This window comes from Gouania willdenowi, chromosome 20 (genome assembly GCF_900634775.1).
Source record: "Gouania willdenowi chromosome 20, fGouWil2.1, whole genome shotgun sequence".
Lineage (NCBI taxonomy): Eukaryota > Metazoa > Chordata > Actinopteri > Blenniiformes > Gobiesocidae > Gouania > Gouania willdenowi.
The window spans coordinates 5,582,118-5,654,206 of NC_041063.1; the positions used below are offsets into that span (position 1 = coordinate 5,582,118).

General features: G+C 38.5%; 3 protein-coding genes, 1 long non-coding RNA gene and 1 pseudogene across 5 annotated transcripts in view; 3 read left to right on the forward strand and 2 right to left on the reverse strand.

Moving 5' to 3' along the window:
• Positions 1 to 942: 942 nt before the first annotated feature.
• Positions 943 to 2,887, forward strand: LOC114454321 (heparan sulfate glucosamine 3-O-sulfotransferase 1-like). Its single transcript, XM_028434688.1, has 2 exons — positions 943 to 1,240; positions 2,150 to 2,887. Exons 1-2 carry the CDS (start codon positions 977 to 979, stop codon positions 2,813 to 2,815), a joined length of 930 nt encoding a protein of 309 aa, XP_028290489.1. The 5' UTR covers positions 943 to 976; the 3' UTR covers positions 2,816 to 2,887.
• A 13,733-nt stretch (positions 2,888 to 16,620) lies between these two features.
• LOC114482157 (heparan sulfate glucosamine 3-O-sulfotransferase 1-like) lies at positions 16,621 to 18,565 on the forward strand. 2 transcript variants are annotated; one of them, XM_028477271.1, is made up of 2 exons: positions 16,621 to 16,918; positions 17,828 to 18,565. In XM_028477271.1, exons 1-2 carry the CDS (start codon positions 16,655 to 16,657, stop codon positions 18,491 to 18,493), a joined length of 930 nt encoding a protein of 309 aa, XP_028333072.1. In that variant the 5' UTR covers positions 16,621 to 16,654; the 3' UTR covers positions 18,494 to 18,565. The 2 variants fall into 2 exon arrangements, 1 of the variants encoding a protein (XP_028333072.1); XR_003676312.1 differs by having other exon boundaries at positions 16,776 to 16,990; positions 17,828 to 17,862.
• A 14,509-nt stretch (positions 18,566 to 33,074) lies between these two features.
• On the reverse strand, positions 33,075 to 42,092 carry LOC114454476 (uncharacterized). Its single transcript, XR_003672545.1, has 4 exons — positions 41,926 to 42,092; positions 41,460 to 41,552; positions 33,810 to 33,980; positions 33,075 to 33,418 (listed from the first exon to the last, which is right to left on the reverse strand). It is a non-coding gene; the product is annotated as an uncharacterized LOC114454476 (long non-coding RNA).
• Positions 42,093 to 62,720: 20,628 nt separating this feature from the next.
• LOC114454533 (hydroxycarboxylic acid receptor 2-like) lies at positions 62,721 to 69,689 on the reverse strand (annotated as a pseudogene).
• LOC114454534 (centrosome and spindle pole associated protein 1-like) overlaps positions 66,878 to 72,089 on the forward strand; it is an 8,138-nt gene continuing 2,926 nt past the window's right edge. Inside the window, exons 1-7 of the mRNA XM_028435081.1 lie at positions 66,878 to 67,955; positions 68,056 to 68,117; positions 68,193 to 68,316; positions 68,519 to 68,652; positions 68,726 to 68,754; positions 68,864 to 68,927; positions 69,979 to 70,072. The gene's annotated coding sequence lies outside the window, so the exon portion shown is untranslated. The remainder of the gene's footprint in view (positions 67,956 to 68,055; positions 68,118 to 68,192; positions 68,317 to 68,518; positions 68,653 to 68,725; positions 68,755 to 68,863; positions 68,928 to 69,978; positions 70,073 to 72,089) is intronic.

Sequence of the window (72,089 nt, forward strand, 5' to 3'; positions counted from 1 at the left end):
TCCTTTGTTGTGCCTTGTGCACAAAAAGTTTGGGAACCACTGCACTAGACTAACTCTTAATTTGAACCAGCACATTGTTACAATAATTACTTATTACTTTGTTCTTATTACTAAAAATTATGATTCTTTCCAAATGAGGGTGAATTTAAATGGTGCAAAGGGTGGAGATTGGCATAATTCCACCAGGCAGGGTTGGGGTCAATTACAATTGTAAGTGCGTAATTGGTAATTAATCACAATTATGACATTTTTTTTGTAATAGTAGCTGAAAAATCTGTTGATGTTGTTGTAATTGTAATTGAATTGTATGTGAGTTCATTTATAAATGTAATTGGCATTCATTTTATAAAAACTATCATTTACAATGTAATTCAACTTAAAACTGGAGAACCGTGTTATAGTTATATTGCTTACACATAGGCATATGTAGTTAACAAATTAAAATATGTTTCAAATCAAGTTCAACTGACTCATTTTACTCAGACGCACACACCAAAAATATCAGTACCAATATTTTCATTGATTAGGGTGCCTAACAAGGTAACCAGGAGATTCAATACAAAATTATGTTTATTAGTGTATTTTACAGCTAATTAAAGACATATGTCAAACTGAACCGTTAGCATTAGAGATGCTAACAGAATGCTAACGCAAGAGGAAGGTTATGATTCATGGGATTATTTATTAAAGGCTCAATAAAGGTGTTTAGTTGTAATTGAACTTCAATAATTGAGAACGTAATTGAAATTTTAGCTGTAAATAGAAAAAACGCTGCTCAACATAATTAATTCAGCATAGATAATTGAAGAGGTAATTGTAATTTAAAAGTGTAATTGACCCCAACCCTGCCACAATCAGAATATTGTTGTGGTTTTAAAACAACTGTTTACATTTAGAAATGGAAAATCTAAAAATCTGAACGTTTTTTCCTTCTTGTCTCACAGGTTTTTAAAATCAAAGGCCTGTGTGTGTCACCATGCTGTGGACGGTGCTGTTTGCCCTGCTGTTGATCCTGGTTCTTCAGACCCAGATGTTTGTGTGCTTGAAGGAATTACGCACCAGACATTCCACCTTGTCCTTTTCCTCTTCCTCCTCACGCTCTTCCTCTTCATCCTCCTCTTATAATAAAACTCAGCAGCGACTGCCAGGAGCCATCATCATAGGAGTGAGGAAAGGTGGAACCAGAGCTTTGCTGGAGATGCTCAACCTACATCCAGATGTGGAAGTGGCCAAAGCTGAGGTCAACCTAGTGAAAATGTACTCATCAGGCCTGGTCCAGTTATAGTCCAGCCCAGTTAGTCCAAAAGCTGAGGTAAACCTATCAATGGCATAAAATACTGGTAACAACCAGTGTTAATTTAGACAGAGCATTTTTATTTTGTTTTTGTCAAAGTCTTTTGGCTTAAATGCAACTTAGTTTAGTTCAAATATCCACGTACTCTTGGTTCTTTGGTTATTCCGTTTAGTTAAAACCAAAACTGAAGTACAGAAAAATAAAAAAACGGACAAGCAGTGTTTTTCTGTGTTAAAATGAAATCTCTTTGGGTTTTTTTTGGATATTTATGGGAAACTATAGACGAGTAGCACAATCAAAAAAACAAGCAGTGTGCTGGATCAAAAAAGGTCCAAAGTAGCTATGAAGAAATGAAGGTCCGCACCACTGCGTAGTTTGCTCCCAAATTCAGTTTTTAATAAAACACCAAAAGACGTGACGTTTCGGGCTGATCGCCCTTCATCAGACATGGACGAGAGCTTCATGTTTTAAGCTCACCAAACAGAGGGGACACACAGGGGGGCGGACTTTTACTCCTGGACAAAAAAAGGAGCAAAAACAAAGTCACATTACTGATGAACTGGTGAACTGAAATGTTATTAATACATGAATGAATCCTAACCAAACAATGGGTGTTAAAAAAAAAATCACACAAATGATATGTGACTAAAGGAACCAGAGGTGGTGTAATTAATCTACTGGTGCTCCTTGTTTCTTGTGATCAACTTCTCTGTGTTGATGGCTGCTGTCAATGGCTAGTGGTATTATAACGTGTAAAATAAATATTTTTAATAACCTCAAGAAAGCTGTAATTGTTTTTGTAACGTCATAATATAAGGGATGTAATAAAACGCTTTTCTGTACCTTGTGTATCAGGTTCACTACTTCAACGTGGAGGAACACTACCGCCGTGGTCTGGACTGGTACCGATCCCAGATGCCTTTGACTTCCTCTGGTCAGCTGACCCTTGAGAAGACCCCAGGATACTTTGCATCACCTCCGGTTCCTGAACGTGTGTGGAACATGAATCCAGCTGTGCGTTTGTTACTCATAGTCCGGGACCCCGCCGTGAGGCTCATATCCGACTACACCCAGGTTCTCCACAATCGTCTGACCCGACACAAGCCCTACCAGCCCCTAGAGGAGCTCCTTCTCCACAACGGCCAGATCGACCCAGGCTACAAAGCCCTGCAGAGAAGCCTGTACTACCACCATCTTACTCAGTGGCTCGACGTCTTCCCTAAGAAGCAGATCCACGTCGTAGATGGTGATGCCCTCATTCGGGACCCGTTTCCTGAGCTGAGAAAGGCCGAGAGGTTTTTGAAGCTCTCGCCTAGAATCAACCCTGACAACTTTTACCTCAACACCACCAAAGGCTTCTACTGCCTGCTGTCTGACGGACATGACAAGTGTTTAGATGAGTCTAAAGGAAGGCCACATGCACCACTCAGTGCACAAGTGCTCAGGAAACTTTGTCGGTACTTTGAGCAGCCGAACAAGATGTTCTTTGAAATGATCGGGCGGTCCTTCTCCTGGTGCTGATCCAAAGCAATAGAAGAAGAAACACGGAATAATGACTTGTTTGGTTCGAGGCTGGATCTTTTGGAGTTTAGAAACGTATTTAAATCTGTATCAACTCACAGAAAGACAACCATTCACACGCTGATAATTGAATATACGAGTAGTGCAAGATGACTGCGTGATTCTTTACAATATAAACTCCGGTCTCATAAAAAGACAATCACTGTTTATTTTGTAACAATTTTGTACAGAAAACAATTCAACTCTTAAATTTTGTGTTATTTGTAAACTGAGTTTAAAATCCGTTATCGAGAAAGTTTTTTTTGTAATTGTGTTGTTTTTCTATTTCACGCTATTGTTTTTCCAAGTTATTTGTAATTTTAAAAAATGTGCCTAATAAAAGGACATGTTTTTTTGTATAGACCCTTTGATTGTTTGTAAACATTGTGACATATTTTGTTGGGCGGGGCTTAGCCTGGAGGCAAAACCAGAATTGTTTTAGTTTTTCTGAGCTCCAGTGTCCGCTAGAATCCTATAAAACTTTCATTTATGTCCACTAACGTTATCTCTCATATTCTGGCGCCCAAACACACAATAAGATGACATTCTATAGCTGTAACATTAGCTTCCACAGTCTTTAGCCAGCAGCGTTTCCTGTTTTTGCCTCCAGCCACGTCAATCGTGACAAGACCATTAAGGGGTCTATAGTTGGACTTGTTTAAACCTGGGATTAGTCAGAGATACAGAGTAGGACAAAAAATTTTTTATGAATTAATAAAATATTTGATAACAGACTACCAAACACCAGATGTCATTTTGACGTTCAATTTTGGGCTAAATCTGGTCTTAGCCTCGATTTAGCACAAAAATTGTCATTGAAATTGGGTTTTTTTGGACTGTCAGGATTGGTCCAAATTTAGTACCAATGTAGTCATTGAACTGAGGTTTTTATTGGACCGTCCAACATAGTCTAATTTTAGCCCTTCTTTAGTCGTTGAAATTGGGGATTTTTTGACCATCAAAATTGGTCCAAATTTAGCCCTAATATACAGTAGTTGTTGAAATTTAGTTGTCATTTAATCGTCCAACTTGGTCCAGATTTAGCACATTTGGTCCAAGTGTAGCGCAAAAATAGTCTTTGGATAGGACTACTCATTAGTGTTAAGTAGCTCAACAGTTTTAACTCTTTTATTTGGGTTAATTTAAACCAAATTAGCTAAAAAAAAAAAATAAGAAAATGTAATGTAACAACCTCAAACATAACAGCCCACAAATATGTACCAAAAATACAAATATGATCCTGGTCCAAGTGGACTACAACGGTTCCCAGAATTAGGTATTACATTTTGAGAAGGTAAGATTTTTTAATTAATTAATCAATAAAATTAATCTTGAGTGCACAGTACTACGATCAGAAAACGGCGGCTTTTCACAATTCTCTTTTCGACCAAATGTTGACGTTGTTTATATGCAAAGACGTCTTTTCAATGGTTTTTCAACCATATGTTACTGGATGGGATAGACATTTAACAAATTAAATCAACAGGAAACTCTTCTAGCACAGCTGTGGGCTACAGAACCAATTTAAATTTTTAATTGTTAGTGTTTTTTAATCCAGTTTTTTTAAATTGTGTTTTTGTGTCCTTCGCATGTCGTTAAAGTCATTTAATTATTAGTTCTCTATAATCATTTTTTTTTTTTTTTTTTTTTTTTTTTTTTTTTGTACTTACCTTGTCTGCACATGCTGTCGAAGGTTAACACTACAAGAAGTGCAATCTTTTAACAGCAATGCATATTTTATTATTGCAATTAAATAAATTTATTTATTTCATTGCATAATTGTGACCATCACCAGCCCTCCCTAGGGAAGGGTAAGAAATACTTTATTAAAGGGAGGATGTAAAAAAAGAGAGGGCAGTGTTTACACCAAGGTGAGGGGTTGGAGGGGGGTGGGGAAGTTAACAGGGAAGAGGGATACAAGATAGGATATGGAATGAGTGGGGAATAGTTGTTAGGTTCCAAGTGATGCGATGTGAAATTGTGGTTGTGTATATTGTGCAGTTTGGTGACCAGTGTGCGGTTTAGGAATAATAGTGGTGGCTGTGAACAGAGGAAGAGGTGAGTGGAAATTCCATAAAACAGGTATTTGGGAACAAGGTGTCTAAGGTTGAGCCCAGTATGAGTGTTATCCCACAGCCCAAGGCCAGTGCATACATGACAAATGTATTTCCAAGAACCGCCACTGCAAAACCCACGAGCCGCCCCCGGGCCCGAAGAAGCAGTCAGGCCAGCAGCGAGAGCGGGCAGCCTAAGGGCCCCCGGCGACCACCCCACGGCCAAGCAGCCCCCCGCACGCCCCCAAGGTCCCAAGCCGAGAGGCAGCCATCGCCCCCCCCATACACACCCGAGAAAGCCCCAAGGAGCCAAGGACCCAGCGCACCACGCCACCGATCCCACCCCCAACCCCCAGACCCCCCCCCCCCCCCCCCCCCCCCCCCCCCACACACACCCCCGCGCCCAACCCCCCGAGGGGAGGGCCCAGAGAACTCCCTGCCCGAGGCCCCAGCGGAGGAACCGAAGCCCACGCCCAGCAGACGACCAGAGCCGCGCCGAACGGGCAGCCGGCGGGCACCCGCCGGCGAGCCCAGAGCCAGCAGGGGCCCGACCCCAGGCCAGAAGGACCCAGAATGGATGCAGCACCAGGAGCAGCCCGCCCAGGGAGGACGACCACACCCCAAGCCGCATAAGGCACCAGGGGGCCGCTGGGAGTCCCCCCGCCGGCCCCCAGGCACCCCAACCTAGCCCCCCACGGCGCCCCAGATCACCCCCCGCTGATGCCGCCCGCGCCACGAGCTTCAGTTTTTTTTAAAGCCAGGGCCCCCCCCAAGGGCCAAGCCAGACCGCCCCGCCGGGATGTGGCCCCCTGTTCGGGCCCCGACACCCTGCCTCACGGGGCACTGCCCAAGCAGGGGCCGTACCAGTAGGTACGCAAGGGCGCGGCACGCGCCACCCGCCCCGAAAGACCCCCGCCACGACCGGCCCGGCCAGCAGGCCAAGCACCCCGGGCCCCAGGAGCACCCCCCGGGACCAGGACCCCCCAAGGGCAAGCCCCCGGGCCAAGCCCCCCGGGACGCGCCCCCCACCCCGGCCCAGGACCCGGCCACAGCCCAGCAGAACCGCACAGCCCCAGACGGCACAAGGCCAGCAGCCCAGGGCCCGCCGCCCCCCGGACGGCGCAAGCCACGGGGCAGCGCCCCCCGCCGGCCCGCGAGCAACCGGCGACCCCCACCGCGGGGACGGAGGCACCCCAACGGCACACATCAAGTAAGGGACAGCAGCCCCCAGCCAAAGATGCCCCGGACCCACCCACCAGTCCGCAGATGGCAGGACGTACCCACCAGGCGGCCGAAAGCAACCTCAACCACCGGAACAGCTAGCGCCGCCCCCCAGTAAACAGCATCATCCCGAGGCGTCAAACAACCCCGCCCCAACCCCGGTGAGGACACCAGCACCCCCCCAGCACACCCACCCCCCAAACCGGCGAGGCAGGCCGCCCCGGGCCCGCACACCGCGGGGCCCGCCCCCAAGGCCACCAGGAGACGAAACAAGCACCAAGCCACACCCAAGGGGGAGAGGCACCCCCGCGCCCCACCAGGCCGACACCGCCCGGAAAGACCCCGCAAGGAGAGACCCCGGCAAAGCCCCTCCGAGACCCACCGCCACGCCCGACCGCACCATCGTGATGTATTTTTACTCTATGCAGTGGCCCAGCCACCAACAGAGGGGCCAGGCCCCCACCGGAGAGGCCCAAATGTGTGTACCAACCCACCACCCTGTTATGGTGCCTCTCCATTCCCCAATGGAGAGGCACTTCCCGACCCCCTGTGTGAATGTGTGTGTTTGGTGAATGTATGGGGTGTGATTAAAAGAAGGGGGATGGAGGGGAGCGGTGCTCCCCATCCAGCCTCTGTGGATTTATGTGTATGTGGTGTAATAGGCCGGAGGGTGTAAGTGATAATACACCCTCCGGGGGGTGGCATGTTGAGATGTGATTAAAATTGGAGGGATTAGTAGGGCAACTAGGGTGGGAGTGCCGCCCCCACGCCACTACATAGTAACACAGGTGGCGGCCCCCTCCACCCCCAGCCCCACCATCCAGCCCCCCAAGGGTTGGGTATTGGTGTGTGGTGCATTTTGTGAGTGAGCCAGACCAGCTGGGAGTGTGGTGAAGTGAACATGTAGGAGGCCTGTCCGGTGTGAGCCGGGCCCGTCCGCATGGCGGGCCACGCGAGAGGGTAGATGGCGCAGACGGGCAAGTGGCACTGTGGGCCCCGGAGCAGCACAGCCAGAGACCCCCCCCCACGGCACCCCCCAGACCGCGCCGGCCCCGCGGAGCACGGCGACAACCCCCACCCCCGGGCACAGCCAGGCACCAACCCCATCCCCCGGCGCCCCAGGGGGCGACCCCCGCCGCACGCCGGCCCGGAGCAACGCCACCCCGCCGCCAAGGGGAGCGGCCGAGCAGGGGGGAGGCCCGCGCCCGCACCAGGGCCAGCACAGGCCCACCCGGCGCCACGATACAACACTCTCCACCGGGAGGCGGCCCCGGCCCCCCCGACTAGAGAGGACGCCATCCACCGCCAAGCAGGGCCATCCCGCCAGCCACGGACCGGCAAGCCGGAGTACCGAAGCACCCCCAGCCCGGAACCGCCCCCCCACACCAACGGCGCCAATGGAGCCCCCCCCCCCCCACGGAGGCGATCCCCGACGACCCACGCACCGGCACGAGACACCCCCCCGACGCCAGCCCACCCCGGACGACAGCGGGCTCGAGGCCACCAGCCCCGCCCCGCCCAAGGCTGCGCAGCGCCGCCACGAGCCGCGGCCGGTCCCCGGGCAGATGGCAGTTCTCTATAATCAGTCAGTCACACCCCCCTTCATACTACCTTATTTTATCTATGGCTTTTTACACTTGCTTTTATTTTTCAGGCTTTTCTCTATTAAATTGTGTGAATGTGAGTTTTCTCCACAGCTTTTTGTTTTGCTTTTTTTTTATTTAGATTTTCAAGACAGTTTGTTTGTCTTCTGTTTCCTGTCTTTTACTCTGTCATTTTTTCCCCCTAGATTACGTTTTATAATTTACTTTAGATTTTCTCTATTTCTTTTTCATTTTCTTTGTGTCAGGTTGTCTTTCTTTCTTTTTTTATGTATTTTTTGGGACACATGAAGGAGTTGAGATCAATGCAGGGACACCTCAAAGTGAAGATTATTTTGTAAATCAAACGAGTAATAGGAGGAAAAGGTATTTATACCCCTTTGATGAAAGAAACACTGCAAATAATGTTCCACTTCTTTGTCACTTGTCTTCTCAAATTCACCTTAAGCAGTAAAGATGTTCACTGTGGATGGAATCTGACACGCTTACGTTTAACAACAGAACAAAATGTAGTTATATAAATGTTTTATTTATTTATTTAAATTATAATCATTATATTTTAATCTATTTTATATTTTGTAAATATAAGCTAAAGATTGTTCATTGCACTTTGTATTTGAAATAAGAAATATGAAAAATCATAAATTTTTTTTTTGTTGTGGTTAATTTAATTCCTATTAAAACACTTAGAAGAATGACTGCAGTTTATTAATTGCACTTCGTATTTGAAAGTACGTTGGTTCTAAAAAGGTAGAAAACACTGATCTATACCAAATAAAACCAGCAGAGGGCAGCATTGTCATCTTGTTAAGGCGTAACGAGGAACAGGGTGTGGAAGCACCCTTTGTGGGGAAGCCAGGAAAGGGATGCAAATGGTTTAGTGGTAGAAGAATTTTTAGATAGAAGCAATTTTGTAATCTTGAATGATGGAAGAGCTACTCGAATTGATATTAATACAAACAAGACTTCTTGCCTTGATCTCAGTTTTACGTGCCCTTCATTGGCAATGATAGCAAAGTGGGAAGTTTGGGATGATGATACACTCGGAAGCCATCATTATCCTGTTATGGCTACTTTCGGCAGAGCAATTATGGTAGAATCTTCAGACAGATGTCACAGATTGGATTTTTCCAGGGTGGATTGGGACAAGTTCAGGGAAGGTACTAATAAGGGGTTGGATGAGGTAGATAGTAACGGGTCTATAGATAACATGTGTAAATCTTTGACAGATATGATTATGAGAGTAGCTGCAGAGACTATTCCGAGTAGAAGGTTGCCCCGTGATCGAATAATTGTTCCATGGTGGAACAAGGAATGTGCTGAAGCAGTAAGCAATAGAAGGAAGGCTTTTAAAAAGGTAAGGATACGTCCTACTCAGGAAAATGTTATTGATTATAAGAGGTGGAGGGCTTTGGCTCGGAAAACAATTAAGGGGGCAAAAAATAAATGTTGGAGGGAGTTCTGTAGTACGATAGGACCAAGAACCCAAGTTAAAGAAATCTGGGCTCGGATTCCTAGAATGGTGGGGAAAAGGAGTAATACTGCTCTACCAGTGTTAAAGAATAGCAGCGCAGAAGCTGTCTGTAGCAAAGAAAAAGCTGATATGTGTGTAGAAGTATTTCAAGAAGTGCATAACTCGACAGTTTTGGGGGATGAAAGTCTTAGAATGAGAAATGAAGTTCTGCGAGATAATAATTGGAAATTAACATGCAGTGAAGACACGAACAGCTCGTTTAATCTGTATTTTTCTTTTAAGGAGCTTAAAGATGCAGTAGAGGCTGGGGCCAATACTTCACCAGGACAAGATGAGATGCAGCCACCGGCCTGTGCAACAAATAAATAATAATGGTTAACACTTTACTTGAAGTTTTAAACATAACGCTGACATTTTATGCTGTAATTATTATAACATGAGACCTGTCATTATGAATGAGGTGTTATGAAGGCTGTCATTAAGTTTTGTTTGTTACCCATAACTCTACCAAACCCCATTAGATCCTCCAAAAAATGCCAACATAGCTCCAAAGATGTCATCATTTAGCAAATTGTCATAATTTAGCAAACATACTTAATAACAGCCTTCATGACACTTTATTTATGTTAATGACAGATAATGACAGCGTAAAAAGATTTGTATTTTATTTCCGTGGTTGGTTTTGAAAAATTCCTACTTACGCTTTAACGCTTATCACTCTGATGTAGCATGCCTCAATAGCCTTAATGCACTTAGCCACACACACACACACACACACACACACACACACACACACACACACACACACACACACACACACACACACACACACACACACACACACACACACACACACACACACACACACACACACACACACACACACACACTTTAAACTAACAAACTTTATACACTGTTCTAAAACTCTGACCACACACTACAAGCATACTTTACAGTACACATTAATAATGTACACAAAGTAAAAATGAGCTGCAGAAAGACATTTATTCATCCAGACATTGAACTCATCTTACATTAACTTCCTATAAATCACCTGCTTCAATTTCTCCACACTTGTCACCAGACTGGCTTAACTGATTACGCAACATAAGCACAATATGCACAACTATAACATCACATTTCACTCTCACCTTAAAACAATCGACTCTTCACCACCCCTTCCATGTTCCTACCCTGACTCCCTCTTCCCTGTTCCCTTCCCCCTCAGATAGGTGTAACACTGCCCTCTCTTTTTATATTCTCCCTTTAATAAAGTGTTTCTTACCCTTCCATAGGGAGGGCTGGTGATGGTCACAATTATGCAATAAAATAATATCATTTATTTAATTGCAATAACAAAACATGCATTGTTGTCAATAAGAGATTGCACTACATGGCTCCTTTATTCTCAAATCCCTCAGTAAACAATGAACATCAATGGAGAATTTATTGTACAACAGGGTCTTTTTGCTGACATTATTTAATTAAAATCAGGAGTTATTTGGTGCTTTTCATCCTACTTGCTCTCTCTCTATCTGCCCCTCTGATCATTGGCCTCTTTAATAGACTTCGTCACACGTGTCATTAAAAATCAGGTGTCAAGTCATGACACATTGGCTGTAAAGATCAATTTATTAGCTTTCAGACACTGTTAGAATTAATTCAATAGATCAATTATTGGCGGAGTTATGAAAGTTTAAAGCAGCCTAATGTGATTTCGGTGCTACATTCAGGGTCCGTGGGACACCAGTAATTTCCATGAATATTACGCAACGGACAGGACTTTATAAGTGGTAATGAGCTGGTAAAACAAACGTATAGTCACCTCATTTAAATATTTTATTTTTATAGGTCATAAAATGTTTAAATATCCCACAATAATGCTCACAAATAAAAAATAAAAAATGGGCCGTGTAACTTGTTCAGTTTTGTACGCGTGTCCGTGAACTGACGTCAGAGCCATGGCAACGAGGAGGATGCGACTTTTAAAGTCACCTGTTAACGTCCAACGTTCACTGTGAGCAGCGAGACGAGAGAGGAGAGCTGTGAACAACTTTGAGCTGAGAAACATTTACAAAACACACAGAAAGTCTTTACGAGACTTGTACCAGACCAGAGGAAGACTTTATACCAGGACCAGAAGAAGACTTTAGACCAGGACCAGAAGAAGACTTTAGACCAGGACCAGAAGAAGACTTTAGACCAGGACCAGAAGAAGACTTTAGACCAGGACCAGAAGAAGACTTTAGACCAGGACCAGAGGAAGACTTTAGACCAGGAGGAGAAGAAGACGTTAGACCAGTAGGTGACCATGGCCCCGCGCATGGCCCAAGGTAAGACATGTTTTTATTATTATCTGATATTCATACTTTAATCATTTTAGCATCAAACGTGTTATGATTTAAAATAGTCATTATTCTAGGTCTGAATCAGGTTTAAGGCGTTTATATTTATATTAAAGACCTACAGAAAATGGTTGATAGTTTTCATTTTTCATGTGTTTAACGTTTGTTTTTGTGATAATTTGACTCTGATGTGATACTTGTAGTGAGCGTTTGAGCTGCTGAGACTGTTTTACAGAGTTTTATTTACTATTTACTTAAGTCCTGTTCTGAGGTAGCTTTGATGGAAATGTGTATTTTATTTCCTACATTATTTTCAGTCCATTTGTCACATTTTATAGAAAAAATGGATACTTTGACTTCACTACACTTCCCATGAGCACCTGAATTAGCTGTTATGATTTTGTTTTGGTTTGTTTTTTAGACTTAAAGAATGTTGCTGACTGGGTAAAATGTATTTACCATGGATGCTGTTTGCATTGTTTGTAATTTAATATTTCTTGGTTTATTCTACTCATGTCAGTGATGTTTAATCTGTTACTACATACTTTATTTCCTACATTGATTATTTTCTTGATGTAGAAATATTTCTCCTTATTTAAGTTTAAAAGGCTTATTTTTTTTTTTCCTCTTATTTAATTATATTTTTTTATTCACAGTTTAGGCATGTACAATCCAAAGTTTAAAAAAGCATTGCAACAATTAATAAAACGTAGCATGTTTTAGATCACACATTACTGCAATACCCCTCTGTTTGGTTGTTGTTCCATATATACATTACTGTGTGTAGGTCTGAGAAAATACAATACATCTAATAATTATATTTCTTACTATTGTGAACCATAGTAAATTGAATTGAAATATCACTCTTTATTAACCATGTTTTTCTTTTTTCTTTTTTTCAGATTTAGTCCATGAGTGGGCCTCACCTGAGGGTTTGGTTCCACCCTGGGTCGAGGCTCCGGCTTTGGCCCTGGACTTGTACGACACCCTGGGTTCGGACCCAGAGGTGGTCGACCCAGACTGGGTCGACCACCTGGGTTTAGACCCAGTGTTGGTCGACCACCTGGGTTTAGACCCAGAGTGGGCCGACCCCCTGGGTTCGGACCCAGAGTTGGTCGACCCAGACTGTGTCGAACCCCTGGGTTCGGACCCAGAGTGGGCCGACCCTCTGGGTTCTGAACCAGTGTGGGTCGACCTCCTGGGTTTAGACCCAGAGTGGGCCCAACTTCCTGTCCTAATAGAGGCAGCTGAGTTTGACATGTTTGCTTGTAATATTTCTGAGTTCTTTGTTTACAGTGACCCTGACAGTGAAGGTGTGGATCTGCACTTGGACGTGGAACGCTGAGGAGTCTCCAGCTCTATCCATAGTTGTATTTGCACCAAGGTTTGTGTATATCATCAACTTTCTGTGTTTTTGACCTCTGTAGTGTCTTGACCGTTATGTAAATAGTTGTTGTAGGTGGTAAGTCATAGCTGGCCTTTGCGTCTTGCGGGACAGTTCATGTCCCAGGCAGCGTCTGGCACCAGGACCTTTTTAGATAGTAAGCATTTTATTTTTAGTTTCTTTATGATGGGCCACAGTCGGCGTGGTTCTCCTGTCACTTTAATAAAACATGCATGTATATTATGTTAAGTTAGGCTGTTAAGAGTTAAAGATAAACTTTTTATTCCCAGCATGTGGGATGAACGAGGGAAGAAAAGATGGAGGACAGGAGGAGACATCAACAGAGGACGGAGATGAAGAAAGACTTCTATCAATGTAAGCAAAGCCTCCCATTTACACAGAAAGACACTGAACACATGTTTATTGTAAAAATGGACGTTACTTTAAAATAATGCCTGTAAAGTGTCAGACAGGAGTGCCAGCATCTACTGATGGAGGTGTAGAAGAAGAACGATGGAGGATGGGAGCACCAGCATCCACAACAGCCCACTGAAGTGTCCCACACTCAGCCTCAGGAGGAGACATCAGAGGACAGAAAGACTTCTATTCACTAAAACAATGTAAGCAAAACCTCCCATTTACACAGAAAGACAATAAACACATGGATTTTTTTTAATATATATATATATATATATATATATATTCATTTTTTTTCCTGCAGTCTGTGCCTTCTCCTCACCCTCCACTCTCTTTTCTGTTTCAGGTGTCTTGATGCTGGAGATGGTGGTTCCTGATCGATGGCTCACGGCTCAACTAGTCTAGGACACATGGATGGACTATTCTTCTATCCTATTCTGTTTGTCCCTCTGTTCACTAACCCCAACCAGTTGAAGCGGATGGCTGCCACCTCTGAACCTGGTTCCGCTGGAGATTTCTTCCTATAAAAAAGAGGGAGTTTTTTCTTCCCACTGTCGCTAAATGCTTGTTCATGTGGATCTTGTTGGGTTCTTTCTTCTTTTTTACTATCGCTTTTATATTTTGTTCAGCGTTTTGAGATGACTTTGTTGTATTTTGCTCTATATAAATAAAGTTGAATTGAATTGAAGTTGAATGTTTAATATCAAAATGCCAAATATAAAAAAAGAGGTTATTTTGTACACGTGTAAAATGTCTTGTGTGATTGCAGAGATCAGATGGTCCCAGATGTTTGTCACCACAGCAGAGAATGAGACAGCAGTAGTCTAGTCTACATGGACTGCTTTGATTTAAACTATATTAAATAAAATCATAAAAACTTGAACTTGGTGAAATGCTTTGTGTGCTTAATAAACTAACTTTCCATTAGAACCTGAGCTCATCTTCATCACAGGATGTTTCTTCATCAGTTCTTCTTACAGACTGAGTTAGCTCACACATAGACATTATTTATGTAATATGACATTTAGAATCATTTTTATGACACAGAAAGATTAACTTAATCTAAGGTTTTAATAATGAAAACAGAGTGATCTAACATTATTATGCATACATTCCAAATCTGTTTTTTTGGAGAGTGTTGATGTCTGAATGCAGATTAAAAAAAAAAAAATAAAAATATTAATTCATTTATGTTTTGCTTAAATTGAGCCAATTATTATTATTTTTTTTTACACCAAGTGGTTTAATAGGAACAAATTATCACTGAATTTAAGTAGGTCTTACTAAAAACTAAATTAATGTTGTTTGGTATTTGCAAAAACAATGCTCCTGCACAGTTATTGATAGATGGTGTAAATATTGACATAGATCATGAAAATAAGTTTCTGGGCACAATATTTGATGAAATGGAAAAGGACAATGTGACTAAACCAGGTTCCATCATCTTAGGGAACTGACGGATCATGTCCAAACACATAAAAACACGCTATAGGAACAAAGGCAGAGCAGCAATGTGCTTTTGAGAAGGGGGCGTGGCCTTCTCCTGCCTTACAGCGGAGTGAGACTGTGCAGCATCTCTGCCGTACCAGGAAATAGCGATGTTTTTTCATTTGGGTTATGAAAAGCACAAAATGCTGACACTTTCAAACTTATAGGTACTGTAGGCTATTTGAATTGGAAAAACACATAATTTATAATTATATTAAAATCAAAACAAATAATCAAAATATTAATTCACCCTTGGGTAGGCACTGCCTACCTTGCCTACCCTGACTGCACGTCACTGCTTAAAACCTTGCTTATGTATTTATGGGCTAAAATAAGTTAGTATTTAAAATACAGTAAATTTCTTTTTAATACAATTCAAAGTGAAAATATTTAATTTATGTATGAAAATAGTATAATATAAAAGTATTTCTGTTGAGAAATTGTTAAATTGAAATTGTAATATCTATATTTGATATAAACATAAAGAAAAAGGTTTCAGGTTATAAAGTAGACTTATATTTTAATTTACTACTTTGTATAGACTCATTTCATAATACAGAGGAAAACTCTATACCCAAAAACAATTCTTTAAATAAACAGTAAAAAACATAAATAAATAAATAATGCAATCAATATTTTGCTGTTCCCGCGGTTGCGCAGGCGGTAATTATAAGACTGTGACAAAGGCTGTGGGACAACATTAAAACAGAAAAACAGCGAGAGAGAAAATGGAGCACTTTCTTGTATGGTCGCCTGTGATATCGTACATGATATGAGTGACAACAAGTGTTATAAAGGCTCTTTTGCACAATAATAGGTGTGCCTTCAGATTTTTACTTGTCCTTTGTTGTGCCTTGTGCACAAAAAGTTTGGGAACCACTGCACTAGACTAACTCTTAATTTGAACCAGCACATTGTTACAATAATTACTTATTACTTTGTTCTTATTACTAAAAATTATGATTCTTTCCAAATGAGGGTGAATTTAAATGGTGCAAAGGGTGGAGATTGGCATAATTCCACCAGGCAGGGTTGGGGTCAATTACAATTGTAAGTGCGTAATTGGTAATTAATCACAATTATGACATTTTTTTTGTAATAGTAGCTGAAAAATCTGTTGATGTTGTTGTAATTGTAATTGAATTGTATGTGAGTTCATTTATAAATGTAATTGGCATTCATTTTATAAAAACTATCATTTACAATGTAATTCAACTTAAAACTGGAGAACCGTGTTATAGTTATATTGCTTACACATAGGCATATGTAGTTAACAAATTAAAATATGTTTCAAATCAAGTTCAACTGACTCATTTTACTCAGACGCACACACCAAAAATATCAGTACCAATATTTTCATTGATTAGGGTGCCTAACAAGGTAACCAGGAGATTCAATACAAAATTATGTTTATTAGTGTATTTTACAGCTAATTAAAGACATATGTCAAACTGAACCGTTAGCATTAGAGATGCTAACAGAATGCTAACGCAAGAGGAAGGTTATGATTCATGGGATTATTTATTAAAGGCTCAATAAAGGTGTTTAGTTGTAATTGAACTTCAATAATTGAGAACGTAATTGAAATTTTAGCTGTAAATAGAAAAAACGCTGCTCAACATAATTAATTCAGCATAGATAATTGAAGAGGTAATTGTAATTTAAAAGTGTAATTGACCCCAACCCTGCCACAATCAGAATATTGTTGTGGTTTTAAAACAACTGTTTACATTTAGAAATGGAAAATCTAAAAATCTGAACGTTTTTTCCTTCTTGTCTCACAGGTTTTTAAAATCAAAGGCCTGTGTGTGTCACCATGCTGTGGACGGTGCTGTTTGCCCTGCTGTTGATCCTGGTTCTTCAGACCCAGATGTTTGTGTGCTTGAAGGAATTACGCACCAGACATTCCACCTTGTCCTTTTCCTCTTCCTCCTCACGCTCTTCCTCTTCATCCTCCTCTTATAATAAAACTCAGCAGCGACTGCCAGGAGCCATCATCATAGGAGTGAGGAAAGGTGGAACCAGAGCTTTGCTGGAGATGCTCAACCTACATCCAGATGTGGAAGTGGCCAAAGCTGAGGTCAACCTAGTGAAAATGTACTCATCAGGCCTGGTCCAGTTATAGTCCAGCCCAGTTAGTCCAAAAGCTGAGGTAAACCTATCAATGGCATAAAATACTGGTAACAACCAGTGTTAATTTAGACAGAGCATTTTTATTTTGTTTTTGTCAAAGTCTTTTGGCTTAAATGCAACTTAGTTTAGTTCAAATATCCACGTACTCTTGGTTCTTTGGTTATTCCGTTTAGTTAAAACCAAAACTGAAGTACAGAAAAATAAAAAAACGGACAAGCAGTGTTTTTCTGTGTTAAAATGAAATCTCTTTGTGTTTTTTTTGGATATTTATGGGAAACTATAGACGAGTAGCACAATCAAAAAAACAAGCAGTGTGCTGGATCAAAAAAGGTCCAAAGTAGCTATGAAGAAATGAAGGTCCGCACCACTGCGTAGTTTGCTCCCAAATTCAGTTTTTAATAAAACACCAAAAGACGTGACGTTTCGGGCTGATCGCCCTTCATCAGACATGGACGAGAGCTTCATGTTTTAAGCTCACCAAACAGAGGGGACACACAGGGGGGCGGACTTTTACTCCTGGACTAAAAAAGGAGCAAAAACAAAGTCACATTACTGATGAACTGGTGAACTGAAATGTTATTAATACATGAATGAATCCTAACCAAACAATGGGTGTTAAAAAAAAAATCACACAAATGATATGTGACTAAAGGAACCAGAGGTGGTGTAATTAATCTACTGGTGCTCCTTGTTTCTTGTGATCAACTTCTCTGTGTTGATGGCTGCTGTCAATGGCTAGTGGTATTATAACGTGTAAAATAAATATTTTTAATAACCTCAAGAAAGCTGTAATTGTTTTTGTAACGTCATAATATAAGGGATGTAATAAAACGCTTTTCTGTACCTTGTGTATCAGGTTCACTACTTCAACGTGGAGGAACACTACCGCCGTCGTCTGGACTGGTACCGATCCCAGATGCCTTTGACTTCCTCTGGTCAGCTGACCCTTGAGAAGACCCCAGGATACTTTGCATCACCTCCGGTTCCTGAACGTGTGTGGAACATGAATCCAGCTGTGCGTTTGTTACTCATAGTCCGGGACCCCGCCGTGAGGCTCATATCCGACTACACCCAGGTTCTCCACAATCGTCTGACCCGACACAAGCCCTACCAGCCCCTAGAGGAGCTCCTTCTCCACAACGGCCAGATCGACCCAGGCTACAAAGCCCTGCAGAGAAGCCTGTACTACCACCATCTTACTCAGTGGCTCGACGTCTTCCCTAAGAAGCAGATCCACGTCGTAGATGGTGATGCCCTCATTCGGGACCCGTTTCCTGAGCTGAGAAAGGCCGAGAGGTTTTTGAAGCTCTCGCCTAGAATCAACCCTGACAACTTTTACCTCAACACCACCAAAGGCTTCTACTGCCTGCTGTCTGACGGACATGACAAGTGTTTAGATGAGTCTAAAGGAAGGCCACATGCACCACTCAGTGCACAAGTGCTCAGGAAACTTTGTCGGTACTTTGAGCAGCCGAACAAGATGTTCTTTGAAATGATCGGGCGGTCCTTCTCCTGGTGCTGATCCAAAGCAATAGAAGAAGAAACACGGAATAATGACTTGTTTGGTTCGAGGCTGGATCTTTTGGAGTTTAGAAACGTATTTAAATCTGTATCAACTCACAGAAAGACAACCATTCACACGCTGATAATTGAATATACGAGTAGTGCAAGATGACTGCGTGATTCTTTACAATATAAACTCCGGTCTCATAAAAAGACAATCACTGTTTATTTTGTAACAATTTTGTACAGAAAACAATTCAACTCTTAAATTTTGTGTTATTTGTAAACTGAGTTTAAAATCCGTTATCGAGAAAGTTTTTTTTGTAATTGTGTTGTTTTTCTATTTCACGCTATTGTTTTTCCAAGTTATTTGTAATTTTAAAAAATGTGCCTAATAAAAGGACATGTTTTTTTGTATAGACCCTTTGATTGTTTGTAAACATTGTGACATATTTTGTTGGGCGGGGCTTAGCCTGGAGGCAAAACCAGAATTGTTTTAGTTTTTCTGAGCTCCAGTGTCCGCTAGAATCCTATAAAACTTTCATTTATGTCCACTAACGTTATCTCTCATATTCTGGCGCCCAAACACACAATAAGATGACATTCTATAGCTGTAACATTAGCTTCCACAGTCTTTAGCCAGCAGCGTTTCCTGTTTTTGCCTCCAGCCACGTCAATCGTGACAAGACCATTAAGGGGTCTATAGTTGGACTTGTTTAAACCTGGGATTAGTCAGAGATACAGAGTAGGACAAAAAATTTTTTATGAATTAATAAAATATTTGATAACAGACTACCAAACACCAGATGTCATTTTGACGTTCAATTTTGGGCTAAATCTGGTCTTAGCCTCGATTTAGCACAAAAATTGTCATTGAAATTGGGTTTTTTTGGACTGTCAGGATTGGTCCAAATTTAGTACCAATGTAGTCATTGAACTGAGGTTTTTATTGGACCGTCCAACATAGTCTAATTTTAGCCCTTCTTTAGTCGTTGAAATTGGGGATTTTTTGACCATCAAAATTGGTCCAAATTTAGCCCTAATATACAGTAGTTGTTGAAATTTAGTTGTCATTTAATCGTCCAACTTGGTCCAGATTTAGCACATTTGGTCCAAGTGTAGCGCAAAAATAGTCTTTGGATAGGACTACTCATTAGTGTTAAGTAGCTCAACAGTTTTAACTCTTTTATTTGGGTTAATTTAAACCAAATTAGCTAAAAAAAAAAAATAAGAAAATGTAATGTAACAACCTCAAACATAACAGCCCACAAATATGTACCAAAAATACAAATATGATCCTGGTCCAAGTGGACTACAACGGTTCCCAGAATTAGGTATTACATTTTGAGAAGGTAAGATTTTTTAATTAATTAATCAATAAAATTAATCTTGAGTGCACAGTACTACGATCAGAAAACGGCGGCTTTTCACAATTCTCTTTTCGACCAAATGTTGACGTTGTTTATATGCAAAGACGTCTTTTCAATGGTTTTTCAACCATATGTTACTGGATGGGATAGACATTTAACAAATTAAATCAACAGGAAACTCTTCTAGCACAGCTGTGGGCTACAGAACCAATTCCAATTTTTAATTGTTAGTGTTTTTTAATCCAGTTTTTTTAAATTGTGTTTTTGTGTCCTTCGCATGTCGTTAAAGTCATTTAATTATTAGTTCTCTATAATCAGTCAGTCACACCCCCCTTCATACTACCTTATTTTATCTATGGCTTTTTACACTTGCTTTTATTTTTCAGGCTTTTCTCTATTAAATTGTGTGAATGTGAGTTTTCTCCACAGCTTTTTGTTTTGCTTTTTTTTTATTTAGATTTTCAAGACAGTTTGTTTGTCTTCTGTTTCCTGTCTTTTACTCTGTCATTTTTTCCCCCTAGATTACGTTTTATAATTTACTTTAGATTTTCTCTATTTCTTTTTCATTTTCTTTGTGTCAGGTTGTCTTTCTTTCTTTTTTTATGTATTTTTTGGGACACATGAAGGAGTTGAGATCAATGCAGGGACACCTCAAAGTGAAGATTATTTTGTAAATCAAACGAGTAATAGGAGGAAAAGGTATTTATACCCCTTTGATGAAAGAAACACTGCAAATAATGTTCCACTTCTTTGTCACTTGTCTTCTCAAATTCACCTTAAGCAGTAAAGATGTTCACTGTGGATGGAATCTGACACGCTTACGTTTAACAACAGAACAAAATGTAGTTATATAAATGTTTTATTTATTTATTTAAATTATAATCATTATATTTTAATCTATTTTATATTTTGTAAATATAAGCTAAAGATTGTTCATTGCACTTTGTATTTGAAATAAGAAATATGAAAAATCATAAATTTTTTTTTTGTTGTGGTTAATTTAATTCCTATTAAAACACTTAGAAGAATGACTGCAGTTTATTAATTGCACTTCGTATTTGAAAGTACGTTGGTTCTAAAAAGGTAGAAAACACTGATCTATACCAAATAAAACCAGCAGAGGGCAGCATTGTCATCTTGTTAAGGCGTAACGAGGAACAGGGTGTGGAAGCACCCTTTGTGGGGAAGCCAGGAAAGGGATGCAAATGGTTTAGTGGTAGAAGAATTTTTAGATAGAAGCAATTTTGTAATCTTGAATGATGGAAGAGCTACTCGAATTGATATTAATACAAACAAGACTTCTTGCCTTGATCTCAGTTTTACGTGCCCTTCATTGGCAATGATAGCAAAGTGGGAAGTTTGGGATGATGATACACTCGGAAGCCATCATTATCCTGTTATGGCTACTTTCGGCAGAGCAATTATGGTAGAATCTTCAGACAGATGTCACAGATTGGATTTTTCCAGGGTGGATTGGGACAAGTTCAGGGAAGGTACTAATAAGGGGTTGGATGGGGTAGATAGTAACGGGTCTATAGATAACATGTGTAAATCTTTGACAGATATGATTATGAGAGTAGCTGCAGAGACTATTCCGAGTAGAAGGTTGCCCCGTGATCGAATAATTGTTCCATGGTGGAACAAGGAATGTGCTGAAGCAGTAAGCAATAGAAGGAAGGCTTTTAAAAAGGTAAGGATACGTCCTACTCAGGAAAATGTTATTGATTATAAGAGGTGGAGGGCTTTGGCTCGGAAAACAATTAAGGGGGCAAAAAATAAATGTTGGAGGGAGTTCTGTAGTACGATAGGACCAAGAACCCAAGTTAAAGAAATCTGGGCTCGGATTCCTAGAATGGTGGGGAAAAGGAGTAATACTGCTCTACCAGTGTTAAAGAATAGCAGCGCAGAAGCTGTCTGTAGCAAAGAAAAAGCTGATATGTGTGTAGAAGTATTTCAAGAAGTGCATAACTCGACAGTTTTGGGGGATGAAAGTCTTAGAATGAGAAATGAAGTTCTGCGAGATAATAATTGGAAATTAACATGCAGTGAAGACACGAACAGCTCGTTTAATCTGTATTTTTCTTTTAAGGAGCTTAAAGATGCAGTAGAGGCTGGGGCCAATACTTCACCAGGACAAGATGAGATGCAGCCACCGGCCTGTGCAACAAATAAATAATAATGGTTAACACTTTACTTGAAGTTTTAAACATAACGCTGACATTTTATGCTGTAATTATTATAACATGAGACCTGTCATTATGAATGAGGTGTTATGAAGGCTGTCATTAAGTTTTGTTTGTTACCCATAACTCTACCAAACCCCATTAGATCCTCCAAAAAATGCCAACATAGCTCCAAAGATGTCATCATTTAGCAAATTGTCATAATTTAGCAAACATACTTAATAACAGCCTTCATGACACTTTATTTATGTTAATGACAGATAATGACAGCGTAAAAAGATTTGTATTTTATTTCCGTGGTTGGTTTTGAAAAATTCCTACTTACGCTTTAACGCTTATCACTCTGATGTAGCATGCCTCAATAGCCTTAATGCACTTAGCCACACACACACACACACACACACACACACACACACACACACACACACACACACACACACACACACACACACACACACACACACACACACACACACACACACACACACACACACACACACACACACACTTTAAACTAACAAACTTTATACACTGTTCTAAAACTCTGACCACACACTACAAGCATACTTTACAGTACACATTAATAATGTACACAAAGTAAAAATGAGCTGCAGAAAGACATTTATTCATCCAGACATTGAACTCATCTTACATTAACTTCCTATAAATCACCTGCTTCAATTTCTCCACACTTGTCACCAGACTGGCTTAACTGATTACGCAACATAAGCACAATATGCACAACTATAACATCACATTTCACTCTCACCTTAAAACAATCGACTCTTCACCACCCCTTCCATGTTCCTACCCTGACTCCCTCTTCCCTGTTCCCTTCCCCCTCAGATAGGTGTAACACTGCCCTCTCTTTTTATATTCTCCCTTTAATAAAGTGTTTCTTACCCTTCCATAGGGAGGGCTGGTGATGGTCACAATTATGCAATAAAATAATATCATTTATTTAATTGCAATAACAAAACATGCATTGTTGTCAATAAGAGATTGCACTACATGGCTCCTTTATTCTCAAATCCCTCAGTAAACAATGAACATCAATGGAGAATTTATTGTACAACAGGGTCTTTTTGCTGACATTATTTAATTAAAATCAGGAGTTATTTGGTGCTTTTCATCCTACTTGCTCTCTCTCTATCTGCCCCTCTGATCATTGGCCTCTTTAATAGACTTCGTCACACGTGTCATTAAAAATCAGGTGTCAAGTCATGACACATTGGCTGTAAAGATCAATTTATTAGCTTTCAGACACTGTTAGAATTAATTCAATAGATCAATTATTGGCGGAGTTATGAAAGTTTAAAGCAGCCTAATGTGATTTCGGTGCTACATTCAGGGTCCGTGGGACACCAGTAATTTCCATGAATATTACGCAACGGACAGGACTTTATAAGTGGTAATGAGCTGGTAAAACAAACGTATAGTCACCTCATTTAAATATTTTATTTTTATAGGTCATAAAATGTTTAAATATCCCACAATAATGCTCACAAATAAAAAATAAAAAATGGGCCGTGTAACTTGTTCAGTTTTGTACGCGTGTCCGTGAACTGACGTCAGAGCCATGGCAACGAGGAGGATGCGACTTTTAAAGTCACCTGTTAACGTCCAACGTTCACTGTGAGCAGCGAGACGAGAGAGGAGAGCTGTGAACAACTTTGAGCTGAGAAACATTTACAAAACACACAGAAAGTCTTTACGAGACTTGTACCAGACCAGAGGAAGACTTTATACCAGGACCAGAAGAAGACTTTAGACCAGGACCAGAAGAAGACTTTAGACCAGGACCAGAAGAAGACTTTAGACCAGGACCAGAAGAAGACTTTAGACCAGGACCAGAAGAAGACTTTAGACCAGGACCAGAGGAAGACTTTAGACCAGGAGGAGAAGAAGACGTTAGACCAGTAGGTGACCATGGCCCCGCGCATGGCCCAAGGTAAGACATGTTTTTATTATTATCTGATATTCATACTTTAATCATTTTAGCATCAAACGTGTTATGATTTAAAATAGTCATTATTCTAGGTCTGAATCAGGTTTAAGGCGTTTATATTTATATTAAAGACCTACAGAAAATGGTTGATAGTTTTCATTTTTCATGTGTTTAACGTTTGTTTTTGTGATAATTTGACTCTGATGTGATACTTGTAGTGAGCGTTTGAGCTGCTGAGACTGTTTTACAGAGTTTTATTTACTATTTACTTAAGTCCTGTTCTGAGGTAGCTTTGATGGAAATGTGTATTTTATTTCCTACATTATTTTCAGTCCATTTGTCACATTTTATAGAAAAAATGGATACTTTGACTTCACTACACTTCCCATGAGCACCTGAATTAGCTGTTATGATTTTGTTTTGGTTTGTTTTTTAGACTTAAAGAATGTTGCTGACTGGGTAAAATGTATTTACCATGGATGCTGTTTGCATTGTTTGTAATTTAATATTTCTTGGTTTATTCTACTCATGTCAGTGATGTTTAATCTGTTACTACATACTTTATTTCCTACATTGATTATTTTCTTGATGTAGAAATATTTCTCCTTATTTAAGTTTAAAAGGCTTATTTTTTTTTTTCCTCTTATTTAATTATATTTTTTTATTCACAGTTTAGGCATGTACAATCCAAAGTTTAAAAAAGCATTGCAACAATTAATAAAACGTAGCATGTTTTAGATCACACATTACTGCAATACCCCTCTGTTTGGTTGTTGTTCCATATATACATTACTGTGTGTAGGTCTGAGAAAATACAATACATCTAATAATTATATTTCTTACTATTGTGAACCATAGTAAATTGAATTGAAATATCACTCTTTATTAACCATGTTTTTCTTTTTTCTTTTTTTCAGATTTAGTCCATGAGTGGGCCTCACCTGAGGGTTTGGTTCCACCCTGGGTCGAGGCTCCGGCTTTGGCCCTGGACTTGTACGACACCCTGGGTTCGGACCCAGAGGTGGTCGACCCAGACTGGGTCGACCACCTGGGTTTAGACCCAGTGTTGGTCGACCACCTGGGTTTAGACCCAGAGTGGGCCGACCCCCTGGGTTCGGACCCAGAGTTGGTCGACCCAGACTGTGTCGAACCCCTGGGTTCGGACCCAGAGTGGGCCGACCCTCTGGGTTCTGAACCAGTGTGGGTCGACCTCCTGGGTTTAGACCCAGAGTGGGCCCAACTTCCTGTCCTAATAGAGGCAGCTGAGTTTGACATGTTTGCTTGTAATATTTCTGAGTTCTTTGTTTACAGTGACCCTGACAGTGAAGGTGTGGATCTGCACTTGGACGTGGAACGCTGAGGAGTCTCCAGCTCTATCCATAGTTGTATTTGCACCAAGGTTTGTGTATATCATCAACTTTCTGTGTTTTTGACCTCTGTAGTGTCTTGACCGTTATGTAAATAGTTGTTGTAGGTGGTAAGTCATAGCTGGCCTTTGCGTCTTGCGGGACAGTTCATGTCCCAGGCAGCGTCTGGCACCAGGACCTTTTTAGATAGTAAGCATTTTATTTTTAGTTTCTTTATGATGGGCCACAGTCGGCGTGGTTCTCCTGTCACTTTAATAAAACATGCATGTATATTATGTTAAGTTAGGCTGTTAAGAGTTAAAGATAAACTTTTTATTCCCAGCATGTGGGATGAACGAGGGAAGAAAAGATGGAGGACAGGAGGAGACATCAACAGAGGACGGAGATGAAGAAAGACTTCTATCAATGTAAGCAAAGCCTCCCATTTACACAGAAAGACACTGAACACATGTTTATTGTAAAAATGGACGTTACTTTAAAATAATGCCTGTAAAGTGTCAGACAGGAGTGCCAGCATCTACTGATGGAGGTGTAGAAGAAGAACGATGGAGGATGGGAGCACCAGCATCCACAACAGCCCACTGAAGTGTCCCACACTCAGCCTCAGGAGGAGACATCAGAGGACAGAAAGACTTCTATTCACTAAAACAATGTAAGCAAAACCTCCCATTTACACAGAAAGACAATAAACACATGGATTTTTTTTAATATATATATATATATATATATATATATTCATTTTTTTTCCTGCAGTCTGTGCCTTCTCCTCACCCTCCACTCTCTTTTCTGTTTCAGGTGTCTTGATGCTGGAGATGGTGGTTCCTGATCGATGGCTCACGGCTCAACTAGTCTAGGACACATGGATGGACTATTCTTCTATCCTATTCTGTTTGTCCCTCTGTTCACTAACCCCAACCAGTTGAAGCGGATGGCTGCCACCTCTGAACCTGGTTCCGCTGGAGATTTCTTCCTATAAAAAAGAGGGAGTTTTTTCTTCCCACTGTCGCTAAATGCTTGTTCATGTGGATCTTGTTGGGTTCTTTCTTCTTTTTTACTATCGCTTTTATATTTTGTTCAGCGTTTTGAGATGACTTTGTTGTATTTTGCTCTATATAAATAAAGTTGAATTGAATTGAAGTTGAATGTTTAATATCAAAATGCCAAATATAAAAAAAGAGGTTATTTTGTACACGTGTAAAATGTCTTGTGTGATTGCAGAGATCAGATGGTCCCAGATGTTTGTCACCACAGCAGAGAATGAGACAGCAGTAGTCTAGTCTACATGGACTGCTTTGATTTAAACTATATTAAATAAAATCATAAAAACTTGAACTTGGTGAAATGCTTTGTGTGCTTAATAAACTAACTTTCCATTAGAACCTGAGCTCATCTTCATCACAGGATGTTTCTTCATCAGTTCTTCTTACAGACTGAGTTAGCTCACACATAGACATTATTTATGTAATATGACATTTAGAATCATTTTTATGACACAGAAAGATTAACTTAATCTAAGGTTTTAATAATGAAAACAGAGTGATCTAACATTATTATGCATACATTCCAAATCTGTTTTTTTGGAGAGTGTTGATGTCTGAATGCAGATTAAAAAAAAAAAATAAAAATATTAATTCATTTATGTTTTGCTTAAATTGAGCCAATTATTATTATTTTTTTTTACACCAAGTGGTTTAATAGGAACAAATTATCACTGAATTTAAGTAGGTCTTACTAAAAACTAAATTAATGTTGTTTGGTATTTGCAAAAACAATGCTCCTGCACAGTTATTGATAGATGGTGTAAATATTGACATAGATCATGAAAATAAGTTTCTGGGCACAATATTTGATGAAATGGAAAAGGACAACGTGACTAAACCAGGTTCCATCAAAGTAAACACACAAAAAGGCTCCAAAAACAGCTAAAATGACAGATGACTACAAAAATACACTAACACTAACAGAAAAACACACAAAATGAGAGAAGATTATACTATATATGAAACAAAAACACAAATACACAAACTGACTCCAAAAACAAATGTACACATTGTTCTATAACACATTGTTGGCGATGTAAACATGTTTGTCATACAAATAAAGCTGTTTTTAATTGAAATGAGAGAGAGAGAGAGCAGGTATCCTGAACACATTGTAAAAACCACTGAAATGATGGCAGTTTTTATTTTTTTAGGAACTTTAGTATTTCATGCTGTATTCTATGTTGAATGTTCAGTTGTCCCCAGTAGAGGAAACCATTTCCTTTTGTATGAAATGCAACATCTGTCTCCACATCTGTAACTTCAGACTGAGTGGAGAGGCATACACTTCTTTAGCATGTCTCTGACTGTTTCTGACATCTATTTTACATTTAATACAATGTTGTCTGCACTCTATATGTTTATAAAAAAAGAAAACAATAGATAATCTGTTAATATTTTGACCATTGTCTCCTGACAAAATCAATCATTATCCTCTTGTATGTAAATGTTGCAACATCATCCCCTATTGTCCTATTATAGCAGCTGCTGTGTAATGATGATCCCATTCCAGTCTAATGATGATCACAGTATTAGTGCTTCAATATGCTTTTTAATAATCCCTGGCATCCATTCAGGAATGAAACACCATCTTTAAAACATGCTTGTGTCAATACAACATGGAACAGTTCTTCTCAATATTATTTTCTTACTACATTGTTAGTATTTTTTAGAGTTTTATAAATGTTTTCAGTTGAAGTAAATATGTTTGTTAGATCCTCCTTGAAATCATGTGGATCTTGTTGGGTTCTTTCTTCTTTTTTACTATGGACTTTATATTTTGTTCAGCGTTTTGAGATGACTTTGTTGTATTTTGCTCTATATAAATAAAGTTGAATTGAATTGAAGTTGAATGTTTAATATCAAAATGCCAAATATAAAAATAGAGGTTATTTTGTACACGTGTAAAATGTCTTGTGTGATTGCAGAGATCAGATGGTCCCAGATGTTTGTCACCACAGCAGAGAATGAGACAGCAGTAGTCTAGTCTACATGGACTGCTTTGATTTAAACTATATTAAATAAAATCATAAAAACTTGAACTTGGTGAAATGCTTTGTGTGCTTAATAAACTAACTTTCCATTAGAACCTGAGCTCATCTTCATCACAGGATGTTTCTTCATCAGTTCTTCTTACAGACTGAGTGAGCTCACACATAGACATTATTTATGTAATATGACATTTAGAATCATTTTTCTGACACAGAAAGATTAGCTTAATCTAAGGTTTTAATAATGAAAACAAAGTGATCTAACATTATTATGCATACATTCCAAATCTGTTTTTTTGCCTAATTTGAAGCAATTATTATTATTTCTAGAACGTCAGAGGTATGTATTCAATAAACATCTCATGAATAAACTTAAAAAAAAAGAATTAAATCTTGCACAATTACAACTTGATTTATCTTTCTACAAAGACATCTGCATAAGAGTCAAAATGAAATAAAATAAAACCAATGAATACAAGTTTAAAGAATAAAAAATGTATCAGGCTCTAAGTATAGCTACAATTATGAACTGTAAAACAGTGTCATACCAAATGTGCCATGTGGGTAACAACATAAAACAACAATAGGTAGAAACTTTAACTTGCACTGAAGAAGGTGGCTGGTCGTAACAGTTGGGTGTAGAAATGTAATGAATAGCTTTACTTCTTTGAAAATGTACTTATAAACAGATTTAGAAACATAATCACAAAAGTATAAATACCCATAAAAGCAACTCATTTACAGTAACATGAGTAATTGTAATCCATTACGTTCACCTCTGCTTACTGTATATTAATTCCAGTAGAACGTGCACCAGTAGAGGTGCAGGTGTTGAAAACTCTGACTCTTTAACCCAGCACATAGAGCTTCTTGTTGTGAGGCACAAGCCATAACCACTCTATCATAAAATGTTAAAAATGCTCTAAAATGCTGTGGAATTTACAATTTTCAATTCAATATTCAAACACCACAGCAGCAGGACAAAGAATTCACTATTTTCCACAAACTAAAGTCAATGCAGTGTTTCCCTGATGTTAGGCTGATCATATTTTGATTTCCAGAGAACACTTGGTACTCAAGGTTTTTTCAAATAAAATAAAGAAAAAAAAATCTAAACAAATTACAATCTCTTCATAACTAAAAAAATAAATAAATACATAGAGTTGCTGGTCATAGAATTAGATTATGAACAGGAAGATGTTATATTATCAGCATTTCTAAACACATTAATGTGTGCATTAAAGCAGGGATTCTCAACTGGTGGGTCGGGACCCAAAAGTGGGTCACAGACCTGTACTGGTTGGGTCACAGACAGCTGGTCAAAACTAAATTCATACTTAACATCTCACATGTTGGATTTGTCTTTTATTTTGAAAAAAACTTTTCTTTTGACAGGCATGCTGTGAAATGCATGTTACACAGGAAAATACAGAGATTTATGTTTTAAAAAAGATTATATACGTGTGTTTTCAACAGCCTAATTGAGAAAAAAATAATTTGTGGTTGAATTCTAAAAAAAAAACTGGGTCACAATTTAATGAGCGTGGTAATATGTGGGTCCCAGGGTGAGACCAGTTGAGAACCCCTGCATTAAAGCATGTTAGTGGATTATCTCCTGCTAAACTACTACATTTTTATTTTTGTTTTTTTTTTGTATTTTCATTTTTTATTACTATTATAATCACTTTTTTAAATTGTGAGATACACTGCTGTTGTTTTCATGTAAAAAAAAAAAAAAAAAATCAAGAGATTAGAAAATTAAGAGATCATTAGCAGATACACAGCGTTTACTTAGCACAGTTTTATACCCACATAGGCTACATATCTTTTTATCAAATAAGCTTAATAAGCTAAGTGTTTAAATATGATCGCTGACAGATTTTTTATTGTAATACTTTTTTTTCTTTTAATTTGCTCTTGCTGACTCTGCATAACTATTTTTCTCCTCTCTGGTTCGGTTGGGAAGCCAAGTGGAGCATCATCATACAGCACAGCAAACTGTATGAGTTATTAATGTTTCTGACTTTGTCAGGCATTTATTTAATGAATTTATCTTGGTACATAAGCACATAGTAAAAAATCAAATGTCTATTTTTATATATGTCTGAACACAATAAATATGTTTTCATTGTGTCCTGTCTGGATGTGGTGTTTTTTTAATGACCCCTTTTAATGAAAATTCAAAGCAATACATCCTGTATACAAAACATATTAACACATTTTTTAACCAAATTAATGTTGGTCTTAACTCCGTCAAAAAAAGCAGGTAAGCTGTTTACACTATTATTAATACAAATTTATGTTAGGAAAATAAAAATTGTGAAACTTCCTAAACATATTGTATATACACATACATATGACTACGTACTGTATACTTATCGTCAATCAATGCAGTTATTGATGACAATTTACCGAAAATCCAAGTTATGTCACGAGGAATCAATGGAATCGAATGGCCCGCCACTAACTTCCGGGAACAAATTCAGTCTTACATGAATCACGTGACAGTCAAGCATTTTGGACTTTGTTGTCGCAACTCTCTCTCTATACGACTCTGGGCTACACAATCATGGAGAAGACTGCTGACCTGACAGTTTGTCCAAAAGACCACCATTGACACCTTGTTCAAGGAGGGCAAGACACAAAAGGTCATGGCTAAAGAGGCTGTCTGTTCACAGAGCTCTGTGTCCAAGCACATTAATAGAGAGGCGAAGGGAAGGAAAAGATGTGGTAGAAAAAAGTGTACAAACAATAGAGATAACCAGGCCCTGGAGAGGATTGTGAAACAAAACCCATCACAAATGTGGGGGAGATTCACTAAGAGTGGACTGCAGCTGGAGTCAGTGCTTCAAGAACCACCACACACAGACGTATGCAAGACATGAGTTTCAGCTGTTACATTCCATGTGTCAAACCACTCTTGAACAAGAGACAGCGTCAGAAGCGTCTCACCTGGGCTAAAGACAAAAAGGACTGGACTGCATTTTGCATGTCCTTTGGAAATCAAGGTCCCAGAGTCTGGAGGAAGAGAGGAGAGGCACAGAATCCATGTTGCTGGAGGTCGAGTGTAAGGTTTCCACAGTCAGTGATGGTTTGGGGTGACATGTCATGTGCTGGTGTTGTTCCACTGTGTTTCCTTAGGTCCAAGGTCAACACAGCTGTTTACCAGGAAGATTTAGAGCACTTTATGCTTCCTGCTGCTGACCAACTTTATGGAGATGCACATTTCATTTTCCAACTGGACTTGGCACCTGCACACAGTGCCAAAGCTACCAGTACCTGGTTTAAGGACCATGGTATTCCTGTTTTTGATTGGTCAGCAAACTCACCTGAACTTTACCCAATAGAAAATCTATGGGGGATTGTGAAGAGGAAGATGTGAGACGTCAGACCAACAATGCAGAAGAGCTGAAGGCCACTATCAGAGCAACCTGGGCTTTCATAACACCTGAACAGTGCCACAGACTGATTGACTCCATGCCACGCCTCTTTGCTGAGAGTAATTCAGGCAAAAGTAGCCCAAACTAAGTATTGAGTGCTGTACAAGCTCATACTTTTCAGTATCTGTCTTAAGTAATATTCTAATTTTCTGAGATTCTGAATTTGGGATTTTCATTAGTTTTCAATTATAATCATCAAAATTAAAAGAAATAAACATTTGAAATATATTAGTCTGTGTGTAATGAATGAATATAATATACAAGTTCCACTTTTTGAATGGAATTACTGGAATAAATACACTTTTTCATGAATTTCTCATTTTATGACCAGCACCTGTAGATCTGAACTCAGAGGTGGATCAACTTAACCACTTTAACAATAAATAAAATCATCTGTCCTTGAATATAAATTAAAAAAAAACCTAAAAACTGATAGTTTGTGTCTCTGTCGACCAATGTTGGCTTTCTGAACTTTATTCTGTTCTTTGCCTGTGGAGACACAGAGGTGATGGAAACTATTCAGTCATTTCATAGTTTTCTAATGAACTGAATGTGTTCCAGTCTTGTGGATGGACTTGTCCATTGTCCATGTACTTGAAGAAAACATGTCATTTCATAAAACAAAAGGTCCTTGGAGTTTACAAGCTCTTAGATCAGTGATCCCCACACTGTGAGAAAAAAAAACTGTGAAATTTACGGTAAAATACTGGCAGCTGTGGTTGCCAGGAATGTACCGTGAAAAAAATGGGGAATCCGTAAAAAACAAAACGGTATACTGGTTTTGCAACCCTAAATTTTACAGTAGAGAACATGTTTTTTTTTAACTGAAATCATGGTAGAAAAAAACAAATATTGTAGTTTATTATACTGTAATTTGCTGTAAAAAAAACTTTCCACAGCTTTTTTCACAGTTAGTTGCTGTTAAAACAACAAACATAATATAATAAGTTTTACAGTAATTTGTTGTTAATTTCACAGTAATGGGATAGACACTATTATGGAAAATAACTGTAAAAATAACAGAAATATGGTAAACCTTAATAAATCCTTTGACCGTAAAAAACACAGTGAAATTGTATAACAAATTACAATATTTTATTTTGACCAGATACATTTTACGGTAAATTCCTGGCAACCACAGCTGCCGGTATTTTACCGTTAAAAAAATACAGTATAATACATGAGGAACATAAATGACATTTTACAATAGCAACCACTAAATCTAGAACAATCTAAAGATTCTCATATATAACCAAGGTAGTGAATATTACTAATAAACAATAAGAAAATTGACATTTCATCTATAAAACAGACTGAACAGGTCATGTGTTGTGTTTCTATACTCACAAAGCAGCATAGATCTTGAGTATACAGCATGTGTCCATATTTATATGGCTGGTAATCCATGAAGGAATGAATAAACATAAAACAAAAAGTCACTTGCCCCTGACCGATCAAGAGTAATGAGTCACTGGGTCCTGCCTTGGTTAAGAAAACACTCAAACGTGTAGTGAAGTTTCTAATGCACATGATGTTGAAGATAGAAGCTCTGCTGGAGTACTGAGATGTCCATCAGGAATTCACTATGGACTGGCAGGATCTCCTCTGTAGAAAAACATGGACACAAAGTTTCAAAAGTTTGATCAGTGCTTGAGCAAAATGTACAGTAATGAACAAAACCTGTTGTCAAAAACAGGTCCAATGATAAATAATTTAAGTAGTAAGTTTGCAGTTCTTAAATCTATTTATGTAAAAGTGATACACAGCACAGCCCTAATTATAATCATTATTTGTGTTACAGTGTATTTAAGTTTCCCATTGATTTATTATAGAACTTGAAGTTAATGACTCAATGTGACGGTGACTTATTTTATAGTGTCAGTTTCCTTCATTGTATGAAACTACTCACCTGGACAATGAACCTGACCTAGACTGATTAAGATTTGTGTTTTCTGTCCATCTTTCTTTAGTTAAATTGATCAATACCCTTGCTTACCTCTTATTGAATCTTTAGGTGCAGACTTAATTGAAGATGGTGAGGGCCTCGTACAGACAGGGTGTGATGTTTAGGGAAACCAAAGAATTCATACAGGTGTCATCATTTCTGCCAGAAGACTCACAGCAACGTTGGCAATGAAGCTTTGATTGTGGACTGGTTAGATCCCTTCTGCATTCAGAAAGAAAACAACAAAAAGGGCATACACCATAAATAATAACAATGACAAGAAATTAAAATAAAATAAGTGCAAAACAAGTTTCCCAATATTGACACTGTGCAAGTTGTGCTGCTTTCCATACAAGTGATGACCAATACATCGGCCAGCTGATATTATTGGCCGATGTGGGCTGGTGCGTTCGCCGATCCGCATTATATACAAAGAGCAGAAATATTTTTTACTTCATCTTGTTCTACATCACCTGTTTTTAATATTTGTTAAATATTTTTTACTTGTCGTTCTACCTGACCTTTATTAATTTCAATAAACGTTTGTTCTTTTAAAATTGAGACTCGTACCATTTGTGATCATCATTGTGTAATTTTCATGATGTAAATCCCTATTCCATACTAGAGATAGACCGATAGGGCCGATACATGACGTGGTGACGTATCGTGGTGACGTATCGATCATTTCCTGTTTACGCTCTACCGCTGCTTGCAGCGCTCTACTACTGTGTTCTGCTAACTCTAATCAAACTTGTTGTCATTGATATTTTAGCCTTGAAAACACTTGTTTTAATTTTTACCGTACAGTTAAACGTACGAAGGTTAAGTAAAAAGCAATCTCGCCTCTTATAGGCAGTACAATCTCCTTTAAACTTCCTTTTGTCCTTAGCTTAGCTTAGCTTAAATTTAGCACCTATGGCTTCTCTCTCCTCCCCACCGCTCTCCTGCCCGGTGTGTCAGATGTTTAGTTACTCCTCGTCCTCCTTTAGGGACAATGGTAGTTGCATAAAGTGTAGCGTACTGTTAGATATGGAGGCGAGGATCAACAATCTGGAGAAGCGGTTCCGCACCCCTGATACCAAAACCGAAGCTAGCAAGCAGGACCTAGCCGGTGCGGACCGTGCTAGCTCTAGCTTAGCCTCCCCCCCGGCCAGCAATGAGTGGGTTACTGTCCGTGGTAAGCATAGTCGAAGGTCAAAAAGCCACTCGGGACACCACCATGTTCACGTCTCAAACAGGTTCTCCCCCCTCTGTGAGGACAACACACTCACCGGGGAACAAACTCTGATAATTGGCGACTCCATAGTGAGAAACGTGAAGCTAGCGAAGTCAGCGGGCATTGTGAGGTGCATCCCAGGGGCCAGAGCGGGCGACATAGAATCAAATCTAAAGTTGCTGGCAAAGAGTAATCGTAAGTTTGATAGGATAGTCCTCCATGTCGGCACTAATGACTCCCGACGTCGCCAGTCGGAAGCAACCAAAGTGAACATTGAATCAGTTTGTGCTTATGCTAAAACAATGTCGGACTCCGTAATTTTCTCTGGTCCCTTACCAAATCTGACCAGTGATGACATGTATAGCCGCATGTCATCATTTAACCGCTGGCTATCGAGGTGGTGTCCAGAAAACGAGGTGGGCTTCATTGATAATTGGAGATCCTTCTGGGGAAAACCGAACCTGATAGGAAGAGATGGAATCCATCCTACTTTGGAGGGAGCATCTCTACTATCAGAAAACATGGCACATTTATGACATCTCATGAATGAGACCATGTTACAGAGGTGGAGTCCTCCACGCCCCTCTGCGCTTGCCTTAGGACAGTTTCCCTCCCATTGCTATCAGGATAGCTGTGTTCATCGCCATGACAACTGTTGTGATGGTGATGAATATTATTTTATGGAGACGGTGTCAGTCCCCCGACCCATATTTCACAATGATTTTAACATAAAATCAAATAAAAGAGCTATCAATTATAAAAATTTGAAAAAAATTAAAATCTCAAATCTAGAAACACCAAAACATAAAACCATTAGATGTGCTCTATTAAATATTAGATCACTGAGATCCAAATCTCTACTAGTAAATGACCTTATCTCAGAAAATAACTTTGATTTATTCTGTTTAACTGAAACATGGCTGTATCAAGATGAATATGTTAGTTTAAATGAAGCCACTCCTCCCAGTCATTTAAATACTCATATGCCACGAGACATAGGCCGTGGAGGTGGTGTAGCAGCTATTTATCATTCCTCTCTCCTAATCTATCCTAAACCAAAGGCCAATTACACTTCCTTTGAAAGCCTGGTTCTAAATTTATCTCATACCGAATCAAAAACCTGCCAGCCAGTCTTATTTGCGATAATTTACCGTCCTCCAGGCCCTTATTCTGAATTTCTATCAGAATTCTCTGAGTTTATATCAAACTTAGTCCTCAGTTCTGATAGAATACTGATAGTAGGAGATTTTAATATCCATGTGGACAAAGATAGTGATAGCCTGAGCTCAGCCTTTATGTCCCTAATAGACTCAGTTGGCTTTTTTCAAACTATTAATGAAGCTACTCATCGTTTAAATCATACTCTTGATCTTGTTCTAACATATGGCCTTGATATTAATGAACTAAAAGTCTACCCTGAAAATCCTCTGCTATCAGATCACTTTTTAATATCTTTTAACATTATCCTAGAGGATCTCGCACTGTGCAATAAAATAGTTACAAGTAGAAATCTATCCAACAGTGCTGTGGCTAAATTTAAAGAGGCCATTCCTGCTGCCTTAAACTCAGTGCACCATCCAATAAATAACTATGATATTAATTATAACCCCTCTCAACTGGATCTGCTTGTCGATAGCTCTGCTAGTCTACTAAAATCCACCTTGGACTCAATTGCCCCATTGAGGGAAAAAACTATTAAACGTCAGAGGAAAGCTCCGTGGTTTAGCTCTGAAACTCACACACTCAAACAAACAACCCGTAAATTAGAGAGAATGTGGCGCTCCAATAAAACAGAGGAGTCACGAATACTCTGGCAAGAAAGCCATAGTAAATACATGACAGCCTTACGACATAGTCGATCTACATACTACTCCTCACTAATTGAAGAAAATAAAAATAATCCGAGGTACCTTTTCAGCACTGTAGCCAGGCTAACACAAAGTCAGAGCTCTATTGAGCCCATGATTCCTCTAGCCCTCAGCTGTGAGGACTTTATGACATTTTTTAACGATAAAATTCATAAGATTAGAGATAAAATTAGCCACTCCCTGCCTTCACCTGGGCCTGCTGTACCATTAAATGTAAATAGGCCTAACCTAAACTGTTTCACACATATAGGACTTCAGGAACTTAACTCTATTATTTCATCCTCCAAACCATCGACCTGCCTTTCAGATCTGATCCCAACTAAGCTGTTTAAAGAAGTTGTTCCCCTGGTCTGCCCATCTTTGTTGGAGACAATAAATATATCCCTATCAATAGGCTACGTGCCACAGTCCTTTAAAGTAGCTGTAATCAAACCCCTTCTCAAAAAACCTACTCTTGATTCCAGCACTTTAGCAAACTACAGGCCTATATCTAATCTTCCTTTTATTTCAAAGATTCTTGAGAAAGTTGTGGCAGCTCAGCTCTGTGAATTTCTTCAAAACAACAGCCTGTTCGAGGACTTCCAGTCAGGTTTTAGAGCTCAACACAGCACAGAGACTGCTTTAGTTAAAGTAACTAATGATCTACTCTGGGCTTCAGATGAAGGACGACTCTCAGTGCTGGTTTTATTAGATCTTAGTGCAGCTTTTGACACTATAGATCACTATATTCTACTAGAGAGATTAGAGAAATTACTTGGAATCACAGGGACTGCCCTAAACTGGTTTAAGTCCTACCTATCTGATAGGTACCAGTTTGTACACGTGAATAATAAGTCTTCTGTGTACACTAAAGTAAGCTACGGGGTTCCTCAGGGCTCTGTGCTAGGTCCAATCCTCTTCTGTATCTATATGATCCCCCTTGGTAATGTTATGAGAAAATACTCTGTTAACTTCCACTGCTATGCTGATGATACCCAACTGTATGTATCAATGAAGCCACGTGAGACAAATCAGCTATCTAAAGTTGAGGCCTGTCTAAAGGACATTAGGGCCTGGATGGACCAAAATTTTCTTCTTCTCAACTCAGACAAGACTGAGGTCATTGTACTGGGCCCGCGACACCTTAGAGAAACCTATGCTAGCCTAACTGCCCTAGATGGCATTACTCTGGCACAAAGCACAACTGTTAGAAACCTTGGGGTTCTATTTGATCAGGACTTATCCTTCAACTCTCACATAAAACAAACTTCAAGAACTGCCTTCTTTCATCTCCGTAACATTGCTAAAATCAGATCTATCCTGTCTCAGGGCGACGCCGAAAAACTAGTCCATGCTTTTGTTACCTCTAGACTGGATTATTGTAATTCTCTTTTAGCAGGCTGCCCGAGCAAGTCGCTTAAGACACTTCAGCTGGTTCAAAATGCTGCAGCACGTGTACTGACTAAAACTAGGAGAAGAGATCACATTACTCCTGTATTAGCCTCTCTGCATTGGCTTCCCATAAAATATAGAATAGAATTCAAGATTCTTCTTCTCACTTATAAAGCCCTAAATGGACAGGCACCAGTCTATCTCAAGGAGCTTGTAGTGCCATACAATCCCCCAGAACACTACGCTCTCAAAATGCTGGACTACTCGTTGTTCCATTTGTCTCTAAAAGTAGTATAGGAGGAAGAGCTTTCAGTTATCAGGCCCCACTTCTCTGGAACCATCTACCAACCACGGTTCGGGGGGCAGACACCCTCTCTACCTTTAAGGTTAGGCTCAAAACATTCCTCTTTGATAAAGCTTTTAGTTAGGAACCAGCTCATAGCTCATAATTAAGATGCAATAGGCATAGACTGCCGGGGGGGGGGGGGGTCTGGCATGCTCGGTTGGAGAGAGGTTGGAGAGGGCGTTAAGAGAGAGGTCATTTAGGTTAGAGAGGGACCGGAGAGGGTCCCATTCCTCTTTCAAACACTCCCTCTATGTCTGCTTCTTCCCTTGTGTGTTTGCTCCTGTACTCCTTCTGGCTTTTGTCTTGCAGGTCCGTGGGATCCTCAGTGTGGAGTTACAGAGACTCAGCGGCTCTGTCTCCACCCTTCTCTCTGCACACACCCAACACAGCATAACGTGGATGGCTGTTCATCATAGGAATGGGATCCACACAAGGTTCCTGCTGCTTAACAGAAGGTTTTCCTTGCCGCCATGATGAATTCATGTTGGGTGTGGGATACATATGTATGTGTATATACGTATATATGCATATGTGTGTATCCATAAAATGAAGAGTCCGTCCTTAAGACTGCTCTACTGTAAAGTGCCTTGAGATACCATTGGTTATGATTTGGCGCTATACAAATAAAGATTGATTGATTGATTGATTGATTGATACAGATTTTTTTCCATCAGCCTTAGCCGATGACCGATACAGACGGCTGATTTTCTTGAGCCAATATTTGAAGCCGATACTACGTTTGCTCCCTCAATTTACATCATAAAAACTACACAACGATGATAACAAATGGTATGAGTCTCAATTAAAAAAAAGAACATTTATTGAAAATAAAAAAGGTGAGTTAGAACGACACCAAGTAAAAAATATTTAAATAATAAAAACAGACGATGTAGAACAAGAAGTAAAAATAATTTCTGCTCTCTGTAAATAATACGGATCGGCGAACGCAGCAGCCCACATCGGCCAATGTCGATACACGTAAAAAACGCAAAAATCGGCCGATGTATCGGTTCAGTAATAGGCTAAATTACTTCTCAAGTATCATTATTTAGACGTTAAGTTTTATACAATGACATAAGTAGTTGTTTGCTTTGGGCTGAGGTTTATCCAAACTACTTAAATTTTTTTTTTTTTACTTCCTGGTATCAGTTAATTTAAAAAATGTGCATGCCTTAAATGTATTATAATAAAACATTGAACCAAAGATACATTAGTTGGTTGTGGTAATTTTAGCTGAATGTTTTTCAACAATTTGATTTAAACTACGGTGTAACAGTTAGGCAAGTGTCAAAAGGGTAAAACAAAAAATCTACCTAATGCTACAAATAAAGTAACCTCGAACCTTGTATGTATGAAATGAATAGTTGAATTTTTTTCTCAACTTTACTTTGGCAGTGACCAAATTCTAGATTTTTGGGGGCACACAACCAAGCTAGAAAATGGTGAAGATTTCTAATGTATACATAATTTGGATTTTAGATAAATTAGCAAAAATCCTTGCAGCCTGTGAATCTATTGAAAAATACAGCAGTTTAAAGGGGACATATAATGGTTTTAAATCCTTCCTTTTTAGATATAAATCATACAGTTGTGGTCTATATAAAGTGGAACTGCACTGCTTGGGTCTGAATTCCTCATTATTATAGCTTCCCAGACCCCTTTTCTGATGTGCTTCTAAGAGCAACTCATTTTGGTGCAGTCTCTTTAAATGCAAATGAGACACTTCATACCCCGCCCCCTCTCCAGGTTCAACTCCACCCTGCTCGGCCATTTTTGTAGTTTGATAGAAGAGATATGGCCACGTAGCGGCGCAGAAAAAGTTTATTCACACGTTATTTACACAATGTCAACAACGGAATACTTGTCCATCCAGCCTTACATGTTTGAGCCAGAGTTGGACCCGGCAGAGCGAGATGAAAATGAAGATGATGAACCTGCAGAACCCTAACAAGTGAGCTAACACAAGCACCGAGCTAACGCTAGCGCCAAGCTAACGTCACGAAATGCATTTTAATAGTCTTTTCGGAGACAAAAACGGCAAAATTAAATGACTAATGAAAACTTTAGACTTAAATTAAACCACGTAGGCCATATCATCAAGGATCTAAAACGAGCACACAGCGCTAACAAAACAATGACAGGGACGTCTTATCATCACACTTTTTAGCGTTATTTACAGCTTACCGAAGAGCTCTGTTCGTCGTCTCCAAAGATAGAAGGAATTGAACCCTCAATCAGACAAAGTCTTTCGGCAAATCCTTCTTTATACTGGCGGAGGTTGCAGAAGCAGTCATCCTTGAAGTGCTGTGCGCGCACAAAAATGACCTTACCCACAGATGTGGGTACATTTCCGTGAAAAATAAAACTCAACCAGGCACTTTGAAAAGGTTCTGATGCTGGGAGACGGTGTAATGAAGCGTGTGGGTTACTACATCCAACAACCAAACATTTTGACTTATCCTCTCACAACTTCTGCATCCTGGAGCTTGGACTACAAAATAAAAGCGAGAAATAAAAATGGCGGCTTGCTCGAAGTGTTGGGCCTGGAGTCGATGTCCTAATTTGGCAGTTCCACTGACATTATTGTTCAAAAAACGGAATAGATAATCGAAAAATCGAAACAGATTGAAAAATATGACCAAAACAGAATATAAAGATATCTACAGAGCACCTGAAGAGACTAATTTGAACTTTTCTGTGCTTCTAAACAATCTAAATATACATCAAAATGCATTCAAGGGCTAAAAAAGTGGATTTAGCATGATATGTCCCCTTTAAGACATAACCACAGAGCCTAAAATGCACAGACTACATATTACAATCAAATGACTAAATACACAGTCAATAACATTAACAGTTAGACCATCCAAGTAGTCAAAATGGTAAAATACTGTACATACCAAATATTTCCAACCAAGGTTTTATTATATCTTCAGCATGTTTTTTCCGCTGTTGTCTTGACACTGTTTCACCTGTCACTCTCTTCTGATGCTCTTCACAAAAACAAAACAGTAATATTGTAAAAAGAAAGGAAAAATAATTAGAAAATTTGCCTTAAACGTGCCATACTTGGTACATGTCTGCTAGCAGTCGGCTTCATTACACCTAAATAAACGTGGTTCATTCCGATGCAGTTTACAATGAACAATTACAATGATGACTAAACTACTTTACCACATAAATTACAGGTTAACATGTCTTCAGGTACTTTGGTAATTCATCCCTAACAAATTAAGCATATCAAACAGAAATTAATCACGGGCAATGCTTTCCTCACCACAGTATTGCTAACTTAATAAACATATCTATCATAGCTGTGCTGGTGGGTTTTTATAACAGATATAACTTGAAGTCACATGTACTCACCTCACGAGTTCATTTAAAGCTGCCAGGATGTCTAAAAAGTCCAAAGATGCTGTGGTCCAAGCACCTAAAATGGCGCTGGTACGAATTCAAAACTGCGTCCGTTAACGAGGTCACCAGGTGTCCAGGTAAAAAGAGCGGTCTGTACACGTCTCAGCAGCGAGCCACGCTATTGGTCTTTGTCAGATGACGTGTTCTTCTTCTTCTTCGTTTTGTTTTTTGGCGACTGACACCTGGTGTTGCAGATGCACTACCGCCACCTACTGTATTGGAGTGTACCTTTAACTGAGAGGACCCATCTAACTTTAAATTAAAACACTTAAGGTGGTCCGATAATATGGCGTGAGACATAACAGAACATAAAGTTGTTTTTAAATAATAATTAAAAAACGATTATTTAAATCAATTTTATTCAGCAACCTTAAACTTTATTTTAGACATATGTTTTTGCTGTTGATTTTTTTTATGAAAAGGTTAACAATGTTATACTGCAGACCAAACTATTAATGTGCATATCAGTATCTGAATTAAAAAATAAATAAATAAAAAAAGATAAAATTTTATTGTCTTTTGCTGCTGATATTTGCCTTTTTTAATAGTTTTTACTGGTTGTATTTTTACAGTGGACCCTATTTTTTAACATTTTGCTTCTGTAAAAATGAAGGTTTTTGTTTGCTTAGCAATCAACAGATTTATATTGTAAATTCTAATGTAAACAACCCCATAAGATGTAGTTTTGGCCGAATAATGCCGTAAAATCTAAGGTTTTCAAACATTTTTTTTCATTACGATATTTACTTTTAAAATGTATGTATGTTTATTTGTTTCTACAGAAAATCTTTATCATTTCAACATTTTATTACAGTAAAAATTGAAGTTTTGTCCAGTTTCACAATTAACTGTTATTCGATGTATTTATTACAGTAAAAGGACGTTTTGGGTTTTACGCTACTTTACTGTTAGAATTTGACAGTCTTTTGCTGTATATTTTACGGACTTTTTTTTACAGTGTATAAGATTTTGCAGCATCTGGATGAGCCAGTGCTGGAAGAGATCCATGCCTTGTTTAACTACATTTGGGAAGCTGGATCGATGCCAAGGGTGTGGAAACATGCTGTAGTAATTCTAATCTTGAAGCCGGGAAAGGATCCCTCTTCTCCGTCGTCGTATAGACCTATTGCATTGACTTCAGTGCTATGTAAGGTGATGGAGAGGATGGTCACTAATAGACTTGTGTATTTTTTAGAAAGAACTGGTTATTTTGTGAATTATCAAAACGGATTTAGCTTTGGAAGAAATACCATGGACTCGGTTGCAATATTGGATCAGGATATCCGAAGGGCAGTGGTTAATAAGGAGGCCGTGGTGGCAGTTTTCCTCGATATAGAAAAGGCTTATGACAGTATGTGGCGGGAGGGTTTGCTGATGCTGGCATTAGGGGAAGAATGTTTGTATGGATTAAAGAGTTCCTTAATGGTAGAACAATACAGGTAAGAGTAGAAAATCAACTTTCAAAAATCGTTAGTATTTTGAATGGTACGCCTCAAGGATCTGTAATTAGCCCTGTTTTATTTAATGTAATGATTAATGGTATTTTTCAGGGTGTTAATCCAGGTTTTGGAAAATCCCTGTTTGCAGACGATGGCGCTATTTGGCATAGGGGTAAAAATACAGAACACTTAATCAAGCAAACTCAGGTAGCCCTGGATCAAGTAGTACACTGGGCAAAAATGTGGGGTTTTAGGATTTCAGCATCTAAAAGTAAGTACATGATCTTTGGCCTGAAAAAGAAAATTCCACAAATGACTTTGTATTTATATGGAAACCAGTTAGAAAAGGTAAAAGTGTTTAAATTTCTCGGAATGTGGATGGATGAGAGGCTAACATGGAATACGCATATTGAAAAGACTGTTGGTAAGTGTGAAAAAGTTGGAAATGTACTTCGTAATTTGGCTGGCAGTGACTGGGGAACATAGGTCAACTCTGATTATGATTTATAGAGCAATGATAAGATCTGCATTGGACTATGGGAGTTTTGTATTTGGGGCTGCAGCAAAAACTGTGTTACAAAAGCTGGACAGAGTTCAAGCAAAAGCCTTAAGAGTGTGCAGTGGAGCTTTTAGAACCACACCCATACCTGCACTGTTCGTTGAAATGGGGGAAACATCTTTAAAAATTAGAAGGCAGAAGATGGGGCTCCAGTACTGGACTAGACTAGCAGGACTGCAGCATAAATCTGCGGCCAACTGCCTCTTGGAGGATTGTTGGGAGTTTGCAAAAAGGGAGGGAAAAGCGCATTTTTTGAGACATATTTGTCAGCTGGCTGGTAACGTGGGTTTGGAGAACGGGAGTGTTGCTGAGTTAATGTGGTCCCCTGTCCCATTCTGGCTTTTGCCAGAGCCGGACGTTCAATTGGGCATGTTGGGGATGGATAAGAGTTTTGTTTGTGGCCAAGTAAATGAATTTGTGGCTCTAAATAAAGAAACGGCTTGTCACATTTTTACAGATGGGTCTAAGGATCCGACATCAGGAAAAGCAGGTCTTGGAGTCTACATTATGAATAATGAAACTGGGAAAAGTATGCGTGTATGTGATTATGTATCTGTGTTCACGACTGAGTTGTTAGCCATTAGGTGGGCTTTAGATTGGATTGAACGAAATAAACCTGAGATGTCGTATATATATTCGGATTCCATGGCTGCCTTACAGGCAATTTCTGACCATCCCTCCGGGGCTAGGATAGATACTGTGGTAGAGATTTTGTGTTGCCTTCACCGGATAGAGTTGATGGGGTCTAGTATTGTTTTCTCCTGGATCCCATCTCATGCAGGTATTGTGGGGAATGAAGCTGCTGATAGGCTAGCAAAGAAGGCTCTTCTCGAGACGGAAATTGAATGTGTGGTCCGATTGGGGAAGGCTGAGTGTGTCAATGTTTTCAAAGCTACTGTGTATCAGCAATGGCAAAGGGAGTGGGAGAATGAGTCTAGAGGGAGGCATTATTTTAAGTGTCAACCTTGTGTGCAGGGCAATAGACTCCTGTGGGCAACTTGCCGATCAAATCAAGTTAAGATAACCAGATTAAGACTGGGGCATTGTGGACTAGCTGCATATTTAAATCGAATAGGCAAACATCCGGATGGATTATGTCAGTGTGGTCAACTTGAGACTATTTCCCATGTTCTATTGGCCAGTAGATGTTATTCTGTTGAAAGGGGAACGTTATTTAAAGAACTTTCAACTCTTGGGCTGATAGTGTTTTCAATAAAGTCAATATTTGCACCAAGAACAGAGTCGATTTTAATAGATAAGGCAGTCGTGAGGTATCTCCAATCTTCCAACCTCTATTTGAGAATCTAAAATGGAGTGACTCTAAGTGAACAGAAGAGGGCAGCATTACGCTTCTTTTAGTGTATAGCCTGCCGGAAACCATTAGAAGAAGAAGAAGAAGAAGATAATTTAGACCGAAACACGGAGCTCTCTGAATAGATCATTTGAAACCATCAGCCACTGGTGAGTCTTTTGCAGACACGTTTCTCAACCCGTTCAATTCTCCATCTGGAAAAATGTGGATTCTCTGTGGTGCCGTGCATGGAAGCTAAGCTCTGACCACTCGGTTCAAAGATAAAAAACGATTTTTGTTTTTTATAAAACAAACAGCCGAATTGTAGATAATACTTTAATTTACTTACTCACTCATGTAGTTTGGAGCTTTACGTTTTGTTTTGCGCAGTTTTGTTGTTTTTCTGATTGGCGCTACACTCAAAAATTATACTAAATGAGTAAAATAAAACAAACAACTAAACAATATTTATACAAAAAGTACACAAATTGACTCCAGAATCACTCTATCATGGCAACCAAAAACACTTACACAAAAAAATGCACAAAAAGACAACTGAAAGATAAAAAAACACACAAAATGACTCCAAAAAACATACATTTACAGAGAATTACACCAAACAACAAAAACGTAAAAATGACTCAATACACAAAACTAAATATTTATACAAAAAATACACAAAATGACAACAGAATCACACTCCAATGGCAACAAAAAACTATAATTATACAAAAACACAACAGAAAGATACAAAAATACACAATGACTCCAAAAAACATACATTACAGAAAAATACACCAAGCAAAAAAATATAAAAGTGTGTAAAAAAAAAAAAAACAACACATTTATCATGTTTATGGAAATCACACACACTGTTTTACTTTGCACCCACAAATAAAGCCCTTTATAACACTACAGAGCACAGAGTATGTACACCTCTTTGTACATCCAACCTTCAAACACATACTCATTTGGCCATAATTAACTCTACTTAAGCTCCCACATGAATGCATATTTCTGACGGGCACTGTACTAGTTTACAGAAATAAGAATAAACCAGTTGTAACCACAGGGTGCGACATCAACCCAGTTCTTCTCTATATGTTGCATTATGATGAGCACTTAGGGACTGTTCTCTCACCCAGGGGGTTGATGGGTAGGAGGTGTGGTTTTACGCCCTATATAATGTGTTGACGCGCTTTGTATCATTTATTCATGTGATGCTGCTGAACTGATTAAAAGCTATACTAACCTCCACCTCATCGTTCCTCATCCTGCCCCAACGTCTTCAATTACAAAAAGATTTTGTGATTTATATGCAGAAAAATAGCATATGGATTTATAATGATTAACATTATATTTTATAATATTAAAAATATTGATAATCCAATATTTGAGAAATAATATTTATCTTTTTCATTTCATTTTTTCATTTTTATTTGCACAAATAAACAAGACAAAATGTATACAGTGGTTAAAAGAACATAACTGTGCAGGAGAGAGTGAGAAGACCATTTGAGGTCTTATAAGACCACCTCCCCAAAGTCAAATTAAACAAAAACAGGCATGAGCAGGTAGGTCAATATTTTAAATATATATACACATATTTAAAGATGACTTGTGTATTAACATTTTTTTAGCTGCATTTCAAAAGAGTCAAAAGTGGATATAGTCTTTAAAACAAGAGATACAGTTGTGTGCGAAAGTCAGGGCACCCCTTTAAAAACAGCATATTTTATATATTTAAAAAGTTATATTCATATTTACTGTCTCTCTGGTATATGGGAAAAAAAGACAATATTGTCAGGAAACATTAATGCATAGTTACATTTTATTATATAAATTGAACAAAATTACAAAAATGAAAAACATAATTTTGGCATGTGCAAAAGTCGGGGCACCCTACAGCATCAGTACCTTCAGTACTTAGTAACACCCCCTCTGGCAGATATCACAGCTTGTAAACGCTTCTTATAGCCAACAACAAGTCTCTGGATTCTATTATTTGGGATTTTTCCCCATTCTTCCTTGCAAAAGGCTTCCAGTTCTGCAATATTCCTAGGACGTCTTGCATGCACAGCTCTTTTAAGATCTACCCACAGATTTTCGATAATGTTTAAGTCGGGAGACTGTGAAGGCCATTCCAAAACCTTCAGCTTGCGTTTCTTGAAGTAGTCCATGGTGGATTTGGAGGTATGTTTAGGATCATTATCCTGTTGTAGAAGCCATCCTCTTTTCAGCTTTAGCTTTTTTACAGATGCTGTGATATTTGCCTCCAGAATTTGCTGGTATTTAATTGAATCCATTCTTCCCTCCACCCGAGCAATGTTTCCTGTCCCACTGGCTGCAACACAACCCCAAAGCATGATGGATCCACCCCCATATTTAACAGTTGGCAAGGTGTTCTTTTCATGAAATGCTGCTCCTTTTTTTCTCCAAACATACCTTTGCTTATTGTGGCCAAAGAGTTCTATTTTAACTTCATCAATCCACAGCACTTGTTTCCAAAAGTCATCAGGCTTCTGTAGATGTTCTGTTGCATATTTTTGACGTTGTATTTTATGATGAGGTCGTAGATAAGGTGTTTTTCTACAGACTCTTCCATGAAGGTCTTGTTTGTGCAAGTATCGGCGCACAGTGGAAGGGTGCACCACCACTCCCGAGTCTGCTAAATCTTCCTGGAGGTCTTTTGAAGTCAAATGTGGGTTTTGGTTTACCTTTCTGACCAGACTACGAGCTGTTCTCTCCGAGAGTTTCCTTGGTCTTCCAGATCTCTTCTTGACCCCCACAGTTCCCCTCACCTGCCATCTCTTAATTATGCCTCGCACTGTGGAAACTGCAAGCTGAAAACGCTTTGCTATCTTCTTGTAGCCCTCCCCGGCATTGTGGGCATCAATTACTTTCATTTTTTCTGTCTTACACAGCTTCTTAGAGGAACCCATGGTTGCTGAGTGTTTGTACAAGGTTTTTGGAGTCGCCGTATTTAAGAAACCCTCAAATTGGCACCAGCTGGCACTCCCTAATGACAATTGTTGACACATGCTTCAGGACCAATGAGCTGGTAGAGGTCTGAGCTTGTAAAAAGAATCTGACACTTTGAAACTCTCAGGGTGCCCCAACTTTTGCACATGCCAAAATTATGTTTTTCATTTTTGTAATTTTGTTCAATTTATAAAACAAAATGTAACTATGCATTAATGTTTCCTGACAATATTGTCTTTTTTTCACATATACCAGAGAGACAGTAAATATGAATATAACTTTTTAAATATATAAAATATGCTGTTTTTAAAGGGGTGCCCTGACTTTCACACACAACTGTAAATGATTCCAGAGTGAAGGTCCTCTATATTTGAGTGTATTTTGTCTGGCTGAAGTTCTACAGAAGGACAGATGCAAATCTCTGCAATGTCTGGTGGAGGACGTATGAACATCTGAAGTATATATGAAAAAAATGCTACAAGCCCTGGGCCTTATATTGGACATATGCACATATTTATACATGAAGAGACAAGTGCAATAAATATTAACATTATACATTGTATTTCCTGAAAAGAGGAGCAGATTAGGAAAATCTATTTGAAAAATTCAAAATTCTTAAAAAATTTTTTTGTATCAATAAAATCTTATTCAGATTAGTTTGGCATGTAGCACCCCAAATCATATTACAGTTTGTTATATGTGGATAAAGTAAACTATAATACAGTGTCATCATACATTTAGGATCTATTAAGGAGGAAATTCTACTCAAAATAACTATAGATTTCATTATTTTTTGACAAACATGTTGAGTGTGAGATTTCCAGGTTAATTTTTGGTCTACAATGACGCCTAAAAATTTAGTTTGAGTCCCTTGACTAATTTTGGTTCCATCAATTAATAGCTCTGCATCTTCTTCATTGAATCTTTTGTTTTTTGTGCCGAATATCAAAAAATTAGTTTTTTGTACATTTAGAAAGAGTTGATTTATTTTAAACCACTCAGAGATATTTGATAATTATTCATTTGCTTCTCTTATTAAACTATTATAATTTGAATGAGATAATAAAAGACGTGTCATCAGCAAACATAAGAGGCAGTACATTATTACAAACATTTCTTAAATCATTGACATAAATAAAAGAGGTCCCAAAATGGAACCCTGTGGTACCCCACATCTGTGTTTACCTCTGTTTGAGCTTTGATTGTTAACATAAACAAATTGTTCTCTCTCATCCAAATAGTTTTGTATCCATTTTAAGGCATCATCTTTAATACCATAATTTTTTAATTTTGTTGAAAGGATTTTATAATTAACAAATGCTTTTGACAAGTCTAAAAATATACCAATAGTGTTATTTTTATTATCTAGATCTTTAGTGACTTTATCGACAAACTGCAAAAGGGCCATTTCTGTACACATTTTTTCTCTAAAGCCATACTGATGGTCATACAAAATATTATTTTCTGTCGTGTTTAGATATTCTTTAATTTTTCAAGTACTTTAGAAAACAAGGGTAAGACATAAATTGGTCTGTAGTTGTTAAACAAACTGGAATCACCAGATTTGTACATAGGAGTTACTTTGGCTAATTGAAGATCTCCAGGAACAACAGCTGTTTTGAGTGACAAAGAGAGAACATGAGTCAAGGGCTCAAGAATAGAGGAAGCTACTTTCTTTATAAGACAAGCTCTAATTTAATCGTGTCCTGGTGCTGCGTCCCTCATCTTTAATATTATCTGAAGTACCTCATTTGGAGTTGGAGGATCAAATGCATTTAAACAAGAATAAATTTTAGCACATTTTATTAAAGTAGGTTTTCCTGTTAATACAATATTTTTTGCAAGTGAAGGACCAATATTTACAAAAAAAATTGTTAAAACCATTTGCTATGTCTATGGGATTATTATAATCTCTGATGCCATCAGAAAACTGTGGTGTATACTTCTAGTTGTTTGTTTTTTGTTTAATAATTCATTTATGACATTCCATGTTTTTACTTGAATTTACCAGCTTTTCAGAAAAATATTTTCTCTTGGCAACATTGAGAATTTTAATGAATTTATTTTTATATTTTTTATTGTATGAAATATTTAAAGGCGCAAGACTAGTGAGAGACTTTTTATACAACTTATTCTTGGTAATAGAGGATTTTTGTAAACCATGGCTCAGACATTTTCCTTTGTTTATTTTTACTTTGTACATAAGGAAATGATTTATCAAACAAGGATGAAAATACATTCATAAATGCGTGATAAGCCATCTTGGCATCCTGGTGTTTGAAAACCTCATCCCATGTTGAATGAGCGAGTGCGGTTTTAAAACATTCCTCATTTTTCTGGTTGAATCTACGACGTCTCAAACTGCATTTTGACTTTGTTTGCAACGGATTTGTAAAATACTGAAATACAGGAAGATGATCTGAGATATCAGCAAGCATAACACCTGAAATAATTGGATTTACAAAATAGTTTGTTAATATGTTATCAATTAAGGTTGCAGTTGATTTAGTTTTCCTTGTGGGTTTATGAATAAGTGGATAAAAATAATAGGTAAAATGTTTCAAAAGATCAATGTTAAAATCCCCAAGGAGGATCCAAGTCTTATTTTTAACATTTATCATCTCCAGTGTAGAGGACAACGCCTCATTAAAAATACCAATATCATTTTCAGGTGGCCGATAAATGCAACCAATGATTAAGGTTTGACCCCCAAAACTGCTGCATTTTGGAATTTCTGTAAATGATGTTTCTACCTCAGTTTCAACAAAATGAATACTCAGATCCTCTCTTTCAAAATATTCTAAATCTTCATGTATAAAAACAGAAACTCCACCAACCTTTTTGTGTTTTCTACAGACATGTACTGCATTATATTGGGGTACAGAGTAAAATTGTTCACTATCCTCATTAAGCCATGTTTCAGTCAGAGCAAACACAGATAATTTATGTTCTAAAGTTGATAAGAACTGCATTAATGCGTCAAAATTCTTTGGTAAGCTACGGACATTTAAATGAAAGCTAGAAAAGACATTTTGATTTGATTTACTTTTGAGCAATGAATTAATGTCAATTTCATTATAATAATTGCATTTATTATTTGGCCTTAAATTGAAACTATTTTTATCTGGATCAATCAGATCATTATATGATCTGTCCTTGTCGTCAATATCATATGGATTAAAGACTAAGTCACTAACAGAGAAACTTTGTGAAAGTGACATGAAGAGTTAGAAACAATCAAACAAACAACAGTAAATACGTTTAGAATGGAAGGCATTTACACTGGATTTAGGAGGATGTACAACCAGTAGGTCATACTTCAGGAAGGCCATGTTCCCTTTTCTCCTCTCTTCTCTAAGTTGTGAAAGCAGTTCTTTGTGTTTCATGCGAACTTTGTCAGAGAAGTCCTCGTTGATAAAGATGTTTGTGCCTTTCAGGGACTTTGCTCTCTTCAGTATTTCTTGTTTGTCCTTATATTGAAGAAGTTCAATCTTGTCTGATTTATCTTTCATATCATCCAGATCAGCTTGAGAAAACTGGAGGCTTGATTTTAGGTCGTGAATGTCTTTAGTCACACTTTGGACATCTTTGAATAAATTATCCATGTGAGTAAACATGGAGTCCACAATCACTTGAACACATGATCTGAAGCTCTTCCTTTGCTGATCAAGAAATTCTTTATAAAATGTCTTGTTGTTCAAGTAGCTCATGAACCATAGACAATGTAACACAGTCGTCGATGATGTTTGAAATATTGCAGAAGATTCAGGCTAGCTCACAAGGAGCTGGAGCAGGCCTTGTTTTCAAATCTGTGTTTGGCTGGATCCTGGACCTGGTGGATGAGCCTCAGTGCTGCTGCTGCTGCTGCTGCTGCTGCTGCTGCTGCTGCTGCTGCTGCTGCTGCTGCTGCTGCTGCTGCTGCTGCTGCTGCTGCTGCTGCTGCTGCTGCTGCTGCTGCTGCTGCTGCTGCTTGTCATTTTTTGTAGTTCATTGTGGTTTTTTGTTTTTACTTTTTGAGCTTTTGTAGATTTTGTTGGTTTTTAAATGCAGTTCACATTCAACCTGTAAAAACATATGTATATATAATTTAGATTATAGACAACCATTTAGAATAAAAGCATATTTAATTCCTGATTTTAATTATTTATTTCATTTTTGAATGTTTTTTCGGTTTATTTATAACATCAAACTGATGGAAACGTCATTGATGTGTTTTTTTTGTCCTGATTGCACGTTTCACTTGTTTGCTTTTTAACCGTCGGCTTTATTATTATTTTATTCTTAATAAAGTTATTCTAGTGACGGGTGATAAAAACTAGCTTTAGCTACAAACACTATGATACTTGCATGTTTTCAGCTGTTTGTTCATTGTATCTGTCACTAATAATGAATAACCTTAAATCAATCAATAAATCAATATATTGGATGGTTTCACAGAGTGCTGCTATCTGCTGCCCTCTGGTGGCTGTAGTGATCACAGCAGAATATGAAGCTCAGATACTTTCACATGTTTGATTTCTGTCACAAATTTTTCTTTTACAACATTCATGTTTTCATAAAGTCTAACAATGTGTGAAAAGTGTGTTTTTGTGTATTTATTGTTGTTGAATTAAAGAAAAACCTTCAGGTGTGAAAGATAAACTTTGTTCCTTCACAATAAAAGACTCAAAAATGGGTCTCACTCTTTAAATCCTCCTGGTCAGAATCAGAATCAGAATCAGAATCAACTTTATTGACCAAGAGTGTATGAATACACACGAGGAATTTGTCTTGGTGACCTGTGCTCTCTCAGATAGTGTAACATTAAATAATAACAATCAACTAGAATAAAGAAAAATAAATAAAGAAAGAAGTATAAACATAAATATAAGAGTAGTTAGACTAATATGTGCAAATTAAATAAAATAACAAGATAATAATAATAATAACAAAATAAAATAGAAATACAATAATAATAATAAGATAATAGTGCAGTAGTGCATTGATGAGTAGTGCAGGTGAACATTTAAATGAAAATATTATGTCCATGAACATTCACAGTGACAGGTTGATCCAGGGTTGTTATGTTTAGTTCCATGGTTATTTCACAGAAACTAAACATAACACAGTCCCAGTTCTGGTCCTGAACCTGGTCTTAATGTTGGTCCTGATATTAGTTCTGGTTCAATTCTAAACCTGATCTAGTTCTAGTCCTCGTCCAGACATAGTTCTGTTCTGGTTCTAGTTTGAATCCTGATCCTGGTTCAGATCCTGATCGTTCATATTCTTTGTCTACATTTATTCCTGATCCTGATCCTGATCCTAGTTCAGGTACGAATTTTAATCCTGGTGCTAATCTTGGTTCTGGTATTAGTTCTGGTCTATGTTCTCATTTTAATCCTAATCCTGGTCCTAGTTTTGGTTCTGATCTTTGTCCACTTTTTATTTCTGATCCTAATCTTGGTCCTGATCCTGGTACAGGTTTTAATCCTGGTCCAGGTCTGAGTCTCTGTTGACCAGGGTTGGGATCAATTATAATTGATAATTAATTGCAATTATGGCATAATTATAATCGCAATTGTAATTTTTAAAATGTGTTGCGTTGTAATAGTAATTAAATTGTAATTGAGCTCAGATAATTAACAATGTAATTGTAATTGGCATGAAATTTCTATAAAAATTGTCAATTATAATTTAACATTAAACTCATGTTACAGTTCTACACATATGTAGTTTATAATCATTAAAATATGTTTCATATCAAACTTTCTCACATTTAAAAATATATTTTGAATATATATAAATCTATGGGTATAGTGACACACCATTAACATTAATACCAATATCTTTATTGATTATGAATCCGAACAAGGTAATCAATAGATGAGAAACTAATTAGATTATAAATAATATTTATTAGTGCATTTTACAGCTGATTTAAGACATGGGTCACACTGACCCGTTAGCATTAGAGATGCTAACAAAAAGCTAACACAAGAGAATGTAATTGTAATTGTCTTTTTTCTTTGTTTGTTTTTTCATACAAATTTTATTGACAAATTGCAAGTTTACAAATCAGTAAAACAACATCAGAGGAACAAAGAACAAAGTCAGGGAAAACATCAAAGTAAGAATGAAAAAGCATCACAGTGTGTGTCACATGGAGATACAGAAACAGTTGTTCATTTAGAAACAGTTCTTATTAATATAATATCTAAACTCCATTAATAAAAGAACATTTTCAGTTCATGAATATGGAATTTTTCCAATAATATTATTGGTTATTAAAGCTAAAAATAACATATTTTGGTGTTATTTCTATCATGTTTTTGGTTGTGTTGTAAACATAATCCTTAACCATATTCCAGAATAATAACGTTTATAAATTGGCAGAAGTAAAATAAATGTAAAACCATTTCATTTTAACAAAATGTGCATTTATCACTATTATCGGTATATTTGGAAAGTAACATGTTCCAAAGATGAATGTTATGTAATATTTTAAATTCACATTTGAAATTAACTGTAATTAGAAAAATAGTTAATGTCAATGTCATTGTAATTGAGTTGTAATTGAACATAGATAATTGAAGACATAATTGTAATTTTATCTTTTTATTTGACATCCTCAGGTGAGTTGGTAACTGATCTCCTCTGTGACGTCACTGTGGAACCTGATCCTGGCCCCGCCCCCTCCTCCTCTTCCTCCTCCAGTTCAGGGTCTGAGGGTGAAACATGGCGCTGGACTTCCGGACCTGAACGGGACCAGGACATGGAGAAGCACCGGTACCGGAGGATCCAGGTGAGAACACACCTGGACCTGAACCTGAAAGTTTGAACCTTCTACCTACGTCACTGATGTTTACATTCAAAGACATTTGTTCAGCTTTAAATGATGAAAAATGAGTTTTTTAATAAGAAAAAGTTGATCAACGTGTCAGAATTAACATGAAAACCTCTTAAAAATCACGGGATTTGAAGAAAATTAGGTCAGAATTTTTTTTCAAGATGAATGTAACGGGTTCTCAACACGTGGGTCGCGGCCCTGTCCGTACAGAGAGTCATGTGGAATTCAGATGGTGAAAACTGGGAACATTTCCAACATTTTTGATGCTTGTTAAACTAATAGACTGACCTAACACAGACGTGTACAGCACGTGTTCTCAATCTCAGGGTCAGGACCTCGTTTAAGGTCGCTCGACACAAGCAGGGGGTCCCCAGATGCCTTAAAAAAAACAAAGAATATTTCTGAACAATTTCAGCCCATTTTTGCTTATTTTTACCTTTTTCTGCAACTCCACCATATTTTAACCTATTTTCATCACTTTTTCTTGCCATATTTTTGTTCCTTTTAATGTATTTTTGCTACATTACTCCCATTTCTGACACTTCTACATCATATTTTCTTTTCTGCACATTTTTTCTACTTTCCAGACATATTCAGCACTTATTAATCCTTTCAACCACTTTTACACCTAATGTCACATATGTTGACCTATTATTGTCACTTTTAACCTCTTTTCATCATTTTTTTTTTTGCCACTTTTAAGGAAATATTGACACTAATAACTCTGTACATTTTCTAGTCCGTCTTTGCCCATTTTAATTTGTAACTTTTAATCAATTTCCAAAATATACAAAATGACTTGAAAAAACGGGGATAACGAGCACTGAGCACGTCTTCAATAATAGTGCGTGTGTGCGTGTGCGTGCGTGCGTGTGTGCGTGTGTGTGTTTGTGTGTGTGTGTCCTGTTCACTCTTGTTGTTCTTTGTCTTGTCACACATGGTCCAGAGTGGTGTTCCATAAAGCGGGTTATGTTCAAACTCTGAGTATGTTACCATGGCAACATTGTCCATGAACTAAACCTGGTAGCTGACAGGTTTTATCAAAGAAACCCTGGGTTTCTACCTGGCTCCGCCCACCTGAGCATCATTTCTGAACACTTTAATGAACCTTAACACTTTTCTCTGAAACACATTAGTAACATCACACACCACAGACGTGTTCACATCATTACTAATGTTGTTTGCTTTACGTTTTTTTAGTTTGTTTTTTCTGTCCAAACTGTAGTTTTCTTTCTAACATTGTGGATACAGATCATTAAGTGAAAGACACTGAGAGGTTGATCTGCATGAAAACATCTACTGACGTCTGTAGTAAAGTTCAGTGAATTGTGACGCTGCTCTTGGAAGCGATGGGTCACGGGTTCACGTCCCGCTTCAGGGTTTTTTTACGACATTTTTTAGGACATTGAGATGACTCTGGTGACACAATTACATTAAAATCAATATAAATGACGTGATATGAAGCGGCAGTCACTGTGTTTATATCCAGTGTAACAGGAGGGCTCTCCTATGCTGCTGACACGTCTCCTCAGACACATTTTATTCATATTATTCACCGCTCGTCACGTCACTGAAGTGATGAAGCGACCAAAAAGTGACTAATTACAGGTGATTTAAGCCACTATAGTCACTGAAGACTGAATGCACCTTTAGAACAGGCTCATATTCCTCAAACACCGGCTTATTTCACCATCAGGGTGAATAAATCACTCTCTGTGGGCGCCGCAAACGGCTGCTCCGGTGTGTTGATGGGTCTTCTTTCACTGCAACTACCAAGTCAAATTCCTCGTATTGTTCTAAACTGTACCTGGTCAATAAAGCTGATTCTGATTCTCTTCCGGGTGGTTGCCATGGCAGCTCGACTCATCTATGATCCATTGATGATGGCTTTTTATCGCGCGTGCACGTAAGTAACCCCAGGTTTACATACTCAGGGTTGATTGACCCACTTCATACCAGCTGTAATGGAATCAGATACCCAGAGTTTACCATCGCGGGGTATGTTGCCCCAGAGTTTATGGATAGACTCAGTTTGTTAACCCTCCTTTATGGAACACACCTCTGGAGAGCTCCTGTCCTGCATGTCTCAGGTGTTTCACTGAATCTAACCAAGTGTGATAACGAGCTGTGTTTTCCAGTGAACAAACATGTGATTGTATCTGACCTGAGGGTCACATGATCAACATTTAGAATAATGACCAATCAGAGCATTGACAGGAAACAACAAAAGATGAGTTTCCTAATGTTTTCCCTTTGTGTGTTTTGTGATGTTGTTTTGTGTATTTGAAGTCATTTTGTTGCTTTTTTAAATATTTCTGTGTATATTTGTAGCCGTCTTGTCAGTTTTTTGAGTATTTTTTTTGTATTTTTGTCATCCTTTTGTGTATTTTGTTTTGTGTATTTTTTTGTCATGTTTTTAAGACATTTGATGTATTTTATGTGTCATCACTGTGGGATGTTGATCATGGTTCCTGGGAACCTGCAGTTGGCATCCCTCTGTGATTAACAAAGTATACATTAGTTATTATTGCCATCTTTTTGTGAATTTTTACTGTTTTGTGTACTTTTCTGTCATTTTGTGTAACTCCTTTTTCATTTTGTATATTTTTTCTGTGTATTTGCAGTTTTCTGCTTAATTTTGTGTCTTTTTGTTGTGTTTTTACTCTTTTTTGTGTACTTTTCTGTCATTTTCTGTTGTTTTTTTTTAAAGGTCTTTTGTTTTTGTTGTCATTTTGTTTGTTTTTCATTTATTTATGTGAATATTTTTAACAGTGTTTTTGGAATATTTTTCTTGTATTCCCTTTGTGTATTTTTAGTGTTTTGTGTACTTTTCTGTCATTTTGTGTGTTTTTGGTGGCTTTTTGTCTATCTCCTTTTTCATTTTGTGTTTTTGTTGTAATTTAATGTGTCATTTTGTGTATTTTTCTCACCCTTTGTTGTTGTTTTCTCTGTTTTTCTTATATTTCTGTGTGTATGTGTAACTGTGAGTAGTTTTGTGTGTTTTTCTGTGGTTTTGTGTACTTATTGGATGGCTGCAGTGACCCCTGGGCCTCTTGATCTAAAACATGCAGGACAGAGGCTCTCTAGGGCTGAATAGGAGGAGTGTAACTCATACACATTGTGTAACAACGTAACACTCTGAGCACTAATGGTCACATGACACCAGAACAGGATCAATGTTTGACTTTAATCTGTGTTTTTCTTCTTGTTTTCTGACAGTTCTCCCTGATTGGTTCTCGCTCTACCAGCACAAATGATCCTCCATCTTCTTCCTCCTCCATCATCCCTCCTTCCTCCTCCTCCTTCCTCCTCCATCATGTCTCCATCCTCTGAGGTGAAGGTGTTAGATCAGCCCCCCCTCAGAGTTCTTCCTCTCTGAGTAGATCACAGTTTGTGGAGCGTGTGCGTCGCAGTAACCAGGCGTGCCAGCAGGGGGACTTTTCATTGGCTATCCAGCTCTACAGTGAGCCTGACCTTTGACCCCCACAACGACGTCCTGTACAGCAACCGCTCAGCAGCCTACATCAGAGTGGGCCGCTATAGCCCCGCCCTCAACGACGCCATCAAAGCTTGACTCATCAACCCCAAGTGGCCCAAGGTATGAGCTAACCCCCCCCATTTATTTTATAGATCTGAGTCACTGAATTGATCTGATTCATGAGAGTCATTTGAATTCCCACCATGGCCAGTGTTCTTACACTTTTATTATTTAATTTGATTTGATTTGATTTGATTTAATTTAACGAGTACAGTGCCCGTCGGAAGTATGCATTCATGTGGGAGCATAAGGGGTATAATTGCGTATTTTTGTATCTTTCTGTTGTGTTTTTGTGCATTTTTTGTATAATAATAGTTTTTTGTTGCCATTGCATTGTGATTCTGGAATCTTTTTGTGTATTTTTGTATCTTTTTTAGTGTAGTTTTGTGCATTTCTGTTATTTTGTGTATTTTTGTATAAATATTTTGTTTTGTGTATTTTCAGTCATTTTCATATGTTTGTTGTTTGGTGTATTTTTCTGTAGTGTATGTATTTTGGAGTCATTTTGTGTGTTTTTGGAGCCTTTTTGTATATTTTTATGCATTTCTGTTGTCATTTTGTATAAATGTTTAGTTTGTAGTTTTATTTTACTCATTTAGTATATTTTTATTATAAATACTGTGTGTGTGTGTGTGTGTGTGTGTGTGTATGTGTGCCAGCCAGCCATCTCCTCTGTGCGTTATCTATCACACATGCGTGCGCGCTTCTTGCACAATAACCATCGCAGGTTGTTAAGAGAGACACGGTAACTACGGTAGCCAGTTAAGTCAACTATTCATCAGCATGTATGTCTATGCTGTACAACCCCTCGACTAAGAGAAAGTTTGTCACACCAGTGCCACCACTGGATAAGTTTGTGTAGAGCCCTGATAATAATAAATATGTTGATAGGGATATAATATTAATAGTGAAAGTAGTAATAGTAATAAAAGTAATGTTGTAATGATAGTAATGGTAATAATTGCAATAACAAAATAATAATGTACTAAAAACAATACTAATAATAAACAATATTAAATAATTATAAGGTAATATAATGATAATATAGCAATGCTAATAATACAATGAGAACACCAGTAACTATAATACAATAAAAACAATAACAACATAAAATAATAAGGTAATAGCAATAATAATAATAATACAATGACTATAAGATAAAAGAATACTACAAAAGAAGAATAATATAAGAATAGCAATAACAATAATATAATACTGTGCGTGCGTGCGTGTGTGTGTGTGTGTGTGTGTGAGCTATGATAAGATCAGTGTGGAGATGGAACAATGTGGCTGTAGTTACATTAGGCCCAATTGGAATATTGGTCCAGAGGGTACCTCAAAGTTTGGATGAGTCCGTAGTGGTCCTTCTCTGTGACAGACTGGTTGTGGAAGAAAAGTCTGATGCCACAAGACGCGGTTCTGGACCAATGGGTGTCCACAGGGTCCATTCCTGGGCCTGGTCAGCTTCAGTGGTTTGGCTCACAGGCATTTGTCCTTATTCAGAATCAGCACAGTTTTCCCTGCTTCTGGTTTGTGTTATCTTCACCACAGTTATTACTTATTGAGCCTCTCTTTGTTCAGCCTGAGGCCATATATCGTCTATATAAATGTTATATATAAATGTGTCCCACTGTGTGTAAAGCACTACAAATACTTTTTCATAATACTTTAGTACTTTCTTTAATAGAAAACACACAACATGACACTAAAAACACACAAACCATTACAAAATGTGTTATTTTGTTTATTTTTGCTGCATGATTTCAGTTTTTTATGTATTTTAGTAACTGTTTTGTGTTTTAATTTTATTCATTCCTTCATAAAATCTGACTAGTTACCTAGGTATGTTCTGTGGGGAGTTTGCATGTTCTCCTCATGCTTATGTAGACACAGATTTTCCTTCAACTGCCCAAAAACATGTACGTCAGATGATGTTGCCCTTCTCTCTGCAGCATTAATTCTTTCAAAATAAAAGCACAAGATTATTTCTTCTGCCTGGGACAAATAAATGTCTGCCAACAAATATAAACAGATCTGTGACACACTTTTGGGTCTCGACCCAATCACAACACTAAAACAAATATGTTTGTCATTTTTATCGTGTAAATATTGAATTGAGTTGTTTTATTTGTTTAAATTGAACCCTTTTTTTAACTGAAAACCATCGCTGACGGTGCACTTTGTGTGTGTTCCAGGCAGCGTCCAGCGCTCTGAGCAGCCTGGGCCACGTGTACACAGCCATCAGTGACTACCCCAACGCTCTAGCTAGTCATAAACAGTGTGTGATGTTAGCCAAACAAACACAATCACTGCTAACTGAGGCTCGACAGCTGGGAAACATGGGCTCAGTTTATACTGCGTTAGGAGACTTTACCAACACTGTTCACTGTCATCAGCAGCACCTGGACATCGCTAAGGTACGCCATGGAAACAGTCACAGTAAAGCAGTGGTTCTCAACCTTTGGGTCACGAGACACTGGGAGGGGGTCGTCAGATAGCTTAAAAAAACTAAGAATATTTTTGAACAATTTCAGCCCATTTTTGCTTATTTTTACTTTTTTTTTTTTTTACAACTCCATCAAATTCACCATATTTTAACCTATTTTCATCACTTTTTCTTGCCATATTTTTGCTCCTTTTAATGTATTTTTGCTACATTACTCCCATTTCTGACACTTCTACATCACATTTCAATGACTTTTCTACAAATTTTTTCCACTTTCCAGACATGTTCATCACTTATAAACCCTTTCTACCACTTTTACACCTAATGTCACATATGTTGTCCCATTAGTCACTTTTAACCTCTTTTCACCATATTTCATGATTATTTTTGCCAATTTAACCACATTCACCATTTGTCATGCCCAATGTTTGCCAGTTTAAACTAAATGTTCCAATATTGATATTTGAACCCTTTTTTTCCACTTTTTCTCTCTGTTTTTGCAACTTTTAACCAATTTCTGTGGTTTTTAAATTCCCATTTCACCACATTTTCTACCATTTTTGGTCACTTTGAACCCATTTTATTAGTGATTAAAACCAGGATTTCCATCTTTAAGATGACTATAATAATAATAAACGTTCCTAGATAACAGTGGATATTATTCAGATGAATAAATAAATGTGGTTATCACAGATTCATAGAACAATAGACCATCATTTTGCTGACTTTATGGATGGACCCCAAAAATCTCTCCCCTTTATTCCCCCTTATAGATAGCCCTGTCTCCACATGACTGTTTTTCAATGTTCATGTCTGTGTTCAACCACCTTCAGCTACAGTGGGGGTCCCCGCCCTCTGGAACCTTTATTTTGGGGGTGGTGGCCTAATAAAGGTTGAGAACCACTGGTATAGAGAACAGTTCTGTGACGTTTATCATTACTCAGCATTATAGATTGATGTGTGTTGCGTCTGCAGACATTAAAGGAGCGTTCCACTCACAGAGGGACTATGAAAAGGCCGTGTCGTACCACAGTAAGGTTCTAGAGCTGGGCCAGGAGCTGTCGGACAGAACTATCCAGATGAGGGCGTACGCTGGGCTGGGACACGCCACACGCTGCGTGCAGGTCAGCCTTTCAGCTCATTAAGAGAGATCTGAACCAATAATGAACGTGTAACATAATGACTGGCCTGTGCAGGACCTGGAGGGGGCTGGGCGGGACCACCAGAACCAGCTGCAGACGGCCCAGCAGCTCCAGGACCACGCTGCACTGTGACGAGCCTCTTCCAATCTGGGTAGGATTCACTTTATACATGAGACAGGTTTATTCTTCTTCCATCAGTGATAAGAGCCTCTGCCTTTTTAAAAAAAATGTTTATTATATATTCACAAGATATTATTCAAAAAAGAAGACAAAAACAATCTTGCTGGCATTAAGATTAAGATTAAGATTAAATCGGGCTTTCGCCTTTAATTGGCCATGTAATGTTAGTACATTATTGGAATTTGTCTTCTGCATTTAACCCATCCCTGAGGAGCAGTCGGCAGCCATTTTGCGGCGCCTGGGGAGCAGTTCGGGGTTAAGGGACTTGCTATGTGGATATCAAAGAAACTTCAAAGCAAACATCAAAGTGATCAGCAGACGCCTCTGACGTAGACTGGCAGATGTCACTGGAGTTGAAACATGTCAGGAGACGAAGTAGAGAAGTAGTAGACCACAGGGTTGAGAACGCTGTTGAAGTATGTGAAACACTCCGAGGTGTAGAAGGCCACGTTGGCCTTTTCAAAGCAAGAGCACTCGTCGTACCAAACCTTGAGGATCCACACGGAGAGGCGGGACATGGTGTTGGGGAGAAAACAGGTGATGAAGATCAGCGCCACGGCCAGGACAAACTGCACGGCGCGTTAGATCTTCCCTCTCCTCTCCATGGCTCTTCTCCTCAGCTGCCACGCGATCCTGACACTGCAGAAAGCCACGATGGAGGTGGGCAGAAAGAACTGGATGACGTAGAAGGCGTTGTGCAGATGTTGAAGCTCTCACACTGCATACGGTTGTTGGATTCAAAGAAGTGCTCATCGGCCAGAAGATGTCCAGTGGCCAGAAAGATCAAGACCCAGAGGCCGAGAGAAACCCAGAGGGCGTAGCTCAGAGACATCCTGTTGATCCGGCTCAGAGGTGCACGATCCTCAAGTATCGATCCATAGCCACTGCAGTAAGGAAGAAGATCCCTGCTGCTCGGTTTGCAGCCAGCAGGAAGAGGTAACTGTAAATGTTATCAGAGCAGGAAGGACCAGGCCATTATAAAACTATTATACAAGGGATTAACACGTTGATGATGATGATGATGATGGAGAATCAAAAACCAAGCAACCAGAGGATGTTTCAGGTGAATCAAACATGTAAATATACCAGGAAAACAATATAAGTGTCAATGATTATTTTTGCTAATTTTTTTAAATCAAATACCAAACAACAGCTGTTAATACGAATACGAGGAAGTGATCAGGTGGGTTGGACCCAAAGTCCTCGTAATGAAACTTACAGCTAAAACAAAGGACTGATATGTACAAAGTCAAAGAATAGATATTTTTGTAACTTCAGTCCGTGCTTTATTTCAGGGTTGCAGGGTGATTTGTGATAAACAAACGTCAGGACCACTGAGATTAAAATAACGCTTTCAGAAAAAAAGGCAAAAGAAGAGATTTATGGATACTTTAAACTAGTGCTAGGACTTTAATGCTTTAATTTGCAATTAATTATTTACAGAAAAATAAAGCACTTAACAACCCCACAGTTTATAGTTTTTTTTGTCAAAGCCAAAGGGGGTGGAACCTTTCTCGTTTCACAAGTTCCTGGTATACCCATATTACTGACACAGACCACAACACAAGAAACAGGAGAACCAGAGAAGAAGTTGTTGCTGTGCTTCGTGGACGTTCATTTTTATTTAAATAAAAACACTGAATACAAAACGAAAGCCTCAGCTAGCACCTTAATGCTAAACATGTAGCAGCTCGCACCTTAATACTAAACATGTAGCAGCTAGCACATTAATGCTAAATATGCAGCAGCTAGCACCTTAATGCTAAACATGCAGCAGCTAGCACCTTAATGCTAAACATGCAGCAGCTAGCACCTTAATGCTAACAACATAGCAGCTAGCAGACAGTGTCTCCAATCCACACTGGACACTCAGACAGGGTTCAGAACCAAAATGAATAAAGTCAGTGGATAAATGATTGTAGTGGACAGTCGACAACTCTCTGTGGTAGAGGATGTGGGCGGGGCTAGAAGCACTGCTACAGACCCAACTTATCAACTGCTATGTAGAAAAACTATTTCAAACTAAATTCATCATCTTCATCAGTTGCTCTGTTTATTTCATGATATCCACAGATATTCTAAATATTTTACACTGTTCAGTTTATACTTCTCTGGAATGTTCTGGACTCAGTGATGTTTTTTTATTTTAATACAAAAACTACATTTGTTTTAGAAAGTTTACTAAATATCTAGAAAATGGTGAATATATCTTAGATAAATGTAAGTTAATATCCGAAATATTGAATACAACAAATTAAATTTGTAGATTTAGATTTTTTCATTTATGTTTTTATTTTTAACATGTAAACAGAATATCATAAGAAAAAACAAAAACATAAAGAATCTCAAGATATATTCACATTTCAGTTTACAATTTATATTACCAAAGTGGAAGAAGTACATACTTATTTAATCATATCCATAAATCCCTTAATGTTTTTATTTTTTTTTGGTAATTAACGAGCTTCTCACTGGTGGTGTAAAGAGTAATGAAATATCATAGTCAAGTAGAAGTACTGTAAGTTACTTGATTAAAATTGTACTCAAAGACAAGTAAAACATCTCATGCATAAACTTAAAAAGTTAGAGACCAAATGTTGCACAATTGTAACTTCATTTATTTTCCACAAAGGCATCTGTATAAAAGAGCTGCTATTGCAATAAACTTTATATTCTCCATTACTAAGTTCACTTTCAGTTTATTTTAATGCAGATGATTCAAATCCGTAACAGCTATATTTATTTAACAAAATATTATAGTTTAATAACTTATTTTAGCTCTAGTTCCTCTTTCTCTAACTTTTGAATCCAAGTCCCTCATGTCGACTACTACATTTGTATAAACATCAATAGATCATAATGATGGAATGAATAAATAATAACACACATTTTAAAGAATCTAACTTTCTAAATAAGTGAAATAAACAGTATTTAGTGTCTCCTGAAGAGATTTATTTCAATAGGTTTTTTTATTTTTTATTTTTTTAATCATTTAAGGTCATTTTCCTCCTAATGTGGGACCAACACTGACCTTTATATTTTCAGTTCATGTTCTAATAAAAATCATTTCTATCATAAGTTTTTTAGTGTCATTTTGTTTATTTTGTTGTTTATTCTTTTTATTATTCAGTATAATGTTCTCTTATTTGTGTGTTTTTGTTGTCATTTTGTGAGATGCTGGTAATATTTAGTATGATTATCTTTTTTTCAACTAAAAACAAAAATTATTAAACCACATTTTAAAATGCTTTTAATTGTTAATTTTCCTCTCACTTTATCTCTAGTACCCCCTGTAGTGCCATCGCCTACCCCTAGGGATAGAATGACAGCGGCGGAGCCAGGCACCAGGCACCGCAACCTCACACCAATGCTGCCAGCAGACCCCCCCGCAGGAGCACAGCACAGCCCGGAGGACAGTGGGCCCCAGCCACCAGCCCTACCCCGCCCAGGGCGGCGCGGTGCCCTGCTGAACCGCGGCTAGTCGCCAGACGGCGGGGGAGCGCGCCTCGAGACGCCAAACCCAAAGACCCACCCCCGGGACACCCCCGACCAGACACGGCACCCACGGGGCCCGGCGCCCCCAGCCAGCAGTCCAACCACCCCTGACGCGGATCCGCCAGGACCGGAGCCACCGGCCGCGCCCCCACACACACCCACCCAGCATGATCCAGGGGAGGCCCCAGCGCGGGCGAGGCCCCACAACTCACCCTTCCCTCCCCCCCGAAGTTACACAAGCCGGCCCCTGCAGTCCCCCAAGTGAGCCGCCAGGGAGGGAGGGGCGACCCGGCCCACCGCGCCAGCGGCACCCTCAGCGAAGGGACACCCCAGGGAACCAGGCCAAGGCGCCCAGACCGGCCAGCGGAGCAACCCACCGCAACACCTCGCCAGCCAACAACCCAGGAAAGAGTGGCAGGGAAACACGCAGGCCCCCAGCCCCAAGGGCCACCCAGACGTGCACGGAGGGGGCAGGAGAGCAACACCAAACCGCCCAGGGACTGAACGGGATTTTAAGTCGACTAGACAAATCCCTGTCCAAGAAGCTTTTGTCTGTTCCGGAGTTCACGACGGCCCTGGAAGTGAACTTCACACCATTAATGGAGATTAATAAGAGCTTGCGTGAATGCGGGGGCAAGCAAGGTGAACAGAAGTCCTCAATCTGGTCATGATCTTTACACTATTTGTGACTCATACTGTCGCACCTGTGCTGCCACTTGCTCCATCTTTAAGGACAGTGTGTATCCCAACTGAGCTTGGTGCTGGAACTCCTTGAGGCACCTGTTGACTGTTCCTGATGAGTCCATCGTGGCCAGATTTTTCTGAAAGGCGATGTGTACAGGTTTGGACCTAGAGACAGGGACAGAGGCAACAGATGTGTTTAGATGGCTCCTTTCTGTCACCACGTCTTGGATAACTAGGAAACTTAGCATGTCAAACACTAAGGAAACGAGGAAGAGAAATCCCTGCCGTGTTGCAGGCTTCACATCCAAATAAAATTTAAAAGAAAATATCACTTTCCACACTCCATTTTTACTCCCAACACAGTCTGGACTGGAAGTTCATCGTGGGGATCCACATCATGAACTCCACTGGTGCGTTCTAAGAACAACAATGTATTAATTGTCCACGCAAAGCACTTTCAACAAATAATGGCAACTATGAACAAGTGAAACTTGCGCCTGTCAAACCAAACAGAATAGTTAAATTAGAACTGATGACCTTATCACTGTCGAGGTAGGAATGATAACATTATCACTGAGTCCATCGAATCAGGAGGTGGGGGTGGGGTGTACAAAAATAAATTCGACATCACACACCCTTTAGCCAAACAGCAGCCATGTTGAAAATCTCAGGTCAGTCTGATCCTGATCTGCAGAGATATTTGAGGAACACACAGAAACACAGACAGACAGAGATCTGTTGTTTTTATAAAGAGATATGAACTCCAATGTTTATGAAATGATCACAGAAACTAGAAATCTATCATCTCAACAATCACTGTCTCCTGGACAGTTACAGATGGACTCACCTAAAAGGCTTCATTTACTCTCAGGTGAATCGGGTTAAAAACCAACATGAAGTACGTCAACATGAACCATGTGGCCATACCAGCCTGTTATTGCCCGATCTCGTAAGATCTTTGAAACTAAACAGGTCTGGGCCTGGTTAGGAGACCACTGAGAATTCCAGGTGCCACATTGGGGGACAGTAGCTCCAGTGGTATCTGTCATTGTGTCCTTGGGCAAGGCACTTTACCCACATTGCCTAGTATGAATGCAGTGTGTTAGTGAATGTTGGTGGTGGTCGGAGGAGCCGCTGGCACACAATGGGCAGCCTCGCTTCCTTCAGTCTGCCCCAGGGCAGCTGTGGCTACTATAGTAGCTTACCACCACTAAGTATGGAATGAAAGAATAATGCCTTAATTATGTAAAGTGCTTTGAGTGTCTATGATAAAGCGCTATATACTGTATGCATTATTATTATTACAACAGAAGGAGATGAGAAAGCAGGTGAGGCCGATGAAGGAGATTGTGGAAGTTCTCCAGAAAACCCAGGAGGAGCACTCACAGAGGAAACATGAGGTATGGAATCTGCAGGTTTGGAGCTTTGTATAAGATCTTTGTAGGGTTAAATGTGACTATGCAGGGAGGTGATGTATAACAAGCCCCCATTTGTTCACAGGAGCACACAGTGTCGTCTCCAACTGAACGACCCCATCCTGAAGGAATCCCACAGTTAACAATGTAAGAAGCTGGTGATCTTATCACTCTGCTAGTGCTAGTTTCACTTAATACTGCTTTTCTAATCCGTCACGTCAGCGCATCAACAGGATGTGATCAGAAAGCTGTCGGCCCTTCGTGGACATCTCAGAAAGGAGGAAAAACAACTGGAGGTCCAGGTTCATTAAACTCAAACAATCCCTGACTACATTGGATCTAACAGGTAACACTGATCAACAAGAGATTTGTGTTTGGGTGGAACACAGACAATGGAAAAGAAATGCTGCTTTTTGGATTCGAATTAGCCGATCTAATTATATTCAATCTAACCTCACATATGACAGGGATTAGACACACACCTGGCATTTTAACTAGACAAAGTTGGTCAATTGATATATTTTTTTTCCCTATTTGTTTAAACACAGAAGACAATCCAGAGCAGACAATTTTTGATCTGCACCAAAAGAAGCTCCTTGGACATTAGTTTACTGCCATTTTCCAGCTCCTTTACATGTGAACAAGGACAACATCAGGAAGTTTGACCAGTTTAAACACAGAGGTAATAAAGGACACACTCACACAACACTGGGACTATGGTGCTTTTCTCCTCATGGCTTTGTGTTTATTTCTAGAATATCTGGAATATGATCAAAGCCATCAAGTAGGTGTTTTTTTTGTTTTTTTTTAACTGTTTGATCCAGAAGTTGATAAGGGTTACTGTAGCAAAATGTAGACCTCTTAAATGTTCTTTATTGTATGTCTTCTCTTAGAGAAATCCCAGTGGACATTCAGCCCAGAGAGACAGCATCTTAGAGTCTGATTCCACTTTTATTGGTAAATCAGGCTGATCGTTAACTTTTTCTCACACTTTATGCATGGATGGGATTTGACATTGGATGCATAAAATCCCACAATGATGAACACAATATGTAAAATGTAGAGTAGCAGTTTGCAGTCGAAACATGTCAGGAGATCAAAGTAAAATAAGTTGTCTAAACAAATGAAACGTTATTCTTTTTTGTTTGTTTATTTATTTTTTTTATTGTTGTAATCAATATCCTTTGGGGTTTTTTTTTACACACTGACTCATGTGTATATTCTCCCAAAATTTTTTGGAGGTATAACTATGAGTTTATTTTTTTGTTGTGATATCAGTTTCTGCGAATTGTCATTGTATTTTTTCTATGTTTGTAATAAAAAGAAATAAATCTCTGTTTCAACACATTTCTGTGAGACTGACGCTGCATTCAAGGCAACTCTGAACTCTGTGTTTGATCAGGTAAAAGGTCAGAGAAATTGCAATAAATGCTATAATGTTTGTATGATTAAGCAATGATTAATCTAACAAAGCAAGGCGACATTATAGCATATCTCAGCAACAGGGCATGCAGAGTGACTCACGTAAAAACATCAATGACGTAACTTTTTCATTTCACTCTATGTAATTTCTATATTCTGGATTGTTTTCCCCCATTACTTTAGAAAAAGGATTGGAAACGAATTAAACATAATTTTGCACATGATGCTGGTCTATCCTTACCCATTGATAACAACATATCTGTGAGGGTACGTGTTCACTCTTTTGTCTTTGTGCATGTGTAGTAATTTCTGTTTTAGTTCAGTAAGTGATTCCATAGGAACACTTTGTATTGTCAAGACAGTTCGTTAGAAAACAATAACAAAAAAGCTACAAAAACCATGACCAATAAGCCATGTTTTCTTTTTTTGTGGAGGAAACTCTTTAAATACAAAAGTACATTTTGTGTATTGTGTCTTGTCATAAAAGCTGAGCTGCAGGAAAGGTGTGCTTAGGAGTAAGACATGGGATGTCAAATTACAGGGAAAATTCCCTCACAAGTAATGACTTAATTTGTTTTTCTCAAAGGAAAAACTGAGAGAAAAAAGAATACAACCTCTCCCTCGTGAATGAAGCCCAAAGCAGACAGATAAGGAGGAGAGCATCTGCTGTTCCTTTACCTGTAAGTTCATCAGCCAATAAACAGTAGAAACCATTTGTTTGTGTTATTGTTGCAGAGTAGGTAAAAAAATCATTTTGGTCTGTATTTTCATGACAGGAAGTTGGGTGACAACCAATCAGGGCCTCCTTACACTGAATCACAAACTATTGTTAATGAATGCTTTATCATTCACCTACACTAAATCTCTCACACACATTATCAACTACATTATAATTTTTATGTCTTTACGTATTTGATTGAGCTCTGGTCTTGTATGAATATGTACCTTAAGATTAAAAGTGGCAGTCAATGCAGTTTACATCAAATATCTTTTATTTGCTCTTGGTTTGCAAACTGGAAATAAGTGCAGACAGTCAAAATAAATAAATAAATAAATGACTTTAAAAAATATATTAAAAAAACAGTAATATTTATTGAATTATGTTGTCAATATGTAATAATGCAGTTTAAACATTCAGAAAAACAAACTAGAAATAGACAATTGATCAAGACTTTAATGTAATGTTTACTGATATGAATAAAAAAAACAAAAAATGAGTATACAGAAATATTAATCTACTCGTGCAAACATTACAAAACGTCCCTGAAGGTATTAATGCACCTTAACTACAACTGTTAAATAGTTGTACAACTTCCATTTACAGTTCATGTTTTCTTTATTAAAGCCTGCGGTAATGGTCAACGTGAGGTAATGCTTTGAAAAACACACACAATCACTCACTAGGCCATATGTGTCAAACTCGAGGCCCAGGGACCAGATCTGGCCCTTTAGAGCATCCAATGTGGCCCACAGTAGAAAGTAAAAAATGACAGAAAACATGAATCATTGTGTACATTACCAACTAATTAATTTGTAGAAATCTTAAATACACAAATTCAATGAAATTTCACAATAATTGCAAGGCTCACAAATGTTCTTTGCTTACATCACATGATCTCAAATTGTTAAAAAAAAACTCAACATTTTTCAAAAGCCTAGCATTTTTCCTGAAATTATTCCACCACATTTCTATGAATTAATTAAAAAAAAAAAATGGTCACAAAATCAAAATGATTTAAAGTGAATATCCTGTTAGGACTGATATCTGACACTTATTGTTTGGATATTGTCTGTATTAGATATTTTATTTATTCATACCTGGAAGTGCAAACTAAGGCACATTAATCATAAAAAATACTAAATTCTGTGGCCCAATTGACATAAAACTAGTCTCAATTTGGCCCCTGAACTAAAATAAGTTGAGACAAAGTTTGATCAGAAACTACAGGATCTCAACTTAATTTACTATTTTTAAAATCTCACCATACATTTTGACCAACAGATGTCCCCATTGAGCGTTGTGTGTCCGTGTGAGTTTCTACTGTGACACGGTTGTGTAGCATCATTAAAGGTGTGTTTATGTCTTGTTTTGTGCAGTAGTTGATGTTAGTTTGTCTTGTAACACTCAAAATCCATTGTTCTTATCCTTAATGAACTGAAAGCAGTGTTTGCCATGTAAAATGTTTTTCCCCCGTATTTTTGAAGCCAATAGTTTGCATTATAAATGTATCAAACACTACTCTACGCCTTGATAGGTTTATTGTTGTCTTTATTATACTAAATAATTAGTTATTGTAACATAAGTGTAACGTCCGAGTTTTAGGGGCTCTAACTTGCTGTTGTAGACGAGGAACACACGACTTATGCTACAACACTTCCGGACACAACCCGATGCATACCGATGACGTCACTTACATACACGGCGCATCTTAACAGCACAAAACCAATTCGAAGTGTGACGTCAGTGCCGCTGTTTGGAACAACGCCTTCTTCTTAGATACGTCATAAATTCAGCTTTGAAGAATCTACAGGATCGAACCCTCGAAGCATTGTGTACCTTTGTGCTTTCAAATTAACCAAATGTGTTCTCAAAGAAGCCATAAACAAGCAAGAACAAAGGTAATAGAAAATGAAATGAGTGAATATGTGTCAGGGTTGTTATACTAAAATTGGATTTGTTTTTATTTAGTCTTTCCG

Coding starts and splice junctions, on each gene's coding strand:
- LOC114454321 (XM_028434688.1), top strand. CDS start 977: ATGCTGTGGACGGTGCTGTTTGCCCTGCTGTTGATCCTGGTTCTTCAG. Junction 1,241..2,149: donor TGGAAGTGGCCAAAGCTGAG/GTCAACCTAGTG, acceptor CTTGTGTATCAG/GTTCACTACTTCAACGTGGA.
- LOC114482157 (XM_028477271.1), top strand. CDS start 16,655: ATGCTGTGGACGGTGCTGTTTGCCCTGCTGTTGATCCTGGTTCTTCAG. Junction 16,919..17,827: donor TGGAAGTGGCCAAAGCTGAG/GTCAACCTAGTG, acceptor CTTGTGTATCAG/GTTCACTACTTCAACGTGGA.